General features: G+C 28.4%; 5 protein-coding genes and 3 pseudogenes across 8 annotated transcripts; 3 read left to right on the top strand and 5 right to left on the bottom strand.

Annotated features, from left to right (window-relative positions):
- Positions 1–16,997: 16,997 nt before the first annotated feature.
- Positions 16,998–36,856, top strand: LOC149893826 (NACHT, LRR and PYD domains-containing protein 12-like). 4 transcript variants are annotated; one of them, XM_090076405.1, is made up of 7 exons: positions 17,047–17,690; positions 18,411–18,712; positions 19,370–19,416; positions 22,473–22,649; positions 26,321–26,374; positions 32,372–33,710; positions 36,025–36,856. In XM_090076405.1, exons 6-7 carry the CDS (start codon positions 32,504–32,506, stop codon positions 36,045–36,047), a joined length of 1,230 nt encoding a protein of 409 aa, XP_089932531.1. In that variant the 5' UTR covers positions 17,047–17,690; positions 18,411–18,712; positions 19,370–19,416; positions 22,473–22,649; positions 26,321–26,374; positions 32,372–32,503; the 3' UTR covers positions 36,048–36,856. The 4 variants fall into 4 exon arrangements, with proteins under 4 accessions (XP_089932528.1, XP_089932531.1, XP_089932530.1 ...); XM_090076404.1 differs by lacking the exon at positions 36,025–36,856 and adding an exon at positions 34,704–36,005; XM_090076403.1 differs by lacking the exon at positions 36,025–36,856 and adding an exon at positions 35,204–36,003 and having other exon boundaries at positions 17,068–17,690.
- Positions 36,857–52,408: 15,552 nt separating this feature from the next.
- Positions 52,409–54,507, bottom strand: LOC149893825 (uncharacterized). Its single transcript, XM_090076418.1, has one exon. The coding sequence runs from the start codon at positions 54,292–54,294 to the stop codon at positions 52,720–52,722; it is 1,575 nt and encodes a 524-aa protein (XP_089932544.1). The 5' UTR covers positions 54,295–54,507; the 3' UTR covers positions 52,409–52,719.
- Positions 54,299–56,010, bottom strand: LOC149893824 (uncharacterized). Its single transcript, XM_090075529.1, has 3 exons — positions 54,770–56,010; positions 54,373–54,624; positions 54,299–54,313 (listed from the first exon to the last, which is right to left on the bottom strand). Exons 1-3 carry the CDS (start codon positions 55,172–55,174, stop codon positions 54,299–54,301), a joined length of 672 nt encoding a protein of 223 aa, XP_089931655.1. The 5' UTR covers positions 55,175–56,010.
- A 1,315-nt stretch (positions 56,011–57,325) lies between these two features.
- On the bottom strand, positions 57,326–59,659 carry LOC149893823 (uncharacterized; annotated as a pseudogene).
- Positions 59,660–61,423: 1,764 nt separating this feature from the next.
- On the top strand, positions 61,424–62,713 carry LOC149893822 (uncharacterized; annotated as a pseudogene).
- A 2,148-nt stretch (positions 62,714–64,861) lies between these two features.
- Positions 64,862–67,253, bottom strand: LOC149893821 (E3 SUMO-protein ligase KIAA1586-like; annotated as a pseudogene).
- Positions 67,254–67,902: 649 nt separating this feature from the next.
- Positions 67,903–70,161, top strand: LOC149893820 (uncharacterized). Its single transcript, XM_090076398.1, has 2 exons — positions 67,903–68,242; positions 68,487–70,161. The coding sequence occupies exons 1-2, from the start codon at positions 68,044–68,046 to the stop codon at positions 69,779–69,781; spliced, it is 1,494 nt and encodes a 497-aa protein (XP_089932524.1). The 5' UTR covers positions 67,903–68,043; the 3' UTR covers positions 69,782–70,161.
- On the bottom strand, positions 70,114–71,944 carry LOC149893819 (uncharacterized). The gene is made up of 2 exons (XM_090076401.1): positions 71,826–71,944; positions 70,114–71,731 (listed from the first exon to the last, which is right to left on the bottom strand). The coding sequence occupies exon 2, from the start codon at positions 71,693–71,695 to the stop codon at positions 70,256–70,258; it is 1,440 nt and encodes a 479-aa protein (XP_089932527.1). The 5' UTR covers positions 71,696–71,731; positions 71,826–71,944; the 3' UTR covers positions 70,114–70,255.
- Positions 71,945–72,089: the final 145 nt, after the last annotated feature.

Genomic DNA, 72,089 nt, shown 5'->3' with positions numbered 1-72,089 from the left:
TTCTCATCAAAAAAAAAATAATCATAATTTTGATTACTAAAAAAAACAACTTGTTTTCAGTTGTGTGCCACCTTAAATTTACCAAGATAGTATTATTTTGCCATATATATATATATATATATATGTATAATATATCTATATATATCTATATATATTATTCATATATATGTATATATGGCAAATTATTATATATATATATAATATATATATATATATATATATATATATATATATATATATATATATATATATATATATATATATATATACATACATACATATATATATATATATATATGTATATATATATATATATATATATATATATATATATACATACATACATATATATATATATATATATGTATATATATATATATATATATATATATATATATATATATATATATATATATATATATATATATATAATAATAATAATAATAATAATAAAAGGTATACTTGCCGAAAAACCCCGTGGTAAATTATTTAGGCACCCGGTTATTTTAATATTATTATGCAAATAAAATATAAGGTATTAAAATTACTTTTTGGAATAAATTTAACTTTCCAAAATTCTTTTTTTTTCTTCTTGTAATTAATTTCACTTTTCGAAATTCTTTTTTTTCTTTGGAAAATAATTTCACATTTCGAAATTTTGTTTTTTCTTTCGAAATTAAAATCAGTTTTCGAAATACACTTTTTTTTTTCGAAGTTAATTTCACATTTCGAAATTCTGTTTTTTCTTTCGAAATTAATTTTACTTTTCGAAATACACTTTTTTTTTTCGAAGTTAATTTCACATTTCGAAATTCTGTTTTTTCTTTCGAAATTAATTTCACTTTTCGAAATACACTTTCTTTTTTCGAAGTTAATTTCACATTTCGAAATTCCGTTTTTTCTTTCGAAATTAATTTCACTTTTCGAAGTACATTTTTTTATTTCGAAATTAATTTCACATTTCGAAATTCCTTTTTTATTTTCGAAATTAATTTGGCTAGTTCAATTATTTTCATAAGTTTTTATAGATTTCGAAAAGAAAGAAGTATTTCGGTACCGTTTTAATCAAAAATTTTCGAAATTTGCAATTTCGATAATGAACCCTAATCATGATTTTGTTTTTATTTACAGGTTTTAAAGAGAAACGAACGCGCTGCTAAAAAACTATTTCAGTTGACAAGCAAGGACAAGTTTAAGATGAATACATTAGTGCTTTTTGTTAAAAGAACTTCCATCGAGAGAAGCAGAAAAAAAAAATCCGCAGAATTCTTTTTAGCGATTTTAGTTTTAACGTTAAGATAATAAAAATAAGAAATAAAATAAATAACAACATTAAAGCAAAATATCGTCATTTTATTTATCTTTCAATTTTGTTACAAACTTCATTAATTATTTGATTAAATTAATTTTAATTATTTGAATAAATTCGTTAATTATTTGATTATTATTTTCGTTTGTTTAAAAACTTAATTTTTTATTATTACATTTTTGCATCGGTGAAAATCTTAAAGGACTGTACTGGGACTGTACAAATATTTTACATTAAAGTCCACTGCTGAGTTTGCACTCAAACATTTTTTGCCAAATCATTTGAGTTTGTTGCCCTCTTTCAGCGGCAAGTCCTGCAATTGAACCAGCATCTTTCTACTCAAGATTGGTAAATCTGCAAAGAACAATAAAAATTTATTTAATTCGAGAAGCAATTGATTTTAAACTTGTCTTAAACATCAGTACTTTGGTATTAACATTCCCAGTGTTGTTATTCTTATACAGAACATAGATTCTGTAATTTAACCAATTTAATATTTGTTCATGCACTTTTTGAACTGCTTGTTTTTAAAATGAAAAATTTCTTTCATGCAAAAAAGAACCTTTTTGAACGTATGTTTTAACAATAATTTCTTCCGAAATTTTACAAACATTGATTCAGATAATCAGAAATAATAATTTAATAATTTTCTACGGTATAATTTTACTATTTTTAAGTTTCAGGATAAAACTGAGCACTAAATTGAAACATTTGAATGCAGGTTTTTGAAGTATCGTGGTCAAGGAATAGATAGCCCGAATCGTATTTTGCTTTCTTAAAACAAGAGCCGAACTAAGTGTTTTTACACAATATAAAAAGACAATATCATTATTTTTATATTAATATTAAAACGACATTATTATACAATAACATGAAAATTACTATAATAATAATATGAAATTTACTATAAAATGACGTATGATAATGTTAAAATCACTATAAAATTAAAATTTGATGCACCAGAATAACCATGTACAGTGCCATTGACCTCGGACATAATAAACTTTGTTTTAGGATTTGGCAGAAAATTAAACTTCTATGCGTTATTGTAGTTTATTGATCTGGCAGCGCCCCAGCGATATTTAATGCAGGATGCAGCAAAAAAAACTTCGACTTATTTTTTTGATAGGTATTGAATATAATGAAGAAAAACATTCACTCTAAAATGAATATATTAAAAATATATACAAATATTTAAATAAATAAATTTATATAAAAATATCTTTGGGACTTTCTGATCCCCCAAACCTGTATTTTTGTTTATTTACAAAATCGCTCGAGCAAAAATAGGTTTTGTTGGTCATCATTAAGCTTGTGATGAAGTTCATGAGTTGCCATAAAGTTGTCATGTTCAACAAGATTTAAAATTGCTCCAAGTGCAAAATGGGGGTCCCCAGAACTTTGGTTTTAGAGCAGCTGACTTTAGTACAGAAAGAGTGCAAAACCTCTTTCAAAATTCGCCTAAGAGTAAGAAAGATGCAACCTTGTGTGAGTGTAACTATCTATACATACATATATATACGCATATATATATACGCATAAATACGCATATATACACCTGCGCATTCAGCGCATCCCTAAAATTTATGAGAATTTCAAAACACTGTAGCATTATAGGATTTTATTATTGGGTGAGTATTTATACAGATTAAATGTATCTGTTATTTGAATTAATATGCATAAAAGTCAACTCACCAAAGCACGAATAGTTTTTAAAATTGTTTGCGTTAAAGTGAACCTAAACGACATGTAAACTGATGAAATATGTACTAAAAGTTATTCTACAAAACAATAAAATATAGAGTTTTTTGTATAAGTTTGCAATCGAACTTCACTTAAAATTATTTTAAAATATGTAAAACTTCAAATATGTTTAGTTGTTTACATTTTAGTATTAACTTTTACTTTTACAAAATCTGATGTGATAAAAGCCAAACATTTCTCTTACTTGTCATGAAATAGAGTATAATAATTTTTAAAGGTAAATTGAAGTGTTAAAATTACTAAAACTGAAGATGCAAAGTAACGCTTTTTTTAAGACAGCGTATGAGAAATTTGAATTAAATAAGAAAACACAAAAAAAATTAGTCATAAAATTCGGAAAAAAATTTGCTTGAAACTGAAAAGTCAAAGTTCAATCACTTCAAAATAATTTGCTTACAACTGATAGTACTGCGGCTTAAATTTTTATTTCCAACTTTGTCAAAGAAGTCTGTTAATGTAAGGTAGAAAGTCTTAAAACGGGTTTTGAGAAATATCTTCAAAAACAGATCAAAGTCAATAACACAACATGCTTCAGTCAATTAACACAACAAGTTCAGAAGACTCGACTCAAGTTGAACAACTCAAATCATATCTTGATATTCTAAGCCCATATCCTCCATTATTAAACTTTCATTATCATCAATCTCCAAACGTTCGGGATGTCGCTCAAAGTATGTTTTAAATTCTGACAGTTCATCTTTTGTTTTATTTAATTTTTTGAGAATTCTATCATCTTCCCATTTAGCTTCAATACCCATTTTAAATTTTCCAACTTCTCCTTTGATTTCTCCTTTGATTTCTCCTTTGATTTCTCCTTTGATTTCTCCTTTGATTTCTCCTATGATTTCTCCTTTTAATTTGCCTTCCTTAAAAGCTAAGGGTATTTCTTCTACTCGAGCTTTTGCGATTAATTCTCTGTCTCTTTTTTCTTTCCAACAAAGTATTCTTGTGTCTTCGTTATTTAGGACTGATTTCATAATCTCATAAGCTTTTTTTTATTCTTTCATTTAAGCTCCTCAGTATATTTCGCTTTTTACTCCCATTAATTAAAAAGTCCAACAATTGCTCTTTTAAAGAGTTCTCTCCTGTTATTACTAGGTTTTTGTATTGTTTTTCGATAGTTCACAAAACACCCAGTGCATTTTATTTTGTAATCATTGGGACCACTTCTTTTAAGTAATAAATTTCATCGTTTTTTTTTTTTTTGTCAAAATCTTAAATTTTTCCATTTTTTGACCTCTTTTAATGCTCTATCTGGAAAGTTATTGTTTTCTGTTACAATAATAATGTACGTATCAAGCAATACTTCGTCATACTTGCTAGATTGCCCGTTCAAATGCCTAAAAATATTCCTCATAATTTCGCTGCATTTCGATCGAGATTTTTTGCTTATTTTTAACAGTGTATAAAATGTAAACTCTTCTTTGGACACTATACTTGCCATCTCCTAAAAGTTCATGAGAGTTTATTTTGAGATCTGTTACTTCTTGATCACCTTCGAAACCAAGAATGCTAATTACAAAACAGATCAACACATCTTTATTTTGATCGTTACCGAACAGTTATTTAAATGTGGAATCGTAAGTTGGGTCGGCGAAAACATCTTCTTTGTCTTGAGCTTCGGTTTTAATTTGTTGCATTTTTTTTTTTACTTTCTTTCTTCACTTAGTAACCTTGATTTAAAAGAATTGAAATTTGCTTTTTAACTCTTATTTAGCTATTAAACGGAATTGAATTTTGATTTTTTAACTTGTGATTAGCTATTAAATATGTCTCAAGAGACTTCCTTAAAATTACCTTTTTGTTCTAAGTTGATAATACGGCCATTTTCGGCAACTGCTGAAAGTGGTGGTATAATTATTTTGAATAATTTCAGTTTTTCATGCATCAGTACTAAAAAGATAGAGTTTGGTATGGAAGATGGTAACAACTGCAACACAAAAGATGATTTTACTCATATTAATTTTTACTGTTAACTTCAATGAATTGAGTATAGACGATCTTTTGAAAAAATGTCTTCATGTGTAAACTTAAAATTGTAGCGAGGGACTGAAAAACATCATCTGATCCCTATCTCCAAAAAATTGTTTTTGAAAAGACGGATGTTCAAGAAATGGCAGTAAACCCCGCACTTTTTTTTTTTTTTTTTTGTGAAGGTTTTATATGGTGTTTATTGTGTATTTAAGCAATTAAATCTATACTTTGGAATAAACATGATATCCGGTTCAGTAAAAATACGCAAAAAGCGGTTGCACAACATGTCCTCATAATTTTGCTGCATTTCGATCGCGATTTTCTGCATATTTTTAACAGTGCATAAAATGTCAACTTTACTTTGAACACTATACTTGCCATCTCCTAAAAGTTCATGAGAGTTTATTTCGACATCTGTTACCTCTTGATCACCTTCGAAACCGAGAATGCTATTTACAAAACAGATCAACACATCTTTATTTTGATCGTTACCGAACAGTAATTTAAATGTGAAATCGTATGTTGGGTCGGCGGACACATCTTCTTCGTCTTGAGCTTCGGTTTTAATTTGTTGCATTTTTTTTTTACTTTCTTTCTTCACTTAGTAACCTTGGTTTGACAGAATTGAAGTTTGCTTTTTAACTCTTATTTAGCTATTAAACGGAATTGAATTTTCACTTTTTAACTCGTGATTAGCAATTTAATGTCTCAAGAGGTTTTCTCAAAATTAACTCTTTATTCTAAATTGATAACATTATCATACAAGACACCATTAACTTATGGAGGTTTCAGAAGAAATAAAAGGTGTGAAATAAAAAAAAAATATTTTTTTTTGAAAATTATTATTTTTTAGAACTTGAACATTAATGTCAAAAAATAGTTATACGACCGCAGAAAAATAGTTATACGCAGCAGTTGCCGAAAATGGTAATATAATTAATTTTCAATAATTTCAGTTTTTCATGCATCAGTACTAAAAGATAGAGTTTGGTATCGAAGTTGGTAACAACTGCAACTCTAAAGATTGTTTTATTCATGTTAATTTTCTTTAATTTTCTCTGTCAACTTTAATGAATTGAGTATAGACGATCTTTTGAAAAAATTCTTCATAAGCAAACTTTAAATTGTAGCAAGGGACTAAATAATATCATCTGGTCCCTATATCCAAAAATTGCTTATGAAAAGACGGATGTTCAAGAAATGGCGGTAAACCCCGCAGTTTTCTTTTTTTTTATGAAGGTTTTATACGGTGTTTATCGTGAATTTAAACAATTAAATCTAAACTTTGGAATAAACATGATATCCGGTTCAGTAAAAATACACAAAAAGCGGTTGCACAACATGATGAAAAAAGGATAAAAACAACAAAAAACAAGAAGAAAAGAGTTGAGAGGAATTAGGAAAGGTTGGATTGATAAAGAGCAAAAACAATTGTCAAACATAAGTTATGTTAAAAAAAGTTTCCAGTTTTTTTTTTGTACTTATTTGCTTTTTTTAATCTAAAAATGAAGATTTTAACAAAACAAAACATGATTTGCCAAAATTTAAAAATGCTTAGACCTCCAAATTTTCCCCATTTGTTCAATACTTGTTCAATATGTTAAGTATGAACTAGAATCTTGATGATTAAATATTTATCGATTTTTAACTATTTTTCTGTATGTTACCCCCCTGGAAATTAGTAAATTTTAGATTTTATATGACTTAAAAGAAAAATTATGAAATTGTCCTAGTTCACACTAACTTCAATACTAGAAAAATATTGCAAAGTACTGAGTTGAGTTAATTTGCCATTCTGGAATAACTGCTTTATGAAAAATAAAGAAAACCGAGCTTTTTTGTGTTTTTTAAGAATATAGTCTATTTTTTTTTTAATTTAAATAAATCTCGATGTTTTTTTATCTTGTTTTATCTTGTCGCAATGTTTTTTATCTAAATCAAGTTTGTAAAACTGATTTTAGAATTAAATTAAGTTATTTTACCAAAAAAATTTTTATGTGAAACACCTTAACAAGAGAGAGAGCCGCAACTTTTTGTTGTTTTTTACTAAAATGAAATTTTCTAAAGTACGTGATACTCCAATAATCTGTTCAAAAAAGAAAAATAAACTACAATAATCGCTTTTGAAAAAGATTCATAAATTAAATTGACATGGGTATTATTTAGTACAGCCATTTAAATACAGTTTTCTTAACTTTGCCAGGTACTTTTGCCTACGTTAGAGTCTCAACAGCAGAACAAAATTTAGAAAAGCAAATAAAAGAAATAGAAGAATCGTACCGAATATATACCCATATTGTGTCAAGTTCAATGCCCATCGCTCGGCATTAAAAACAAGGACCTCTTAGTCTTTACCAAGCTCGATAGACTGGAACGAGATCCTATTGATGTAAACGCCACAGCTGTCAAGCTTGAAAAAATAGGAATCAAAGTTAATCATCTAGCTTTAGGAGAAGTCGATCTTACTATTTCTGCCGGAAAAATAGCTACTATGGGCGTGATTAATGCAATTGCAGAATTCGAGCGTGATTCTCTGATTGAACGTACACAATGAGGTCTTTCCAGAGCGAAGTCACAGACAAAACCCTCGGGTTTTAACATCAATTTTATTTATTATATATAAACGCAACAACCCAGCCGACACAAAGGCGTCTTTAAGTCGTCTTTGTACCGGCTGGGGATGTTGCGTTTGTGAGCCCATTGAGCAAATTGTAGGTCTACAAGTGTTTTTTTTTTTTTTTGGCTTTAAGACTTCACTGAAGACTTTTAAAAAGTTAGTCAGAAAGATGCACTTTTATAGATATCTGAAAGAGATCTTTAAACTGCGTTTTTTAGTCCTCTTTTTTAAAGCTGAATTTAAGCGCTTTCGTTGAGTAAATATAATCTCACTACTTTTAAAAGAAAATTAATAATAAATCTTCTTCATTAATTTTATTTTAAGAATATGCAGTTAACAATTGATCATACATTCATGCATACATTAATAACATTAATAATAGTAATAATAATAATAATAATAATAATAATAATAATAATAATAATAACAATAATAATAATAATAATAAAATAATAATAATAATAACAATAATAATAATAATAATAATAATAATAATAATAATAATAATAATAATAATAATAATAACAATAATAACAATAATAATAATAATAATAATAATAATAATAATAATAATAATAATAATAATAATAATAACAATAATAACAATAATAATAATAATAATAATAATAATAATAATAATAATAATAATAACAATAATAACAATAATAATAATAATAACAATAATAATAATAACAATAATAATAGTAATGATGATAATAATAATATAAATAATAATAATAATATAAACAGTTTTTGGTCTTTCAAGCAACTTGGTGTTAATATTGTAGTTCTCGGTTTTTAAATAACTAGGTTTTCATTTTTGCAGTTTTTGGTGTTTGAACAGTTAGTTTCTGTTCATTGAATAGCCAACTTTATATTCTTTTAAATTATATCTTGTCATTTTTGATTTTCATTTTCGAAAAGTACTTTTTTGAGCGAACAGATATTTTCAAAGTGGGTTAACAGATTTCAAAGTTTTACTTCATAAATTTTTTTTTTTTTTCTCAAAATTACTTTTTCAGCACCTTGTTGTATTTTTCCTTAGTTGCGGTTTTAAAGGATTTTTGAGGCGTTAAGAACGAGAGTGGTCTAACCCTCAAACTTTCTCAATTACATTTTATGTAACTTCTTTTGGTATTTACTCAGAGTTACTTCCAACTGACCGCCCCTCCACCCAAATCTGGCTCTCAACGCCTCGTTTAACATAAAAGCCATGCTTTTCATTAAAACATAGTTTTATTAAAAAATCAACATTTTCAGAGCATGTGCGGTTAATCATGAAATATCCAAAGGTTTTAAATAGTTTTCAGTCTTAAGATAAAACTATAGACTTTTTTTTGTCACTACCGCTTTTATTTGATTCACTTATCTTATTTTGTAATAACATATGTTATAAGAGATGTACAGCTCTCTTTTTCCACACGTCATTTCCCATACCTTTTCTTAAGTAAAAAGGCGTATGATTTTGAGAGAAATCGATAAGATTCTAATCTACCACTCCATCCGTACATTCGATCAAAAAATATCTTGTAACTACTCATTGAAAGTTAGTTCATATGATGCTTAAAATATCAATTTTTACAAACTATCCTCAAACTCAATTAAACGCAACTCAAAAGTAAAAATGTCGCATTTCAATGCTTCGGAAGACCGGTGACAATGTACTAGAGCATTCTATTACACTTGTGTTTAATAAAATAACGAACGGAGAATATTTTCGAGTAAAATATATAAAACAGTAACTTTATATTCCTAGTTTTTATTTTTTCCCCGAAGTTTTCTTAGATCTAGTTTACAATTTCGTTCACAATTATGAGTTGGAGTAGAAAAGATATATCACCGAAGCACTTCTATCATTTTCTAAAACAGTGAGAGCCTATTTCAAAATATAGAAAGGAAACAATTTACTTACAATAAATAACTTTAAAATACTAAAAATACAATCGCTGCAGCGAAACAAATATCAATTATTGAGAAAAACACTCGCTTACACTTTGAAAATAGATGGCTAAGTCTGCTGTATTTTTTTACTTGAATAAAATCGCTTCTCTGACTTAGCAAAACGACAAATATTTATAATGACAAGGATGACATAAAAAATGTTCCTGAAGATGAATCGAAGAGTTATACATGAAAATGTTTAATCTTCAACATTTTAATTGAAAATGGTTAAATTCCAAAAAATTTCATCAAGGAATTATCAAAAAAAAAAACACAAAAATGTAAATTTGAGTTTTAAAAAACTTTGTTTTCTTAAAACATGAAAAGACTAAAAAAACGATGGCTATTTTATAGTATTAGGGTAAGACTTTTGGTTTTAATTTTTTTTCTTCGTTTTCAGAAATTGGAGATATTTCCAAAGATGAAACACAATGAATTGAGATTAATTTTAAAGTTTATAAGGGCCTCAAATTAAATTTATAACAAGGACTACCATTCACTCGGTTTTTAATACCTTTCATCATAGAAATAGAAATGCTATTCAAAGATAGGGTCATATAGGTATGTGACTGCTGAAAACATAAATCCGGAAAAAATTAGGCTAACTTTACTGCCTGTTACATAATTTTCAAAAAAAGCTTGTTTTAAAAATTGTTTCCAAAAGTAGTCGAAAAAATAAGTATCAAATCTTCTCTTAGATCAGTCTTATGATGATGATGATGATGATGATGATGATGATGATGATGATGATGATGATGATGATGATGATGATGATGATGATGATGATGATGATGATGATGATGATGATGATGATGATGATGATGATGATGATGATGATGATGATGATGATGATGATGATGATGATGATGATGGTGATGATGATGAGATTCAATTATTTGTTAATATGGAACCTTTTTTTGATGTTAATAAATTTAAAAAGAATCTCTGAAAGTCGAAAAACTAAATTCCAGAGAATTTTTTAATTGCTTTGAACAATTTTTTTCTTTCCAAGAGAATTGCCAGTTTTAATGTTTTCTTTTGTAAAAAATTTGAATCTGACTGACGATTATCAGTTTGGAATTGTGTTTCAAAAATATTTTTCTTGTTTTCAGATCAAATTTTTTTCAACCCCAATCATTTTAATCATTTACGTTCACTGATTTCAATATTCTTATAAATTTGATCAATAAACACTTGCCGTTTCCATAGCAATTAAAATAAACTTTAGAGAAAAAATGAAGTTGATTTATGTCCGTATTCTAATGAAGCTCTTAGCTTACTTTAAAATTATCTTTTAAACGACAGAGCTTTAACGAAGATAATGAAGTTCTCATCAAGTTTACTAGTAATTCCTTGATAACCTTGTGCAAAACTAAATTGACTCATGGGTCATTTGTCTCTGAAGAAATTACTTCAGTGAATTAAAATGATTTCTGTAAATAGTTCAGCAATGTTTACAGAAATCAGTTCAATCTTCTGCACTCAATTTTGCGAACTTAATAAAAAACTCAACTTTTGTGGAACTTACATGTTTTTTTTTTTATAAGCATATGAAATTTTTGAAACAGACTCGGGTATGCTTAAGCAAAAAGTTAAAAGAGGCTCAAAAATATGCTAAAGCTTAAGCATATTTCTAATAAAATATGCTTATTTCAATACTTTCTTAAAGTGTACGAGTTACTTAAGGTTAATGGGTATAAGAAAAATAAAAAGTTGACTTATGCTCTGTATTTGCTTTGGTTTTAATGTAGCTGAATTAATGTTATAGTATGATAATAAAAAATAAAACATACATACTATATACAAATGTTATCAATAAAATCAAAGATATGAACTTCGCATTCCTTCTCGTCCGGACCAATAAAGGTGTCATCTGGAAGAATTTCGTTGGCACTTTCATTTATAGCATCATCTACCTCCACTGGTTGAATATCACCCTGATTTCCTATGGGTTGATCACTTCCAGGATCAATGATGGATGGTGGGGGAACTTTATAACAATCAAGGCCCTCTGGTTTAACTAGCGAATCTTCTGAGCCATCAGAAGTCATTAAACATCCAGTCATCGTCCAACATTTCTTCCTTTGCTTGTCATACTTTGAAGTGTTTAAAGCTTTCCATGCTTCCCCTGCCCAATGTGTAATCAAAATTCGTCTCTCTTTTGCAGTGTAGGGCATTTCATTACTGAACCATCTATCAGAATGATTATCTCTATCGAGCCATTTTTGATGTTCAATGTCAATAAGTCTTTTCAGAGTGGCAGCATATCCTGCGTCAACTGGTTGCCAAAGGTCAGTGGCACTTGGTAGACCGTACCAGAGAAGTCCTTTAGCAGCAGCCACAGCATCTTTAAAATCCTCCTGCATCTGTCCCTTCAAGTTGTCCAGCAAAAGAACAAATTTATCAAGCTTTTGTTCTTTTACAAATGGAAGAAGTGTTTTATCACACCAGTGCTTACAGACGTTTTGGTCTAACCAAGCATTTTGCTGGAAGTAAACGTGAATATCTTTGTGCCATGCTAACTTTTCGTCTTTTGAAATGCGTTTTCCTTGACCTCTAAAAATGATGGCTAGCTTTGGTTGCTCTCCTTCTGGGCGAAACATAATTTGAAGGGAACATTGCCTTTTTTCCAATCCTGAGCCGGGTTGTGAGATCCATGTATTATGTGTTGCACCTTGACCCTTGGGTACATACTCATAAGTTTTCTTACCATGAACAACAAAGGGAAGTGGGCTCTGGTCAACATTGAGCCTTTGTCCAGGTTGGTACCGTCCCCATTTTTTGTCGTAACTTGGATCTTTAGAACCTGTTCTGATACACTTTTCTCTGAATGTGGCATGCCATTTCTGTAATAATGGTTCCATTTCTTTCTTATGTTTCCTTTTGTTTCTTTGTTTCGATCTCATTTTTAACTCTTTTTTTTGTAAAAATCGAACTATAACATGAAGTTTTATTTCCACGTTTGGATCAATGTTTAATTGTATATTTCTAGCTTTACTCCAAAGCCAGGAAAAGTTTACAATATGACCTTTCGATCTGGCTTGTAAAAATTCATTGTAAATAGCTTCGTACAGTTCAAGATATTTTGTGGAACGTCTTCCCTTCAGAAATAATCTGCGATAGGATGATTCGGCATCTTTAATAATAGTTTCTTTTTTTTTAAGCCATCGCGAAATCTGACTTTGTGTTACACCAAACGACTCTGCTATAGTTTCTTGATTTGCCTCATAACCATAGGCGTTAATTGCTTCTGCTTTAAAGGCAGCAGTATATTGGTGGCGTTTCTTACCAGCTAATTGGCGAGACTCTTCACTTTTTTTCATTTCACTAACAACTTTGTTGACTATATTATTGAGCACATCTTTCACTGCTAGAGTGATAAGTTCTTCGTTTCTTTGAAGAACTTGTGATTGTGAATGTTTACAATCTTGTTTGCTAATTCCGTGAATAACTTTAACATGAAAAGCTAGTCCTTGTTGGCTTTTAAATAATTTTTTGCAATGTTTGCATTCAACACTAGTTTCAACAGCTTCTAACGGCAATCGGATTGCACTCATTTCTCCTCTGTGCATAACATTTTTTGTGAAACCAAACGCTGCCAATGTAGGCTGCTTTCTCTTTATTATCTTTGACATTATTATTATTATTTTATCAGTATCTGAAAATAAAACTTAAAAATAAAATAAACATTTTAAATAAGGTATTAAATAAACTACACATTAAAAGCGAGAGAGAGAGAGAAAAAAAAAGAGAGAAATAAAACACTTCAGAGCGACTTCTAAACTTTATGTTTTTATGTTCAAGTATTGAGGTTTAGGTTTTGCAATACAATGACTTCATTACTTCATTAAGTCATTGCATTGCAAAACATAAACTTCGATTTTTGTTGTTTTTGTTGGTTTAAATTTAGAAATATATATATTTAAAATCTTTAACTAAATAAAATTCTAATTTTTTAAATAGTTTATCAAGGCTCAGGAATATGCTTACATATGCTTATTTTTTTCCCAAATCTGAGCCTCTATATGCTTATAAGCGTTATGCTTATAAAAAAAAAAACATGTATTACATGATGCTCAAGTTTTTCTTTTTTTATAGCACTTGTTAGAAAAAAGATTTTTATTGTTAACTTTCTGATTGAGACTCAATATTGCAGTTACTCAATTATGTCCTTTTTTAGCTTTAATTTTGTTGCATCTTTTTATTACTGTTAAAAAATTTAAAACATCAATAAAAAGATGTAATGTTAATGCATTTCTGGCACGAAATTTATCGCTGAACATGAAATTCGAATTCGAAAACCTGTTTTAACTTCTTTTATTAGTACTGAAAATGATAATCTTCTAACACTTTGTTTAATTTATCCATATCCTCAAAAAAAATTGAAAAAAAAAGACACCGTAGAAAAATGAACACGAAGTTATTGGTTTTCGTATTGTTGACATGGAAATTTTTTAAAGTGTGATGTATCAATTGTTGTAAAAAAACGTGTACAAGCTGGTTTAAATCTTTCAGAATCTTTTTGAAAAAGGCTTCAGTTCAGTGTTATACATTTGGTGTCTTAACTGCAAAGAAAAAACTTAATTCTATACCTCAAAGACATGATGTAAATAATAGAATAATTTATTCAATACGTGCATGTGATCACGTTTTGAAGGTATGAAAAGGACCGTATTTGCAAAATTGCTTCATGTAGCCTCGTCAGCTGAAAATAGCTGGCATAATCATTGCCCTTATGGTATTAATAGCTGGTGTTGTTACAAACAGGACAAAGCTAATAAAACCTCTACCTACAAACCACGCACTGGCTTTCCATTTTCAGTTGTCAGTCATTTAAAAACTATATAAATCGATCTATCTCAAGAAGATATCTATACAAGAAGAAATCTTAATAAATATCTTCATGGTAAGACCCAAAACCAAAATGAAAGTTTTAATGAGATAATACGTCAGCGCATACCCAAAACAAAGTATGTTTCGTTAACATAGTTGGAGTTAGGAGTTTATGATGTTGTTTCAATTTTTAATTTTGGAAGAAAAGCAACCGTTCCTTTATTTTAAAAGATAATATGATTCCTGGAATATTTAATCTTAAAGTCTGTTCAATCATGAGCAAAAAGCTTCTAATTTTTGCAGAATATCAAAATTGGACAATATCTAAAAAGCAACGAAAAGTTATTGGTGGATGCAAAATTAAAAAAAAGTATATACAAATAATGACCAAAAAAGTAATCAATATGACCCTAGTTTATGTTCATATAATTAACTATTTTTAGACTAAAATTTTGATTGAAAATATTTGGCGCAATTGTGAATATTTTTATTTCAACGCGTTTTTCTCAATATGTAAATTTTTGACCTCCCTGCCATCTTATTTCATTAATGGTGTGTTCAATTTGCATAAAACTTTCAGCAAACGTTTATTGCATCTATTTTTACAATTGGAACTAAAAGTTTTACAATATTGTAAAAGATTTTTTATTTACACAAGCTTGATCTTAAAAAATTTTTGTTTTTGTAATGCACCATTTTGAAAATTTGAGTGAAAGTCAAATACTTCTTTTTTAAAATAGTTTTAGCTTGTAAATCAAGATGTTGTTAACCATTCGCCGAGATTTCATACCATAAATGCTTTCGGGTACTGAGAGTTTGACCGGGGTGGTACAAAATTTTTGAATACTGACTATTTTAATTGGTAACCATGACAACTAATAGAATTTTTTTTTAAAAAAAAAATTTTTTCAAATTTTGTGACCTAGTCCTTTCTCAGTATATAGTTGGTTTATTGTTAAAAGAGTTATTTTAAGTAAAAAATTTTTTGAGGGGTGTTATACTTTAAGTTTTCCGCGACGAGCTATTCGCACTAGAAAAAGATCAAATATATATTTTAAGGTTTTGGGTTGGAAATTTTTTTGATCAACTGTGCTGTTACTTTTTAAATTATAAACGAATAGAAATGTATTTTTTTTAAATTTATTTTATCTTATTCAAGTGAGATTACTTTTGTAAACTTCATATTACAGTTATAAACTTAGAAGCTTTACACTTGATGTTTTACGTGATGACTTTCGAACAAACTACGTTTAAGGTGACATAAATTGCATAAATCAAACAGTTAATTGCATAAATCAAATTAATTTTAAATAGTTGCATAAATCAATTAATTGCATAAATCAAACAGTTTTAAAAAATTTCCATCTTCCTTCATTTTTTCAACACAGTTGCGCTGGAAAATAATAAAACGAAATTTATAATATCTTAAAAGAAACTTTTTGAAAAAATTTGATATTTGGTTGATAGAACATAAAACAAAAATTATTGCCGTGTGACTTATTCAGATTGAAAATAGGTCAATGGGTTTGCATAGCTACCTTCACTAGATGAAAATTTTAATAAGAAGTTTGAGGGCTTGAGTTAAATAGAGATGCATATTTTGATGACGCTTTGACAGCAGTGTCCAAAATTCATAATAAAAAAAATCTAGCAAAGCAGAACATGCCTTTCTCAATGATAGTTTTAAAGTCTCAAGAATAACTACATTAAAAGCTGTTGCAAGAAATGCATGGCTTGATACACCTAAATCAGATTCCTTACTTGATCTAACAAACTAACGAGGATTTCATCCTGATATGTTATATTTACAGGAAATGTAAAGTGCAGATCCTAAAAATAAAAAATATAAAAAAGAAGAGTTCTTAACTCATCATGGAGATTCAGGTTTTGAGTATAGAACTGCTTATATTGGTAGCAGAAAATTTGTCAAAGGTAAATTCAAGAATTGCATAATCTTTGTTTTACAACTTTCGAAGAATTAAAGGAAGAATATGCCACGGGTAAATCTGTACTTGTTTTTAACAGTTTAAGCATCTAGTCGATGAGCTAGCACTTGAAATCGCTCCTGCTACTTTGGAAGCCGTTACAGAGTCGTTTGATATATTGAACTTTATCATTGAAAGTATCAGGAAAGAAGGCATTCATTTTCTGGAGTTTTTTGGGTTGAGGATAAGATAGCTTCATTGTAAGATATGTTCAATAAAAGATTTGCAACCGGCGGAGATTTAACTGTTTTGTCCGACGCGATTTTTTTGTATTAGATAATCACAAGAATATGTTGAGGGGAATTTATAAAAAATTAGAAGATTTTACAGAATTTAAAGAAATAACGGAACGTTTAAACAGGGCATATTAATTTGCGCAATTATGTAAAAATTGAATTTATTTGATGAAAATTGTTGTTTTGAGTTTTTGATTATATGAAATAAATTCTGTATAACTTTGATTAATTTTCAATAAAAATTTTCTTTTTTATGAGTTAAAACATTATCTGATTTTATTTAATTTGTGCAAATGAAAGTTTTTAGATTTATGATTGTTATATTTGTTATGTTATCTGTCGTGCTGATTTTAAGCCGTTTTATCAACAAAACTTCGTCATCAACGTGTTAAAACTTTTTGCATGTTTTCATTAGGTTTAAAATTTTAAATTGAGAGTTTTAACTGAAATATAACTTCGACCACTTAAAATGATTGCAAAAGATGAGAAATTCGCTTGACAACATGTTAGAACTGACAGCAGAAATTGCAGAAAACAAGAAGTAGGGCATATTAATATCATATAATTGGAAAACGAGTGAAGAACTTGCAAATGATTTGTGTAAAGTTTTGACCGAAAAAGGCTATATACATATGATAGGCTACATATATAAACAGTTTGGGTTGATGACTATTTGTAAATAATTTGGATTGAAGAAATGAATGGCTGGTGTGTTAGAAAGTGAAATGGCAAAAGGTGTAGCAAACTCTGAAATTCATTTATTACTAATTTCAGAAGCAGAAAACGAGAACAGATATAACTGTATCAGCATACACGCATGCTAATTCATGCCGGAAAATAATCATACCTATACAAGTTGAAAATTATCTGGCTCCATCTTCTTACAAAATAGCTCTCTTCACTTTAGTGAACAAGAGGGAGGCATCAACTATATGCAAAAAGGAAGAAAATATGATGAATCATATCGGAAGAAGATGCACGATCAAGAAGAAGGATAAAAATATTTTAAGAGAAGCTTAAAAAATTCTTTTGTAAGTTTAATTTATATTTGAATTCATTCTGTTACAACAATCTTATTCCAATTTTCTTTTTCTCATAACTTGAAGGAAACTAAATCAATTTCTGGGTTTTATACAAAAAGACGCTTCTTTCAATAAGTTGTCATTAGTTGACGAGTTGTGTAAGTGAGTGTTCTCTCCTCAGTGTTTTTTTTTATTTTTTGTTTTGACTCTCACCTCTTGTCATCTCGAACAGCTTAGTTTGGAAGCGAAAGAATTTAGAGCGATTTGTATTAGGGGAACGTTCTTTTTGATTTCATATCAATACGTGTATTGTCACAAAACTTTAGCAGATCGGGAGTTTTTTCCAAAATTCAAACTAAAGCTATATTTAGCTTCTTTTTTCTGTAAACAAGGACTTTATTCGATGTTTCACGATAAAATCTTGACCTAAAGTTTACATAGTTAGCAACTTCTGTAAAGACGACTTCGTGTTAAATTACGTCATCCATCTTTGTCTTTCGTTCAATTAACTGCTTTATCTTTTTTAAACAAGGCGAGATATAATTTTTTTTTAATGCGTCAAAAAACTTTGCTGATGCACGAAGCTGAGAAGCTCAAATAAAATGCTCTATGTAAATGATGCAACAAAGGAAACGTATATTTCATTTACACAAATACTTTTTAAGGAGTTGTGATTTTCAGTCTTAAAGCTCTTACAAATATTTTAATTGTTGGTTGTTTTATCTCTAGATATGCAACTACGATAAGCAAACTTCTCAAAGTGAGCCACGTGTTCTTGTTCCATCTCATTGTCAAAAACATTCCAGGATTGTCTGTATTTAAAATGTGAACCATGATGTTCTAATTTGCATCATTTTTATTTTGCCTTTTTATTGTGCATTTAATCATCAAGAACTCTGTATTAAATGTTGTTTCACAATGAAGGCTCTTGGTTTCATAAGCAAAACTTCGAGAAGATCATTTTTAAGGGGAACGAAAAAAATGTTTTTTGTAGCGTTTAACAGATAAAATTGTCAGCTTGGAGGCTTTAGGTGAGGATTTCAATTTTAGCTTTTCCTTTGCGTTTAGTTCATGTTTTTTGAAAAGTTATAAATGCTGATACTTGTGCAGGTCAAAAAAATAACCTAAAAACTTAGAGATTGGTCATAATCGTCATAGCCTGAATGCAAAGACGTGAGCAAACCGGATACTCACAAAGGAAACATGATTCCATTCACGGTACAAATGAAAGCAAGGTGATGGTAAACGATGGTATTTACTTGTTCACCACGAGGATTGAATTTATGAAGCAAAATAAAACTTTGATTGTTTTATTTTTGAATCAGGAAAAAAGTTTACAACTTCCGATGAAATTATTAAGGAACATCGTGATATACTTTTAGTAGAAATTTTCTGTTTCGATTGGGAAAAAACTTTATGCAGTTCGAGCTCAGCAAGAGTTTCGGAGGCTAAAAGTTTCTGAGGCTAGATGTTTTAGCATTTTGCATTATTACATCTGGCAAAAGAAGTTGGTTTTATGAAAATGATAGAAGCACGGAAAAAGCATGGTTTCAGTTGTTTATTAATTGAAATCTTGTCTTGTGGCAATTACTGAATTATGCGTTTTTTTATAAAAATTATTAAATTAAGCGCATTTTTTATGAAGTTTATAAGTATTTTCTTTCGTTTTTGATAAATCAAATTTTTAGATAAATCATTTGGATATGAAACAGAGAGCTCCATGAATCCAAATCTAGTAAGTTGTTAGCTTTGTATGAAGGTTTTTATTTTTATACAAACATTGTTTGAATATTGTTTAATTGATTTTTAAGCATAAAAATCAGAAAATGAAGCGTATTAAAATCCTGTGGGAGTTTGTTTTTGAAAAGTTCAAAAACTTTTTGAGGTGAATTTGTATTATGAAAATTGATCATAAAACGTTTAAATTTTACAAAACAAAAATGTTATAAAAATCTTATTTAAACATAATCTCAAATGCCGCTGATACTTTTACGTTTTACGATTACGCTGATTGCTATTATTATTATATATTATTTTTTTATTCATATTTTGTGTAATTTCAATGTAAAAACTTATCTTTTAAGTTTATCGTTGTGAGGGGTGAAAGACATTTTTTTGGTCTTCTACTTGTGTTATTTCCTTTTTTTAAAATTAAAATTTAATTATTAGTATTTTTATTTAGAATTTAAATATTTTAGTATTTTGATTATAAATAAAGGTAAAGTAAAAATTCCAGGAGTTCCGTTCCTGTCAATTGCAGGGGTTCTGATGTATTGATATAATTGTAGGGGTTGTCCCAATTTATTCTATCCTCATTTGTTGTTATGGAAACTTTCTCACTAATTTTCTTAAAGTATGCAAAAATATACATATACATTCTTTATAGGCTTCTATAAACATTAAAATTTTCTTTTCTTTAAAAATTTTTTTCTAGGGGTTCTGATGCTAAAATACATGTTTTATCAATAGAGACTATTAAAATAAACGTTTTTTAAAAGATGCGCATTACTAACAGTGGCTCAGCATGGTATAGAGATAATTTCTTTATTTCGTTTCTTTGATATGAACTATTTCTCTGTGGTTTTTTAAAATATTTAATAACAAACAAAAAGCGTAAAAAAAAAAAAAGGGTAAAAAATATCTATATATTATTACAACAAAGAGTAGATTTTAAAACATTAACTATTTATTATCGAGCTGATCGATCATCAAATTCTCATTCAATTTTTTATATATTAATAATATATAAAAAATTGAATGAGAATTTGATGATCGATCAGCTCGATAATAAATAGTTAATGTTTTAAAATCTACTCTTTGTTGTAATAATATATAGATATTTTTTACCCTTTTTTTTGAAATGTTTAGAAAGTTAATTTTGATTCTATTTCAAATATATGTATTTGATTTAGTGGATACAGTTGTTTTTTTTAATATTATTAAAAAAAACAACTGTATCCACTAAATCAAATACATATATTTGAAATAGAATCAAAATTAACTTTCTAAACATTTCTCAGCAATCTTTATGTGGAGCGACACAACATTTACAACAAACTTTCAAGGCGCAATTCATCGCTAAAAAGATTTTAAATTTTTGAAACAATTTTGAGTGTAACAAAAGTTTGAGGCGAATTTGAGGCAATTCTTGATTAACTGACTTAGAAAATTCTTGATTGATTAAGATTGACGCAATTCTTTCTCAAACAGTTTTTCAATTCTTTCTCGAAAAGTTTTGGATTATGATGTTTCAATTTTTCTGACGATTAATTGCATGGATTTTGATCTTCTTTTCGTCAAACTTTTTTTTATTAAAAACAAATTCATTTTTTTCCTTATTGGTTAAAGTTTTTTTATCAACATAAAAGCCATAATGGCACCATATATTCAGTTGTATACTGATCTACGGACGAGGGCCACCGCAAAGTTTGAAAAGGAATGGTTTATATGGTACCAATTCATATGGTTCCAATTCATATGGTTCAATGGTACGCTAGACTATTGGTCTAGCGTAACACGGATCTGCAACCAGGCGGCGAACTCGAACTCAACAGGCGAATATGTGTTGGCCAGAGTGTTTTCAATATACTCAAACACTTGATGTATGACTGCTGATATAGCAGTCTTAAAGCTCAATATGGCAACAAGGCAAGCTGTCGGTATCGGTTGTGATACAACCGATACCAACAGCTTGTTGTTCCAGGTTGAGACTGAAGATGTCTACAAAGATATACAGACGCACTGATAGTCCATATTGTAACACAGAAAACAAGATTTCAATTCAAAAATGAATGTAGCAACTAACTCATTGCTGAGTCTGTTGCTTTTTGACCAAAAATGTACTCGATTCAGAAGGCCAGTTGTACCAGCAAACTCAAGGCCAAGTGTGTTCAACGAGCAAAGGTCAAAAAGGATTTGCGCCATTATAAGTTCAAGCATATTCTCGAGCGCAAAGAGTTTAAGCAAAAACAGGTAGTTTTAAAGAGCCACGGCCTTCACTTAGTAGTCTATGAGCAGAACAAGACCGGCTTTAGCCCTCTTGACACATAAACGAAGATCGCAGACGATGGTGTTACAACTAGAGCCTATGATCATTACCTCATAAATCGGAAACCAACGCTAACGCTTTGGTTTGAACCTGCTGCTGCTTTGGAGGTATTTCTTGATGAGAATCCGATCTGGTGGTTGGCTCTTTACAAACAGATCCTCTTCATGGTTTATCAGTTAGAGAGCGCGGGTGAGGAGCACAAGTACTTACACAGTAAACACTTATTGGGGGGAGATAAGGGGTGACACAAGGTGTGAGAATGTGCATAAATGTTAAAAAATGCCCGCTGCTTGCATGAATGTAAAGCTTATGAAAACCATAACACTAAATCTGTAGTAATTGCTATATTAACTGTAGAAAACGACAGATTTATCAAGATGGTTGATGTTAGTGAGCAATTTGAATTACTCATAATAGTTCTTTCGGGCCCAACAACTTTGTATTTCTAATTTTATCCTAGCTCTAATTTTTTCACATGTATTGAAACTGGTCAATATGTACTAACTCAAATACGATTTTTAGGTAGTAGATGTAAAATGGAGGCTTAAAGCCAATGGACCGCTCGGGTCACTGACGTCAAACCCTCATTTTAAATCTACTATTTTGAGGTTTTTTTTACAACATGTGAATCTTGTTTGTAACAAAAAATTTTCCCAACTTAGAATTTTTCGGAATATATCTAGTTGTAAAGTTATGTGAGAAAATATTAGGAGAGAATAAGCTTTCGATTTCACTTTTTATAGCCTAGACACAACATCACTGTTTCGGTATAAGTAAACGAGTGCGGTCGGTCCAGCCTGTCACTTAAGTATCACATGACCGCAGGAATTTTGGAAGTGATCAAAATTGTCAGCACAGTGCAAGGCAAGGCTTCATACTGTTTGCATTCCTTTACTTGAGAAAGATAAGCTGTCAAATAGGTAGGCATCTAGTTATCAACTATTACTTTTTGCTGACTGGAAGGTTACTGATTTGAGAAGGTTTTCCCAAACAGGGCTTGACTTAATTAAATTTGTTCTTCTAAGTTTCATTTTTTGTGTGATTATTTATTAATTATTGCACATTTAAACGTTTTTCAACTTTGAACATTTAAAAGGCAAAAAAGTTAACAAAACAATTTGTCATTTAAAATTAAGCAACTTACAACTGATTTACTAATATACAGACCAGAAAACAACTTTAGTTCATTTATAAGACAGCTTCTGATAACAATCTATAAAATATTTATAAAAGTCATTATAAAAAATTTATAAAGGTCTTCATAACAGATTTACAAAAGTTTTCATAAAGTTGCTTTAGGTTTTTATTTTTTTTTAAAAAAAACTAAGTTCATGCTCAAAAAACTTTTTCAAATGAAATAAAAATTTTGTTATGTGAAAAGATGCGCTCTAAACTTAAAATTTTTTCAAGTAGGTTACAGTATATTTACTCAAATCATATGTAAAAAGTCATTTAAAAATATCAAAATTATATTTTTTTACAAAATGCACTTGCTTTTGACACACTAGGCTCAATGGGTAACATTCGAGTTAAAACAATTGATGAACAAAGCATTATTGACACACAAGGAAGTAATAATAAACTAGATGATGTTACTGACCCTTACATGTCACCAGCAAGTTCTCACTTGTAACCTAACTTTTTACATTAAATTTTGATCACATTTCTTTCTAAGTTATGAATTTTAAATGATGAAAAGCATTTAATAAAAATTTATCAAAACTGTTTAATTACAAGTTTTACACAAGATTAAAGTTCTCTCTGTGTTTCTAACTTAAATTTTAAGATATTAAGATATAATCTTCCCTTAAAAAAGTTGATTTGAACAGTGTTAGTTTATTAACATACTTCCTTATATTGCAAAACAAAAATGGAGGTTGCATAAGTTAAATTTTTTTTCAGTTGAAGAGAAATTCGCTTAGAAAATTACAGATAAACTTATGGAGAGTTTTTAATGTCTGCAAATACAAATTTAAAAAAAAAATTTTTTTCTTCTGTTTTTATGATGTGACAGAACTCTCAAAATGAATTCCATAATGTATAAAATGAATTGATCAATAACTAATTACGCAAAACAATTATTATAAACTGGCTATGTTAATATATTGATAAATCCTACAATTTTAAAAATCAGAAGTGAATGTTTCAACTATCTTATATATTTTTTTCAAAGTTACAAGCAAATTAAACTTCTAAAGGGCCAAGCTACTTCCAAAGCATGCTTCAAACCTCAGATAAAAATCTGGGTTTTTAATAATCTGGGAATAAAATAACATTTGAAGAAGATTAATTTTGAAAATTATTTCTTTCTATTTATTTTTCATTTTATTTGTCAATAGATCAATCTTAATGCCAGAAGAAATATGTTTCTAATATTCAAATTTAATTCATATTAACAATTTAAAAATTGATGAAATATAAAAATTGTATATTTTTTAAATTACTATTTGTCTAAATAATTCGTTAACAATCCTAATCACCTGGTTTCAGGGGTGTTGATGCTCTTTGACATGCTTACTTATACAACATAAATCAACAAGAAGTTCATCACAAAAAACAGTTGTGCAATAGAAGACCTTTTTTTTTGTTAAACTTCTTGTTACATCATGTTGTATTTGTTAGACTTACGAAGTATAGTACAAAATGTATAGTTAGCTTGAAAACAACGATATTTCCTTAAGAAGTGTAAAGAAGAACTGTAATCAAGAAAAGCTAACAATTCCCCTCTTGCTTACACATATAACTTACACATATCTTATATTTATATTTTCAAACAATCAACATTTCCCACTTGTTTCTATTGATTTAGTTGCAATCAATGATTTTTTTTTTCAGTAAAACCATTCAGTAAAATCATTTATATAACATCATCTTGAACTTGAAAAGTCTTGGTCACATAAACTTTGCAGTAACATGATTCCCTTATAGTCAGTAAAATGTATTATTATATTTTATATACCTTGTTAATTGCTTTAGTAAAAATAAAAATTCTTTACCAATCATTTAAGTATTGACTAAAAAATTTAAGAAGATTGATTTATCTTCAGTTAAATTAAATTCAAAGCATTTACAAACCTGATTTTTTTCTAGTAGCCTTTTATGTGAACAAATGTTAAAATTTCAGTTTGAAGAAGATTAATTTTGATCAATTTTGAACAAATTTATAGCCAATACTATTGCTTGGCAATTAATCTGTTCAGTGTTTTAGTCTTCAATCTTTTTATCACTGAATGTGAGGAAACATGCTCGCTGAATTTAAGGAAAATGATCTAATTTTCAAATCTTAACAAACAACAAAAAATTATGAAAAGTAAATCCTACAGATTACTTAAACTTTTTTATTTATTTTAAAATTGTTCATTCTGATGACCTGATGATTTATATCTTGTGACCTCAAGCTTCTTTTTAGTTGCAGGCTAAAATACTGTTTAGAAATTTAAAAGCAAATTAAATGAAGCAGAGAACAAAATACTGAATATTTTTTATTTATAAAAATGCTCAAAACAAGCAGAATGCTTCATGTTTTTTAACCATTCAGCGACAAGGATTTTTTTTAACATGAATGCAAGAAACCATTTTTTTTAACAAAAGCCTAGTTGTTGTGAATCACTAAAATATGAAGTTTAAAAATTATTTTTAACTTGTATATTATAAATTATAACCTATTTACAATAAAAAGAGCTTCTTTTTTTTTATTAAGTTTAAAGTTAAGCTAGAACTTCTTTTTCTTTTTTTTTTCTTAAAATAAAGTGCTTGCTTTTCTCCTTAATTGTTGCTTATTGCTTACAAGTGAACATAAAAAAGATTTGTGGAAAAGTTCAGTTGTTTGAAAATTATTTGAAAAATATATGAGTAACTTAAAATAACAAATAAAAATGTTTGAATAACACAAAGAAATGTTTGAATAACATAAAGAAATGTTTGAATATTCTCATCAAAATACTCTATAGATCAATTCTACATTTTTTCTCAAAAAAAGTTTGGCAGGTTTGTTCTTTAAGAAACTGTCTATAAAATGTTTATTCTTAATCTCAGGTGTCACTTTATGTGGTAGTTACTCTTTCTCTTCAGTGTTAACTCTAGTTATAACATCTATTAGTATCATTTCTTTCCTGGTCCAGAGTCAAGATTTGAACTTACTAAGTTTTCAAATTTTTTTATTGAATATTATTGTACATTAAACATTATAAATCCAACAAAACCAATTTCTAAACTAATAATCCAACAAAACTAAACATCTAATATAGGAAACTTTTGTTGGAAAAACCAACAAAAGTTTCCTACATTAGATGATTTAGCAAAAGCAATATACAAGATTAAAAGATTAGACTTGATAAGAGAGATGGAAAAGTTCTCAAGTAATAAACTTATTTTTTTAAAAAATTTGAAGTAAAATAATTTGTAGAAATTTTTTTACTTTTTTTATTCTTTTTTCTAAATCTGAAAATTCTCTGAAGTTTATAAACATAGTGAAAAAGGTTTTTTAATTGTTGTTCTCCTGAATTTTGCTTTTTAGAAAAGAAGTTGAGGCTATTTTTACACAAACAAAATTTTTGAATAATTTGCTCATTTTTGATAATGCACTTTTTAGATAAATCATTTGAGAAAGAAAACCCCCTGAAGCCATCCATTGAAGAAAAAGAACGTAAGTTATTAGCTGTGTAGAAGTTATTTGGCAATATGCAACATCTTATTGTTTGAATATTTTTAAAATATTTTTAAACATAAGATCATTCTATTATCATCATCATATTGTAATATTTCCTATTATAATATTTTTAGTTTTAATAGATCACATTGTAATATTTTTAAACATAAGATAATATTGTTATTACTTTTGTCATTATTATTGCTATCATTTTTATTCTTGTTTTTCTGTTATTAATACTGTTACTATTTAATTTTTTTTTTATTAATATTGTTATTTTCATTATTGTTCATATTATTATTACTATTTTTAATATTGTTATTATTATTTATTATTATCATTATTATTTATATTATTATTATTATTATTATTATTATTATTATTATTATTATTATTATTATTATTATTATTATTATTATTATTATTATTATTATTATTTGTAGTCTTTTTAATATTTTTATTGTATTTATTATTTTTATTAATAACTAAAGTAAAAAAACAAAGAATAAACAAATATTTTTTAAATGTAAAACATAAAATAAATAATTGTTTATAAAATACAACAAAATATTATGTGAAATAATTAAATGAACTGCACTAGAAGCTCTTACTAGAATGCTCTTTTATATTGCATTTTTATTTTCTTATATAATGCTATAACAAATAGATAATATAGGAATAAGTTAAATTGACTTCTATGAAGGTTGAAAATTCAAACAGTTGAAAAAGTGGTGTTCAACAAAAAGTTTTTTATGGACAATTACCAAATATAAATATATTCAGACGTTCTTTTTATAATTTGATTTTAACCAACTAAATCAATGGAAAAAGACCATTCATTGGATTATCTTTTTCCATTGATTTTGAAATAGCCCAACCAGCAAATACAACTTCTGAAGAACTATTTGAATTAGTGCAAGCTTTTTTAAAAAATTAAGGAAATTTTTTATAAAAAAAGATACAGTTTTTTAATACAAAGGTTATAATGATGAGTGAAAAACAGTTGAGTGTAAAAATTTTTTTTCTTTGTTTAAATCTTAAACACATAAATTCTTTATGAATTTGTAAAGATCCAACTCTTCTTCATGAGATTATGACTTAAACAAAAAGAAACTAAGCTTAAAATCAGATATATTTTTAATGATAAAATTTTATTTTGAAAATAAGTTATAACAAAAGTAAACTTAATTATTGTCTTTGAGGAGAGTATTGATTAGTTTTAATTATTTTTAATGAAATTATAAAATGTGTAAAAATAAAAGTAAAGTTAAGTCTCATCTCCATTTTACAACAAGTTTCTCTAATTAAAAAAACTTCTCAATATAAACTTATTCAAGAAGTTAAGTTTTTCTCTAGAAAGAAGTTTTTCTCTTTTTTCATTTCATATTTCACAGATGATTAACTTTCCCATTAAAAAAGAAGTCTTTTGAATTGTTTTTTTAAAATAGCATATGTTTTGTGAAAATATAAATCAAGCTTATAACAAGCAATATTTTTCAACATTTTTTAAGACATTCAACATATGTAGATATTAAACTTATTTTAACACAAAAAGTTTGAATGTTTAATTACCTTAGGGATAGCATGAAAATTTTTTTCTATCAAATGTAAAGTTTGCTACCTAAGTATATATGTATTTATAGTACCCTAATAACACTGTAGTTATCAAATGTGTCCCAGAAATTTTTTTTTTGTTCCTTACATGCAAATTTGTAGTGATTTAAAGTAACATTTTGGGCATCTCAAAGGGTCATGAAGTTTTTGTAAAAGTGGTACAAATTGTGCTCAATATACCTGAATTAAAATTATTTTAGGAATTAAAGGTTTCTCTAATGATAGGTTATTTAGAAGCAATGAAAGTCTCTTGACTAGTTGATTCTACTGTACAACAGAATTGATGTAAAAGGAAGTAAAATTCCAAGCATAGATAATATTAAAGTCATAAAAAGCTGTCGAGATTCATGATTTTTTACAATGTAGTATTTTTATATTTACTTACTTGACATTTTGTGCATTTGGTGTAAATATAATTGTCATGTGACCTGGTACTAGGCAGACATTTTTCATTTTTCAAACATCCTTTGTGTTTTTTAATATTTGAAAATAATTATTACTTGGTTTCTAACATTGTTATTTGTTGTTATATCCATAACCCATACATATTATTGAACCAGTGTATAGCTTGTTTGGTTTTTATGATTATATTGCTTAAATATTACATTCATATAACTGTGTTCATCTGTTTTAAATCTAATAAAATAAAAGTGGTTATAGATCAAGAGTGATACTAGCATCTATGATTAACAAAATAGCTTGCTGCACATTTTCAACAATACTTTCAAAAAATACAGTTCACCAAAAATGGCAGAAATTTCAAAACAGATAAGGGAAGAATTCCAAGCCAGCAAAACTGTTGTACACTGAGATGTTGCCTGATGTAACTGGAAAATAAACTCAGCAATTGGATGGATTGCCAGTTTTTTTATCTTCTCTTACTTACAGAACAAATCAACTTAGCATCAAATAAAGATTAGCAAATGTTGTGCATTTATTAATTGCATAAAATGTAACAACTCAAACACATGAACAGTATTTGGGTTAGCACTATGTGATACATACAAAGCGTGCAAATGCCTAAAAATGTTAAAAAGTTATAAAGTGGTTAAGGAAAAACTCATCAGCATTACTACCCAGCTGTACAAATTAGCTTAGTCTAAATACAAAATTAAAAAATTACCATTTAAAGAATGATGAGTTTGTTATCCCTACAATTGTGTTGTTTTGTAGACTATTGATGTAAAGATGATAGATAATAAATAGAAAAACATATTTGAATTCTAATGATAAAAAGTTGTCTAACAGTGAAAAACAATCAACAGTAGGACACTGATTTGTAGAAAGTTTCAGAAGGCATTAGCTTGCAAGAAGTTCATGAACCTTTGAGGATCCCTAAATGTCAATTAATTAATGTAAAAATTTAAAAAAATGAGTATGTGCAACACTTTTCAAAAAAAAATATTTTCTTGCTTATTTTAAGACACCATAGTAGATGTTAAGGGTCTGTTTAACATTTAAAATTTTACAAAAGTTCATTCCATCATAAGGTGGGAAGGTTTCTATCAAAAATGACAAAATTAATTTCTTATTTTAGTAAGAATGGAATAAAACTTGATTCTCTTTCAAAAAAAACTACAAAAAAAGTTTTAAATGAGTCTAAAAAAATTGATGTGAATAATTAAACTGAATAAATGAAATCTATTTACATTTTTAATAAATGTGTATATTATTTATTCCAAAATTTATATATAAAGGTATTTTTGAATATATTAAGTTTCTTTCCAAGATAGCACATCTGTTAGTGGTGATTATTTAATGATGTGGGTTGTTTCATGGATGCATATTTTAGTGCAATTTTATTGCAAGAGATGTTTTTGGAAAAAGTTTTAATTTGCATGGTTATTTTAATTTTAATAAATTTACTTTTTTTAATTTATTCAAGAGATGAAAACATAGAGCTTTAATTAACTATAATTGGACATCAGTGATATTGATTTTATGAATGTTTGTAGGTTCAGTACATTAGGTTTTTTTTTCTAGTATTGAAATTGATTCTTACCTGGTTCCTAAGATTGATTTAAATGGAGATTGTAGGCTACAAATGAAAATGCTTTAGTTTTACTAGTACTAAAATTAAGTTGATTGTATCAAATGCAGCTAAAGGGTAATAAAAATACCTTTCTTTTTAAATTCAGTAAAACTTTAATCTTCATAGCTTACTGTTACTTGTTCTCATCACAGTTCAATTGAAAAGTTGAAACAAACTAAAAACTGTTACTTGTTCTCATCACAGTTCAATTAAAAAGTTGAAACTTCCTGAAAATGCTTTGTTAATAACAACTTAGGTTGTTATTAACAAAGCATTTTCAGGAAGAACTTTTACAACTTTACAATATTTTAAACATTTCAAATCTCGTTTTTGTCTCTGATTCAACTTATAGCTCAATATTTTTTGTAGTAACAGTATTTCATGGTTTTCATGAAGTAATAGATACAATATTTTTAGTGACTTAGTTTTTAAAGTTAAAGTATTTTCATTTTACCATTTCTCATTATTTTTCAAAGTGCATAATTTGAGTGTTGTTTTTTTATTGACACAGTTTTAACAATGCTATAGTTGAAACAGTTATAAATGAATAATATACACAAACGCATTTGTTAATGATGCATACAAATAATTATTAAAAAAATTCTAATTACTAAAAAAAATATTTGTTTTTATTCTGATTATTATTCTATTTGTTAAAATTATTGTTGTTGTGTTGTTGCTAATGTTGTTGTTGTTGTTGTTGTTGTTATCATTATTGTTGTTATTATTAGTGTTGTTGTTATTATTATTATTATTATTATTATTATTATTATTATTATTATTATTATTATTATTATTATTATTATTATTATTATTATTGTTATTATTATTATTACTATTATTATTATTATTATTATTATTTTTATCATTATTTTTATTATTATTATTTTTATTATTATTATTTTTATTATTATTATTATTATTATTATTATTATTATTATTATTATTATTATTATTATTACTATTATTATTATTATTATTATTATTTTTATCATTATTTTTATTATTATTATTTTTATTATTATTATTTTTATTATTATTATTATTATTATTATTATTATTATTATTATTATTATTATTATTACTATTATTATTATTATTACTATTGTTATTATTATTTTTATTATTATTTTTATTATTATTATTTTTATTATTATTATTATTATTTTTATTATTATTATTATTATTATTACTATTATTATTATTATTATTATTATTATTATTATTATTATTATTATTATTATTATTATTATTATTATTATTATTATTATCAATTTTATTTTTATCATTGTTATTATTATTTATATCATTATTGTTTTATTATTAATTTTTTATTGTTATTATTATCATCATTATTAATGTTGTTACTACTGCATATTTTTTAAATTTAGTAATAAACAATAATTAATCTGTAATAAACAATAAACAAATCTACAATTACAGGACTTAAGTAAAATAATTCTGCACTTAAAAAGTAATAGAATTTTTTCTAATAATTATAACAGTATAAAAGCCAAACTTTTTATGAAAGAAATTTTTGTATTGTTTTATTTTTGAAATGGTTTTTGTAAAACTTGAGTCATTGAGACATTGATCGATATAACTTTGCTTGTATACCTTTTACTTAAAAGAATAAGGATGGTGTAAGTGTAAGAAAAAGTAAAAAAAGTTGAAAAAATAAATAAAAGTAAGGGTAATATAAGAGCAAGATACAAACTATGAAATAATAGCAGTTCATATAAATGTTACCTCAGGTAAATATTCTCAGTTAGTTATTAAAATAAATGTGTATTAGGTAGAGAATTAAGTAAATGTGTATTTGATATTTTAAACTTTAAATATTTTTGGATTTTCAAATCTAAAATCATAAATTTACTTTTTTCAGAATCTTTTGAATTCTGCATAAAAATAATAAAATCAAATATCAAAAATAAAATCAAATGTAATAAAATCAAAATCAAAATGTTTTTTTAGAAACAAACTTCAATAAATAAAAGATGAACAAATAAAGATAAGTGTAAGATATAAATAAAAGGTGAACAAATAAAGATAAGAACAAGATGCAAAATATAAAATGATAGCAATTAAATAAAATAGCAAAAAAAAGTCACCTCTGGTAAATAAATAAAATATTCTCAGCTATTTATTAAAATAAACGTGTATTAGGAATCCATTTTAAACTATCTATGGATTTTCAATAAAAGTATAAAATCATAAATTAATTTTTTTTTCAAAATCTTTTAAGTTCTGAAAAAAAAGATCAGTTTATTATTTTATATTTATTCTGAAACAAACTTATTAAAATCAAAAAGGAAATGTAAAGTAAAATTCTTTTTTTGTTCTTTCAGAGATGTGTGATGCACTGAAAAAGTTATATCTTAAAACATATGGAAAAATGGATGAAATTGTGCACTTATTAAAAACGCCAGCTAAAGTTGAACTTTTAAATAAGTTCATTGAATTGACTGTAGTTGATCAAGATGAAGTGGAAAAAAAATACTGTATTTAATGCTGAGCGAGAGTTGTTTCTTAAGAAACAAATGACGTATAAGCCTATTGAGTTTGATGAAGTATTTTCAAAGGAATTATCCTTACTCTTGATATCTGGTATTGCTGGTATAGGAAAAACCTGTTTGCTTAGGAAGTGCTTACTTGATTGGGCTAATGGTACCTTATGGAAAAATGTAGATCTTGTTTTTTATCTTGAATGTAGAAAGTTAAATCAATATCAAAATATATGTAACATAAATGAGTTGTTAAAAGTTTTCTACAAAGATATTTTTCAAGAGTGCAATGTTTGTGAGAATTTTTCCCTTTTGTTTGTGATAGATGGGTTGGATGAGTTTGCTCACTTAGATAAATTAATAAAGCATAATCTCCTTAATCCCAGCAAACAGCCCATCATTAATGCATTAGCAGAAGTATTGAATACTCAAAAACACAAATGTGTTGTTGCTGGAAGAGTTGGAGCTATATCACAATACAAAGATAAAGTAACAGAATGTGCAGACAAGTTAAACATTCAAATAATGGGTTTTAATGAAAATGGAATTAATGAGTATGTTGAAAATATTGGTGAAAAAAAAGAATGCATTAAAAATGTTCTTAAAGAGTCTTACAATGCTAAAGCAATGGCATCTGTTCCTTTTTATTTATCAGCAATGTGTTCAATTATTGCTGAAAGTGATTCTTATTCTTTCAACACTATGACTGAGTTGTATTGCTCTATTTTTTTATACTTTTTTCAAAAACACATTTGCAAAACCAATGAAGCAGTTCATAAAATAATTCAAAATGAGAGAGACAAGCAACATGTTTTAAGAGTTTGTAAAGTTGCATGGGAGTTGTTCAATCAAGATAAAATTCTTTTCTCCCAAGAGGAAATGAAAGGGATTGTGAATGACTTTGATGAAGTTGAAAATGAACTTCTGGGTTTCATTGAAAGAGTTGAATCACAACTGGGTTATCAATATCAGTTTGCTCACCTTACTTTAATGGAGTTTTGTGTTTCAGTTCATGCACACATTTATTTGAGTCCTGACGAGATTATAAGTAACAAAAAGTTGCATAGCTGTTTGCCTATGATCTGCGGACTAGCAAATGAAAACAAAAGATGTTTTGTGAGATTACTTGGTAACTTAAAGAATTCATATGAAGAAAAAAGTATGTTGCTTAATGCTGTACTTGGTAAGTTCAATTAAAATGTTAAAGAAACATTACAACTTTGTTTGAGCTTTCATCATAAGTTTATTATGGTTATAATGAGTTTTATATTTGTTTCCCTTAAGTTTTCTTTAATTACATAGAACTTTAGTTTTATGCTGTTTTCCCTCATTTTAGTGTTTTTTTTGATTAAGTAGTCTTAAGTGGTCAGTTATTTCTGTTGAAATACACCTCACAGTTGGATATTAAAGAGCCATACATGTTTCTTCTCAAAAAAAATTAACTCTTGACTTGAGCTTATACCCTTTGAATTCCCTTTTTTATGAACTGTGCCCAAATTTATTTGAGTACACAAATATTTAATATAGCAAGAAATACAATTTTTTTGGCAGTTGAACTTAATTTTTAGTTACTACATTCTTTTGTTGTTGTTTTTTTTTTTCAGTTGATTGATAGTTTTAACTTAAGAAAGATAGTAAAGTTAAGTTACATTAAAAAATTCATTAACTTGAATAACACATATATCAAAGATAAAATAAAACAAAAAATCTCACAGGTAAAACGTTTTTGTTTAATTTGTGCATTTAGATTTGATTCAAGTTAAATAATTTTTTAGCATTACTTTTAAATATGTTGACTGACTTAATTAAGTTAAAAATATCAATCAACTGAAACAAAAACAACAAAAAACAACACAACAAAAGAATGGTGGCTACCAAAAAATTTTAATCTTTAACATATACAATAGAATAAAACAACAGTTTAAGGAGGATAATTTATTCAATATTTAAAAGATGTTTCTTATACAATATATACAATATGTATTTTATTGATGTATATTTTTGTTTTTATGTAAACAGGGTCTTAATATTATCAACAGTTTGAGATTCAAAGAAGTTGACTTTTGAAATTTTGCTCTACAAAAGTCTGATTTAAATATCTAAAAAGTTTTAATTTTTAATTTATGTTTAGTTATGTAATTATGTAAAGCTTTCAAATACTTTTATCTCTTTGCAGCTCAATACTTCTGGAAGAACCTCCCAAATATATTTTATGTAGCTTCTAAAAGCATAAAGTAGCTCTAGAGGAGACTGACTTCATACTTTTTCAGATTTGATTGAAATAATGACTTAAACCTATTGCAACTTTTAGTTAAGACTTAGTAAGCTTTTAATAAACATTTTAAATGTCTAATAAAATATTTTTAATGGCAATCGCAGATACTATTGAAAAAAATTTTTTACAGCTTGGTTTTTTAATTTGTACTTATTTTTCTTCAAATGAATTAAACTGTTTTTTTTAGTTTAGAGATTGCAGCATTTTAAAAGTAACACACTTGTTGTTTATTTCAAAGTTCATTTAGTCAAAACAATTAAATTCAAAAAGCATATATATAAATGTAATCAAACATTTGATAAAATAATGGAAAATACCAATTACAAAGAATATATTTTAAATGTTTGTAAAATTTCTTGGTATTTGTTGAATGAAGGTAAAATTGCTTTTTCTCCTTAAAGAATTATTGTATTGATTGACTGATGAAAAAATTGATGAACTGTATGGTTTCATTGAGAGAATTGAATCAGATAGTGGTTATTTATACCAGTTTGTTCACCTGTCCTTAATGGAGTTCTATGCTGCTATTTATGCAATGACAGACAACAAAAGGTTACGTAGTTGTATACCAATAGTCTGTGGACTTATTAACAGAGACAATGGGTGTTATGTCAGTTTTTTTGCTGATTGGGGTAGTCCATTTAAAATAGAAGATTTGATTTTAATGATTTTTAAAAGTAAGCTAGCTTAATAGATACTTATTCTTATTGTAAATACGTTAGTAGAAGTATAGAAATGGTTCAGTGAATCTTTTTTGTCATCTGTTTATCTAGAATCTTAAACGGTTTTGGTTTTTGGTTTTATATAGAATCTTAAATGGTTTTTCATTTTATTGAAACTTGTACAACCACTATTGATGTTTGCTGGCTAGAAATGAAAGTGTATCAAAAAAAAAATGTTTAAAGGAGAATTTAATCTAAAATTATTTGAACTTGTCTTTTAAAAATATATATTTTAAAATGTGTGAATATAGTTGACTATGTTATAAATTTGTATATGGTGCCGCAGTGATCTGCAAAGTTTGTAGATTCAATTAGCCTCAGAATATTTTTTTTTTTTTCTAAAAATTTTTTTTTCTATTTGCTGCAAATGGAATAGCAAGTTTTTATTAATTGAAGATGCTTTGTATTTATATTTTTATTTAAACTTGTTCATTTTATAGCTTTTTTTTATATAGTTATATATATTATATAGTTCATTTCATAGTTTGTTTTTTTTCTAGACTTTGATAAAGATATCCAGTGATATTCAAGTAAAAAGATCTCCCTGATAGAAAGTTTAAAATTTTGGATAAAGATAGATTTTTTTTATCTCTATCCAAAATCCTATAGTATAAACGTTTGATTATAAGTTCCAAGCCTTGTGATTTAAATTTCAAATAAAATTTAGCCTTAAAAATTAACTAGTTTATAACTTAATGCATGACAAAATCTTTTTTGACTCCAATGGTCTTAGCTAACCAGCTTTAACATGCTAAAACTTCATACACAAAATCTACTGTGACTAGAAGTAAATGAAAAATTATTATTGCCACAGCAACCTTACCATATGAGGTTACTTTCGAAAATAAATACGTAAACTTCAGCTCATCAATACCAGACTTGATTTTGAATCCATCTTCAAATGTGTGCAACAGAAAAAACTCTAGAGTTTTAATTTGATCCCGGATATTTCTAAGAACTCTTCACAGTGTCAATCGACTCGGGAGCGATCTGCGCCGGTCCAATGATTCGTCAGCAATTACGTCACGAATAATACCTGTCTATCTGACGTCATCATAAAATACAGAGTAAACCTGGTGAGAACAATATCATTTTACCTTACTAAATCTACGCAAATCCTTTTGCAAAGTTTTTCTTTTTTTCATCGCCTACTTGAATATTGCGTTTGTTTGCTTATCTTGCCAAGTATATAAATATTGAGGTATTTTGCAGAACTTGTAAATACTGAGATATTTTGCAGAACTTGTAAATATGAGATTTTTTTGAGATATTTTTCATATTAAAAAAAAAAGCGAGTATTTTGGCATTAAATGTTACATCCAAAAATAAAAATCTCTCTTTAATGCAATCTCATTTAAAACTTACTTTTCATTTCAATTTTATCTTTGACAACTGTGAGGGGATTTTGTGAAAGGGGTGACAATTGCGAGGACCGGGTTTTTGTGAGTGCGGTGATTTATGAATAGCGCGAGAAGAGAGTGTGAGGGCATTTTTATAAAAAAATTTTACAAATATAGATGATAATGTTAATACCGATAATAATATGTAATCAAAGTTAAAATTTTTCTCTTGCCACCCTTGGACTCATGGCCAAAGTATCTTTCTACTTTAGAATTATTCTCATTTCGAAATCTTCTCTCTCTCTCTTTTTCCAAAAATCTCTTTTTAAAATCTTTCTCAAAAAATTCGCTTTGATTTTCTCATAAAATCTTCCCATCAGATTCTCTCTAAAAATCTTCTCATAAAGTTCTCCAAAAAGTATCTGCTTGATTTTCTCAACCGTTTTTTTTCCATGTGTCTGCAGATGTTTCTTAAATCAAGTGTTGTTCTAGTCATAGCAGCCGAGAGAAATTTTGAGCCCCGGGGAAGTTTTCTTAAGGGGCCCTCATTATGATTAATTACATACCCAGGACCAAAAGAAGCGTACTTTGGGCATTGAAAATTAAAAATAAAAGTTAATTAAACCTTTTAAAAGTCAAAACTAATTAAACCTTTTGAAAATTTTTTTTAAAAAATTTGTTTGTACACACACGGAGCCCCGGGAATCTTCCCCGTCCACCCCCACCCCACCCCCCTCTCGGCGGCCATGGTTCTAGTATAGACAATTGATTTTATCTTTAAGTCCGTTTAGTGCTTCTTAGTCATTTAACAGTTAAAATTGAATTTCTGGTCGTTATTGCGAAAACAGTCTAAAACTTTAAGTTTAAGACTGTTTTCGCAATAACGACTAGAACGACACTTGATTTAAGAAACATCTGAAGTCACATAGAAAAAAAAACGGTTGAGAAAATCTACCAGATACTTTGAGTATGTTCTTCCGCTCAAATATATGTTATGTCCGGAGACTTTAGCACATAAATTTAACAATTGCAATAATAAATACATTCGCAAACACTTTTCAGAGAATTAAAAAAAAAAACAAATTACTTTTTTGAGAATTCAAAAATATAATCATCAAATATAAACATGTTATCCATCAATAATTTTATTTTTGGGTCGGAAAATTTAAATTTGTTATTAGAAATAAATTTTACGCGTATTACGCGCGCGTACGCGTCTAAGTGTTATTTACGCGCGCAAACAATTATTTAAATAAAATATTTGAGTTCCTCGATCCCAAATACCAATTATACAATATATCAATTATACAATATATACCACTAATATATATACCACAAATATCAATTATACAATATATACCACTTCTTTTTTAAATAAATTTTACGTGTATCTAAGGCGCGTACTACACATGCACATGCTTGTTTAAGTCTTTTAGGCGCACAAAGATTTCAATAAAAAAATTGGGTTCCTCAAACCAAAACATGCACATATACTAATTAAAATAAAAAAATTGAATTCATAAGACCAAATAGAGTATCTTACCATTCTATTACCAAAATAAAAAAAAAAGAAAAAAATTTATTATTTGCAAAAACAGCTTTATTTTGTTATGTCATTAAAAAAGACGAAACATCAGGGGAAATAATTTTCCATTTTTAGATTTGTGATTTTTGAAACTAACGCGGTTAATGAAACTAATATTTTCAGGGGTTCCCTTCTGCTACTTCCAACTTTACCTTAAACTCGACCACTTTTTTTCAGTTTTAAGATGTTCGACATCATTTCTGATAAACTCTTTCATTTTCTTTTGATATTAGAGATTTAAGGGCTTTCAATAGTGTATACTAGAGGCTTCTTATTCAACCATACTATTTTTTCCATGATGGTTAAATTAAGTGGAACTGTCTGAAAAAGACTTTGTTTCAGTATATCAGTAATTTTTTGTTTATAAACACTTTGGAGACACCATGAAAACTCCATTTTAAATGAAATATGCACCTTCAAACTTTATGTACACTTTCAAATTTAAACGTACACCTTCAAATTTCCCCCCCCCCCCTTTCACCAAATATTCTCATGGAGTCTTGGTAATCAGAAAAATTTAGTAAAAAGTCAGAGTATGATTAAACATAATCTGTAAAGAAATTGAAACAGATATTTCTGCCAAAACTACGCCCTCATATATATCTGCATTCTGTATTATCCATGATAATTTCTGATAAATTGATGTTGTTCATGGGAAAGATCACACTAAATTTTTAAGCTCAAGCCATTTTTATAGGAGAACTAACCTCCATGCTTTTAACTTTGCCAGTATTTGTAGCCTTTTTCATGAAAAAAACAAAATCTTTCTTGATTGGATCTCAAGAGGCTTTTCTTATTGAAGCTAATGACAATGCATCAGCAGGATGTTTAGCGAGTAAACTACTTTTTGAATTTGTTTGAACTATATTGGTTTATTACTACCTTAGATCTTTTGCTTCTCTCGCTTAGATCTTCCCAGCCCTTGTTCTTTCTACCTGGACCTGCTGCAACGTATTTTCTTTTAACTGTTATTTCTTTATCCAACCAGGTTTCCTAATGTTTCAGAAGTTTCTAAAAGTGATAAAACTACATGTAAGTCTCAAATTTGAAATATGCTGTCCAGCTCTTGTGATTCATCAAGAAATGTTTCAGCGTTTTTAACTGTTACTTAAAGATTTGCATATAAACGAAGATCTCATAGATGATGTAAAGAAGTTTCAGTCAATTAATTTTATGCGTGTCGATTATTCGCACATAATCGACAAATTCTTGGTTTATGCATCGATTTTTTTCATCAATTTTCCTGCAAATTGGAGTGTAATAAAAAAAAGATTCTAAAACAAAATGAACTTACTTTGAATTGAGTTTATGGAAAAAAGATTTTGCTTCAACGTTTTTTAGATAAACCAAAATATTCTCATTCTAAATACACCATTGACTTAATCTTCATTTTCAAAATCTTAATTCCTTGAGCCCTTTTTTTTTTTAATGCTTAGGGATGCTCGTATTCGAGTTTTAAAGACATAAAAGATTCTTTCGCTTGGTATTTCTGGCACAAACAAAAAAATCCATCAAAGTAATTATATATATATATATATATATATATATATATATATATATATATATATATATATATATATATATATATATATATAACAACAACTATATATGGTACTTAAAGTTTCATGCCTAACGGCAATCATCAGCCATGAAATACAAATCAAAAATATAAAAACCGTAAAAAAATTACAAAATTACTTTCGTGTGCTCTGACGTCATCATAGAAAGAAAGAAGGAAAAAAAGAAAGAAAGAAAGAAAGAAAGTAAAAATATTAAAGAGCAATTATATATATATACATATATATATATATATATATATATATATATATATATATATATATATATATATATATATATATATATATATATATATATATATATATATATAATTGCTCAAGGCTCAACGACAAAACATTGGATACTTTGTGCTTTTTAAGAAGCTTTTTCAAAAATCAAAATGAAAATTGAACTTTCATTTTGCAATTTTATTTATGTAGTTCAAAAACATTTTAATATGAAATATTTCCTTATTTTGTAATTTGCTTTAATTTTATTGTTTTGAACTAAATACATTTATGTTAAAAAATAATGTACTTTCTTTTCTTTATATTTTTTAAATTCTTCTATAATAATTTATATATATATATATATAATTTTATATATACTATTATTTTTATTGGGTTTTAAACTTTACACAGATACATAAAATAAGCTTCTAGCAATTTCTCAATCGCTGAAACTTTTATAAACTTCATATTTTCTCGATTCCTTTTAAAACAAAATGCAGACTGTAAACATATTATGAATAATTTTGGTTTATATTTGAAACGAAATACAAAGTGTGTACATATTAAATATATTAAAAAAATACCAGACATTTTTCAAAGTTACAATTTGGATTCTACAAAATTTAGATCAATTTGTTCATTTTTTTGGAGCGGTGGAAATGTCATGATGTTCATCATGCATTAGTTTGATTTTTAATACTGCATTATTTTTTTGTAATAATAAAAATCAAAATAACAACATTATACAACACACATTAAGAAGGTCAAACATATAAAGAGTTGCTTATTTACTGTTTTTTCCTATTTAAAGATAAAATTGCAATTCTTTAGCACACTACACTTAAGTTTATTATGTTTTTATTTAATCGAAACAAATTCCAAGTTTATGTTTTGCTTTTATGACGCAAAAATAAAAAAATTTTAACTTGGGAGATTCAGGTTTTTATGGTGAGGGGTGCATGAGATCATTTTTGTTGCTTTACCTCTATTTAACAATTTCCTGAGTTGAGTACCCATTCTCCCTAAACTCAATACGCATTTTGTCTAAACCAAAAACTCTTCAATAAATGAGAACGTATTCTTAAAATCTCCCTAAAATGAGTATGGATTCTCGTGTTTTGTTTTGTTTCATATTGCAAAAGATTTTCATCGCCACTTTTAAACTTATATTTTAATAAAAAAAAAATCAAAGCCGTTTTTTTTCCTATTTGAAATCTTTTATTGATGGATTTTAAGCCCTGGCCAGGAATGATAAGCACATCAAACATATTAAAATAGTAATTTTAATTTTCCTGGATCATCAGAGAAACTTGTTTCGTAGTAGTTTATGATGTTTGTAGCAGCGAGTCCAGCAATATTTTCTGTAAAGTTATCAAAACTTGTGTTAATTTAATTGCAATGAATAAAATTTTCTTACCTGTAATCTCTGAGCTCCCACATCTCGGTTATATATTCTTGGCGTGTTTAGCTTAATATCAATATACAAAATCCTTATTTATAAAACTGTCCTAGAAGTATGAACGTGGTATATATTGTTGGTTTATTGATTTTTACAATTCTTTTTTTTTAGTTTAATATGCATTCAAAGCTTATACCTTAAAAAAAGCATAAAAGTTTGTTGTTATTATTAAATACATATTACATAAGTATTTCTAAATGCAATGTATGCAACAAACAATAAATAAATCTTTATAAAGTAGTTCAAAATTTTTTTTTTTCTTATGTTGTTGCCTAAATTCACCCCTCACTTCAATGTTATACATACGTATGTAATTTTTTATTGCTCTTTATAATTTTTACCTTCGGTTTAATATACGGCTAACTTATACCTAAAGCAGAAAAAAATATTGTTATCATTAAATACATATGACTTTTTAGACTTTCGAAATCGTTTAATTTACTTGATGTCCTAAATTTTGCAATAAACGTGTTTATACTTTTTTGTTACAGTTTTCTTTACAGATGAACGACTGATAAACAACTTTGTAAAAAAAATTTCAAAAAAGTTTTTATGAAAGCACCATATGTTTCTATAAAAAATGTTAATTTTTAATATATAAATATTTATTATAAATAACAACTTTTTATATTATAAAACTATTTTTTAAAAATTAAATAAAATTTAAATAATGGATTATAATTGCCTGGTCTATTTTGTATCAGAAGAGGGGTTATGTTTTGACATCACCAACACGGATATTTATATAACTTAATATCAGTGTAGATGATGTCACGAAGCAGTAAATTAAAATTTGATTTGTTTTTTTTTACTTGAGTCTGTTGTTAGTTTAGCTTCACTGATCTCAAATTATAACTGGATAGCGTATTCAATTGTCTTTTTCAAAAAAAGTTGAAGCCAAAATTGGCCTTCCAAGATGGCGGCGATAGGAGCTCTTAGCGGTGATCGATGTACATTTTATAAGGCTTTTTACAGAAATATTAAAGAAAATAAATAGAGTTTTGAAAGAAAAACTAGACTATGAAATAAAGTTTTAAAAATTTTAAGGAAATGAAACTATTTCTAAAAAAATTAGACAGTTAAAGTAATTATTTAGATACTAAAGTACAAAATATTCGATGTACTTTTTAAGTGCAATTTACGATTAAATAATATTTATGCATAATCCATGTATCTTTTAGTTCTTAGTTACCCAATGCAGTATGCTAGAAGGTTGATAACAACTCACAATTTTGACAAATTTTATATTTACTTTTTTTGTACCAAGATATGTACATGCTGCATGAACTATTAGCTGAGTGCTGTGAGTACACACAACTCAGGGGTTCCTTCTAGGATTATTTAATACATAAATGTAATTAATGGATATAGTATTTAATAAAAATATTAAATACAAAATATTATTTTTTAATATATATTATTTACTTATATATTATTCTTTGTAATGTTCCAGCTCTAAATGAGTCGATTGTTTTTGACTTGTTATTTAAAACGACTTGTGAGGGGAATTTTTTGATAACATATATTTTGTATGTTATCAAACATTATCAACATTATGTATCTTATCAAGAAATGTATGATACATAAATTTACAATAAACCATCTGCATTAAATGTTGGAATGCATTAGTACTTTCTTTTCATTTCAAACAAACCAGTTTTTTAAAATTCAAAGACAGAGGAGGTTTAATTAAACCAGCTAAAAGTGTTGTTATCATATGCGAAGAAACTAAAAGACGTTTCTAAAGGTTGCTTGCCTCAATAAATGGCCACCATCCAAATGAAATAGGAATTCAAAATGCCACTTCTAGTGCTATTTTGAGATCAGTTGATTACTCAAAAATATTTATTGAACAAACTTCTTATATGTTTGACTCAGCTATAACTGATAACCATTTATTTGCACTGATTAAACTTATTTCAGAAAACTATGCAAAAATACGTTTTTATAATACCTGGGTAGGGATTGCAATCCCGGAGGTTTTTTTCAATCCCGGGATTTCGGGATTGAAAAACATCAATCCCGGGATCCCGGGATTAATCCCGGGATTGAAAAGCAGATACAACTTCTATATAGTATTAATTAGAATAAAAACATTACATTTAATTAAAAATACATTTATTAAATGACTTTAATTTAACATGTTAATTAAATTTTACATGTTAATTAATGTTAAACAATTATGTTAGAAATAAGGAGATATGTTGTGTTTTGTGCGCTTCGAAATGCGACTTCAGGAAGCATAACGCGTCCAAAGTTTTATCGCCTAAACGGTTAAGAATTTTTGTATTGAACAGTCCAGCGGAAGAAAATGCCCGCTCAGCCTCGACACTTGTCGATTTCACGGTCGTTAGAAAAGAATAAACTCTTTCTAACTAATCGCCACGTGTATCCACATTTTCAAATAGTGTCATTTCTTTTTGAAATTTTGATGACAAAATTTTATGTCTAATTGGTTGTATTGGTGATTGTCCTTCTTTAATAACATCAAGTTCCTCTTCAATACTTAAAGTATTACTTTCAAACTCAGGAGCCATTTTAGGTTCCTCAATCAAATCCAGCATGTCAGACTCAACTGATGCTCTTACTAGAGCAGGATTGGAAGCATTTAATCTTTCCAACAATTCTACCAAAAGTTTTCGACATTTAAATGAAGAAGGCACTGTAATTATTTCTTCATCGACTTCAACGGGGCTTCGACCGTTATGCAGGTATTGCAGAAGTCCACTCATATCGGTTCGGCGTTCATGCATGCGAGTCATTAAAGCTCTATGCATTTCTTTGCTTGTATTATAGTCAGCATCTTTTAATTTTGTAAGCATGAAATTAAGAGCAATGTCGGCTGTAAATAGGTTAGAATCTCGATGACATATTGCTTCAACCGTTAGGGTTGGCTTGCGCTGGGTATACCCAGTGCAAGATAATTCTATAGCTCTGTCAGATGATGAAGTGGCAATATTATCAGAGATTATTACAACTTTAGTTCCCATTAAAGTAACGGTTGAAGCAATATGTCGTCGAGATTCTAACCTATTTACAGCCGACATTGCTATTAATTTCATGCTTACAAAATTAAAAGATGCTGACAATAATACAAGCAAAGAACGTTAACGTTAAATATCAATTCATGTTTTTTGTATACAGTTTTTTACTTTGTAAAATTGTTTAAGCATTAACAGAAGACTGCTCCACCGTGTCTTGCAGTCCATTATTAAAGACAGTTGTTTTCCAAATTCAGCCTTAATATATTTTTGTAAGATGTCGTTCTTGGTAGGTGATTGTTTAAGTTTTAGTATTAGTTTGCGTACTTTTTTGATGACTGACCCATAATGAACTTCATTTAGTTCAATTTTAGGTCTTAACTTTTCATGATTGTAGTCCAACAAATCTTCCTCAGTGTCCTCATTCTCGGATGAATCACTGTCAGAAAACTCATTGTTAAAATCTGGCTGATTTGCATTGAATTCATGCAGGTCTATATGTATGAAGTCCTTTTGTTGAGCCACCACCAATTTTTAAAATTTTCTTGCAGTTTGGTAATTTACACATCGTTGTTTGGCCTTTTCCATCCCGTAGAAAATATTTCCTAACAGCTGAGTTACTTTTAATTGTAAAACCCACATACGACATGCTGATTTATTTTTTAATTATAAGATTCTCCCTTATAAGAAACGCGCTTTTCTTCAGTTTGAAAAAACTTACAATAGTAAAGAACCTACAAAAAATTATTAACAATAGTAACTCAGGTATTAAAAAAAATCTAACTAATTTATCGCGAATATTTTTAAAGTGTTTACGTAAGTAACTTTTTAGAAACAACGTAAATTTGTATTATATAACAAATTATTATAAAATAAATATAAACCGTATGTAATGATAAAAAGTGTGGGTATCGTAAGCAAGCATACTATAATAATTTTTTCTTTGCTTACAAATCTATTATTTAAATCAGATCGTATTCAATTTTTAAATAGTGTATATGTTAACCAACATGACATAGTGCAAAGATTTTCACTTTTGTTTTTCTCTAAATCAATCCTTTTCGATATCGTATTTTATTGTACAACCGAAAATACAATGCTTTTTACAATTTTATGTTAAATAAAAATTATTTTATTGATACGCAAAATTGTTGGTATTTTACTATATTTTTTCATTACGCTTTGTTTTGTTCGATCTAAAAGGGAATCCCGGGATTGATGTTAGACAATCCCGGGATTTCGGGATCATAAAAAAAGTCGGGATCCCGGGATTTCGGGATCCCGGGATCCCGGGATTGCAATCGCTACCTGGGTAAAGAACAAACTGCCAAAATAACTGGAAAAAAGCTTAGGAAGCAATTAACAAAACTTATCATATTCATGCAGCATTTATAATTTTTTAGTGCCTCTCTGATTAACTAATGCCTAAAAAAGCTGCCTACCATGCTGTTGTGTTAATAACCTTCTAGCACACAGCATTGGGTATTTGAGATTTCTGCACAACCAAACATACTTTTTCTTCACTATCATTAAACAAACTAAATTTTAGCAAATTAAAATTAAAACTTGTATTTAGTTTAACTGAAAACTTTTTTATTTTATTATTTTTATTCTAAAAAACGAAAAACAGAAAGTTAATATAGAACAACTTATTGTAAGAGTATATTTTGTTAAATAAAAAAATATTTATATTTGAAATTTATGTAAATTGTAATATTCCGTTATTTTTATGAAAAAAATCTTATGTCAAATAAAAAAACTAGATTTTTATAAGAAACTTATATATTTATCAATATTTGAGCTTAAGAAATAAAACTTGATTATCATCAATTTCTTAATTTTCATATCACCATTCGATAATTCCGCCGCCATCTTGGGAGGCCAAAACTGGCTTCAAAAAATTTTCCGTATACGCTATCCAGTTATATTTTGAAATCAGTGGTTTAGCTACCTTCACTAGAAGATGAAAATGTAACAAGAAGTTTGTGGTCTTTAGTAACATAACAATACAAACTTAAATGACGTTTTTATAACAGCACCATGAAGTCTATGGGAAAAATTGTCAGAAAAAAAAAATAATTCCCGGTTTTTTTTTTTACAAACTTTTAATTTTCTTATAGTTTATGAAGTTCTATCATCTATTAAGTCCCTTCATCAATCCGAACCAAATCTAAAACCAGGATGAATAAAACCCTGTGAGACGCTGTTTTTCATCATCATTAGGATTTTTTTCCGGGCGAAATGAAAAACCAAAAAAAAAAAAAAATGGTTTGAACTCTGAGACTAAATTATTTTTTATACCTAATTCTACACTGTGCTAAGTATACTCAGTAAAAAGTATAATTTATTGCCAATGCCATGTTCAGGCTCACCATGTGTTATGTTTGAACAGCAAGAATATGTTTTTCACCAACGACCTAATGTAAATAATGCTTGCGAAAGAAAAGTACCAGAAAGCAAAAGATTAAAAATCAAAATATAAAGAAGTGACACGCACCCAAAACGCAAAAAGCCTAAAATATTAAGGTAAAATCATTAAGGAGGAATATTTTTGAAAAATTTCTCAAAACCAATGAAAAAGATTTAGAATTCTTCACTTGTTGCTCTTCCGAAATAATCCATCGTGATGATGAATGTTTCGGAACAAACAAGTTTTTTAGAGAGCAGAAAAAATTTTACCATCAGCGACGCTGTCACCAAAAGTCAAACGTAAGATAACTGAATGAAGGTTGGAATTACTCGTGATAAAGCTCTGTATGAGCATCAAAGTTTACTCGAATGCTAAAACAGAAGAAACTCTTTTATTTAATGTTTACGAAGAACGAACCGTACAGAGCCAATGCACTGCCCATCATTCTAAGCACAAAATAAAATCAAAGACGGAAATTTAAAGACAAACTTAAAAATAAAAATTTATTGATTTAAGCGAAAATTTTAGGTATCAGAATCATCATTTCATCATTTCATCCTTTTCATCAGAATCATCATTTCTTGCATTAAAACTTTAATACAACGATTTAAATTAGAAAAACTTGCTAGAAAAGAAAAATTTAGAACAGAAAAATCCAGATACGAAATTACCAAGAAAAGAATAAAAACTAAACTAAAATCTTCTTAATGATTTGTTGAAAACAACTCGATGACGTCAGTTTTCTGCTTAAAAATGATGGAAATGAAGTAAAAAAAAAAATTTTTTTTTTCAAAAAAGTTGGAGAAAAAAACTTCATAAATAATGCAGTTGAAACAAGGGAGTTAAAATGCTCGACAAGTCAGTTTCCACATGAGTTCGCTGAATCAGGTCAGCAAACTTACGGCATGGGAAGAAGGTGATGTTTCATTATATTCACCGCCGTCATCCCCCTTTTTGTAATTTCCCTAATGATTAATTCTTTGAGTTGCAATTCCATTAAACTTAATTTAAAAACAACTTCTAAGTTTTGATTTTTCCGTCTTTAACGTAAACACTTTGCGGAAACTGTATTGTGAGTTATGGTTAAATCAAAATGCAAAATCCAAAAATGTAAGTGATTTTATACAACTTCAAAAGTGCTGTTTTCATGAAAAATCCTTTTTCTGATACGAGTAGTAAATCATCCTTTTACGAATGATAAATATTAAATAATTGTATATTGTTATTTTCTTTCTTTTACATTTTTTAAGTCTATAAATATGTTCAACTTTGCTTGCATTTTAACAGGAATAAAGTTCAAATTTGCTTTCACCTTAACAAGGATAAAAAAATATACATGAAGTTACAAATGAAAGCAAAGATTTTATTTTATCAAACAAGTAAAAATGAAATTTTTTTATAGCTCAAAATTGAAAATGGTCGCTGCGCAATCGTTGACAGTCCACACGTTATAATTAGAATTTTAGTAATTCGAAATCTCGGTTTGAAAAATTAATTTCTTCCTTTTTAAAGGCACAACAAGTCAACTATTAAAATTTTAAATACAACATCTGAAATAAGTTTATTAATTTGCTCTTTATAAATTATCTCATACTTTTCTTGAAATATTAAATCATAAAAAAGCAAAAAACATCATAAATAACGAGAAAATCACAACCTCGTGTTTAAAGATGCTGTTCAAATGCATTATAGTTATATTAGAGTTCTCGATTTCTTAATTTATTGCTACGACAATATTCATAGCTTATTTTATAATATAGAAAAACAGGCCTCTTATTTATCTCTATAAGCACAAACAAACCCAGCCGTTCAATTAAAGCAAGTTATACATAAAACTTGTTTGAGAAACAAGTTGTATTTTTATTACCATTTAAAATATCGAGAACTGAGTTTGCAAATGAACCAAAAGAACTCAGTGTGACAGGTTTTGCTTTGAATAAACTTTCATCAAAATTTTGTTAAATTTTTTAAAAATAAGTTTCGATGTTTTCTTTTTATTTCTAAAACCTAAAAACAAAGCAAAAAAACTCCAACTTCTCCTGAATTTTTTTTTCTTTAAAAACAAATATGACGTATGTTCTTAACTGAAATATGACGTATGTTCTTAACTAAAATATAAACCTGTAACAAGAAGTATTTCTAAAAAATAAAAGCCTTTGAAGGCCATCGGTCCGGTTTATTTAAAAGGGCAGGAGAACGGCTGGAATGCAAAAACAAGTCAAACAAATACAAATGAAAATAATGCCTCCCGAAATAAGATGATGATACATTCTAAGGTCATTTTTTCTAATAAAATCTTTTCTTTACACTTCGTGTTAAAAGAAAAAAATTTTAATCTGAGTTTTGAAGGAAACATAAAAAAATGAAAAATTATTTTCTATATATAATAAATAAATAATCAAATTAAAAATCTTATTAAGTCAGTTACTTATTCCGTTTCGGTGATATGAGATGATCTTTTTTGAAATGTTTTCAAAAAAATTATAAGAGTTTACTGTAAATGTTTGAATAAACTTCAAATTTAAAACTTTACAAAACTTTTAGAAAAATTATGCTGCATCATTTTTTGCTGGTTTCACGAAAAAAGCTTTACAAAAGAGAGGTACAAAATTTCAACTTTAAAGACAAATTTAAGTTTTCCGTAATTCAATAAACAAAAGTCGATTGAGAATAAACTTTAATTTGAATTCAGTAGAGTTTTCTATTTAATTCGAATTCAGTAAGAGTTTCCGTAACTTGATGTTTTAGCAAGTGCATTATTATACATGACATAAGAAATAGCTTGAATGAAAAGATAGAAGCGAGAAAAAGTATGACTATAGTTGTTTAAATTAAATCTTGTCTATTGGCAATTCCTAAATGATGTATTTTTTTTTTTAAGCATAAAATTAAAACTGAACAATCCTTTTGAATTCCATTTCAGTTTGATTTTAATCAGTGAAAATGTCAGAAATTTTTAAAATTAGGTGAATTTACATTATAGAAGTTGTATGATAAATTTTTACAAAAATCTTTAAATATTTTAATTTTGTGTTCACGTTTATGTTATTTCAATGTAAAAACTTTAGTTTATCAAAAAAATCACAAGTTCATCTTTTTGTAGAGGTTTTGGTCTCCTACTTATGTTATTTCCTTTTTTTATTTCAAATATAAAAATTTGTGTTTTGATTCTAAAAAGTAAAGTAAAACTTCCAGGAATTTCTTTCAGCTGCTGAATGAAAATTCTGATGCTAAAATAGGTTTTTTTTAACATTAGGTGGATATGAAAATAACCTTTTTTTTAAGAGTTGCGCATCAATTCCAGCTGTTAAGCATGGTTTAATGATATTTTCTTAATTTCATTTTTTTAGTATGAACCTTTAGTCTTTGATTTGTTAAAATATAATAACAATAATCAAAAAGAGTAATGAAATAAAGTTTTCCTTATTAAAATAAAGAGTTGAGTTTAAAACATTATTTATCATAAGAGTTGATCGATTTTCAAATTCTCATTCAAATTTTTATATGTTAAAAAAAAAAAAAGAACTCAATTCACTGTATTCAAATACAAATAATTGAGAATCAAAATTAACTTTTTAAACATGTCTCAGCAATCCATTTGTCTCAGCAATCCATTTGTCTCAGCAATCCATTTGTCTCAGCAATCCATTTGTCTCAGCAATCCATTTGTCTCAGCAATCCATTTGTCTCAGCAATCCATTTGTCTCAGCAATCCATTTGTCTCAGCAATCCTTTTGAGAAGCGACACTTGATATTTACAGCAAATCTTCAAGGTACGCTGAGCAGATTTTAGATTTTAATGATATTTTTAGTTCAAAAAAAATCCTGAGGCAAAATTGAGGCTGATTGACACAAATTCTTTCTCAATAATAAAATTATAGGATTCTTATGTTTCCATTTCTTTAACAATTTGTTAAAAAAAAAAGAGAGTAGATTTTAAGCTTTCAGCAATAATTACCTGATGTATAATTATTAGCAGAATCATCATTTTGTTTTAATACTTCACGCATTTGGTTTTTCTTTTCAAACCTTTCTTTTATCAAAAACTATTTTTATTGCTATTTTTTCACATTTGTTAAAGTTTTTTTTTATCAACTTAAAAGCCTTGATGGCACCATATATTCAGCTGAATACCAATCTACGGGCGAGGTCCCTCACAAAATTTGAAGAGAAATTGTTCAAATTATTGAACAGCTTGGTCTTTGGCAATGGAAAATCTCCGCATGTGCGAAAGAGTTGATTTAGTCCGCGATTTTAAAATAGAAAGAATTAACCGCCTGATTGCAGATTCGGCTTACTTGTTGCACAAGATATTTGATGGAGACTAGGCAGCAATGCGCAGGACCAAAAACAAGCTCGAACTGAGCAGGCTAATGTATGTTGGAAGGTGTGTTCTCCACATATTCAAACACTTCATATATGATTTCTGGTAAAACATATCTACCGATATCTTGTTTTTCTAAGTTGAAGCTAAAGATGTCTTCAAAGACAAACAGACTGATTGTCCCTATTACAATATAGAAAGCAAAGTTGGTAAATTCAAAGATGAATGAAACGATCAACTTATTGCTGAGTTTGTTTGTTTGCGACCAAAAATGTACTCCATTCACGAGGCCAGTGTTACCAGTAAATTTATTTATAAGATATTTATAAGTTTTGTGACCTACGTTATAATGTGGTAACTACAGTACATAGCATATATTTAATAGTTAGTCACTCACTCTCCGTCAATGATTTCAAGAGTTATATTTTAACATAGAGTTATACTTTAAACGCAGGTTATATGAGGGAGATAAAGTTTGACATGAGGCAGGAATGTTTTAAAACCCACATATTTTTTAAATAGAAATCAATTTGTGTGCTCTTATGTATGCAAATGTTCATCCTGTAAAATGTCACCAGCGCACACTTAGAGTCAACTTGAGAGTCAACCTTTCTTTTCACACATTTATGACGGGACCCGCTGCTTACCCGAATGTAAAACTTATGAAAACCACGCCACTGGAACTATAGTGATCGATATATATATATATATATATATATATATATATATATATATATATATATATATATATATATATATATATATATATATATATATATATTAGGGGTGTTCAAAAAAAAAAAATTTCGAAAACGCGAATACACAACAAGCTAAATTTGGGGCAAATGTAAAAAAAATACGATTACAAAAAAAAAAAGTCAAAAATATTGAGATTTACCTTGTGCTCAAGCGTCAAAACCCCCCTAAAAATGCCCCAAATAGTACCCTCGTAGCAAGGCTTTGAGCACAAGGTAAATCTTAATATTTTTAATTTTTTTTTTTTTTAATGTGCTCATAATAATCTATACTTTTTTTTAAAATTGATGTGTATTCGTGATTTTTCTTAAAAGTTCTTTAAATTTAAAACGATTTTATGCAAAAAAACGAAAATATGCGCATTTAACAAAAAAGAATGCGCAATAATTCGTACTTATTTTATTTGTTTATATTCACAGTGTTTGGTTTTCATTTTATTTGTATTAAGCTTTTTAGAAAAACGTTTTTTTTATAGGTTGATTGAATGATACAAACTTAAATTACGTGCAACTTGTATCTTTAAAAAATATTTTTTTAATATAAATACAAAAGTTCAAGCTATCTTCTGAATTTTGGAGCGTAAGCTAAGTAATCCCTTTGCGATTCTTTTCTTGCTTATAACTTTGTTATTTTGTTTCTTGGTTAATAAAGATTCACTGCCTGATGCCTTAAAAATTGAGCGAGTTTTGTCCACAGCAATAAGCCTATTTTGTTTTTCTTCCTCGTCTCTGTAGCGGTGAACAAATTGTTGCATCATTCCAATTGCCCTTTCAGCGTGGTCGTTTACACAAACAATACTTTTTGCAAAATTTAAAAATAATTTATATGTTGATTGCGTGTGCCAATACTGAGGTGGCAAGGTCAGCCAATCATCAACTCGTTGATCTTTTATTCCGATCATATCAAACATTAACCAAGAGAACTCATCAACCAAAGAAGCTAAGCTAGGAATTTGCTGATGAATGTTAAGTTCAATTTTCAACAATTTTTCTATATCTTTTTTTTGCTTATTTTCAGTTTTAAAGTAACATGACTTAGGTTTTGGAAATGATAATATTGCAGCAGCAATTTTTTTCTTTTCTTCGAGTGCAACACCATCATCCAGCAAGGCTAAAGGAATCAGAGTTGAGTCAAGATACCATGTATGTTTAAATAAAGAATTCAACACAGCATCAACAGCAAATGGTTCTGCACATACTGCTTTATACTGATGCATTTGATGAATAGCAGTTACATCCATAAAAGGAGCTTTGATTGTATCATTTGATTGCAGGTACCACTTTGCATAAAAACAAGCTATAAATTCAGTTATTACCTTAATATGTTCTCTATTTTTTTGAATAAAATCAATTTGAGTTGAAAGAATTTGCATTTTTAAATAATATATAGATTTCCCAAGAAATCTTGCATGATGAACCGCTCCAGTTTTTCGAATTTTAATGATAGAAGGAGAAAGATAGCTGACCACTAGCTCTGCAAGTTCTTTTCTATCTTCCCGTACAATATTATTTCTCAATAAGTAAGATCTACAATACTCAAGAGATTCTGTAGCAGCTTTTTCAACAACGGTTCCTTTAATTTCTTCCCAACCAAATTTTACTAACATAGATGGGTTGTACTCAAAATTAGGCTGCTCAAACAAGTTTTTGAAATGTTTAAACAAAGGGTTATCGGGGGCCGTAGTTTTTTCATTTGTTATAGCCTCACAAAAGTGTGTGATTCTCAACTCAGAAACATGATGTCTGCAAGCTAAAAGAATTAGATACTTATTTAACTCAGTAGATATTCTTATTAAAGATCCTTTATGTATTCCTGTATTGCTTGATGTGGTATCAAAACAAAGTAATCCAATCTTTGATTCGAGATTGTACTCTTTTAAGACTTTCATTACACCATTGTACTGATCTTCTCCAGATGAAGAGGGTAATGGCGTAACTCCGAGAAGATGGGAGTCATTATCAATAGTTGCCAGAACCGCAAGTCTATCATGCTTTAATTTTTTTCCATTATTAATTTCAAAAAGTGTCTTTCCGTCAAAATGTATAATGCATGGGTAGGGAGAAGCTCGGATGCTAAGTTCGACATCTTCTTTAGCAATAACTGCCATTTCATGAGCTGTTTGTTTCATCTTTCTAGATGCTGTTGACCTGCTGCAATTTACATTTGTAAGATCAACCCCAGAACTATCAAGGATTGCAGCAGTAACTTTTGTCAAAACGTTTGGAGAAATATCAGTAATTGTGGCAATAAGAGCAACATTACCAGAAATAATATCTTTTGGGATCTCAGCTTTTATAAGACTACTTGACTCTATAGAACGCCGATATCCTGGTTCAAAATCGGAATCAAAAGATGAATCTTCGCTGGTATCCGTACCAAATTCTAACTCTGAACTTACTTCTACTGATTTAGCAGCATTTTTTATAGATGGATTTCTCTTTCTTGTATTCTCCGAAATCTAAACAGCATACATTATAAAATAAAAATTAATGTACCCAAAATAAAAACCAATGAAAAATTGGAGAAGAGTGAGCAATGATAGAAGAGTTTTTAAATTCAGAAAAAAGGTTTATAATATGGATTTATATTATAATATATAATACCTTCTCGCTATATTTTTTGTCTTCAGGCCCTAGAAATAACTTTCTGTTGTGTTCTTGATCGTATAAAAAATCTAGGTCCTCTTTCCTATCTAGGTCTGATCTATTCTTGTCCTTCTTTATCCAGTTTTGTAAGTCAGCTATTCCTGCCCAAAAGATTTTTCCCAGCTCTTTTCTAAAGTCTTGTTGCTTTTTTAATTCTAAAGGCGACCTCCTGTGCATGTTTTTTTTCAAATTCAAATATTTTTTGTTCAACTTATTCAGCTTTTGTATCAAGTTATTATCTGATTGAAGAGGGAATCCAGCTTTAAGCCAGGGACCCTTGATTTTGCTTAGAATACACCTACAATGCAGTTCAACACATCTCTCGTATTTTCTGTCTTTTTTTACCGAGCATGCAATTATCATTGACTTTTTTGAGGTTTTAGAAAGCGTCGACTTATTAAAAGCTATGTGTTGTAAAATATCTAATCCAGTTGGCAGTTGATCAACTAAAGTTAATAACAAAAATATTCAGGTTGAGTTTGCTCTTGTACAACGTGAAATCTTATAGTCATAAGATTTCACATTATTAACTATAGTCTTATATCCTAAACTAGATATTTAAAATTAAAAAAAGCTCAAAACAAATTCGTTACTTGGTATTGCTGGTTTCACTTTCTCAATAATAAAATGTTTGTTTCTTTTCATTTTTATATTTCGCTTTTCATTGCCACTTTTTAATAGTTTCTTACTTTTATTTGCACTTGAAACTTTCATTTTTTGTGACTCTCCTTTGTTTTCTATTAAATTGTCCATTATAATTTTTAAAACTATTTTAAAAGAAATGACGTTCACTAATTTCAAAATATGAGATGAAACTATAATGTTTACTGCAGAATTTCGCAATATACATTAACGTTAATTTACAATTGTCAGTTTTTTCTTTTTACAAGTTTTAGACAGGTAATATAATTGTTTATTAAGTGAGAACAAAAGAAAAATGCAAACAAAGTACACAAATCAAATAACAAAAGAAACATTAATGATTAAAAAACCAAACAATGTGAATATAAACAAATAAAATAAGTACGAATTATTGCGCATTCTTTTTTGTTAAATGCGCATATTTTCGTTTTTTTGCATAAAATCGTTTTAAATTTAAAGAACTTTTAAGAAAAATCACGGATACACATCAATTTTAAAAAAAAGTATAGATTATTATGAGCACATTAAAAAAAAAAAAAATTAAAAATATTAAGATTTACCTTGTGCTCAAAGCCTTGCTACGAGGGTACTATTTGGGGCATTTTTAGGGGGGTTTTGACGCTTGAGCACAAGGTAAATCTCAATATTTTTGACTTTTTTTTTTTTGTAATCGTATTTTTTTTACATTTGCCCCAAATTTAGCTTGTTGTGTATTCGCGTTTTCGAAATTTTTTTTTTTTGAACACCCCTAATATATATATATATATATATATATATATATATATATATATATATATATATCGAACTTTTGAAAACTACAGTCTTACCAAAATGGTTGATGTTAGTGAGCAGTTTGAAATTCTCATAAAAGTCATTTCGGGCCCACAAATTTTGTATTTATAATTTTTTCCTAGCCTTTATACTTTCACATGTATGGACACTGTGGTAACATGTACTAACTAAATTAGCAATTGATGTTATTAGATGTAAAATAGAGGCTCAAAGCTATTGGACCTTTTCCGTCACTGGCGCCTAACCCCCATTTAAATCTACCATTTCAAAGTTTTTTTTATGACATGTGAATCTTGCTTATAACAGAAAATATTCCTAACTTACAATTTTTCGGAAGAGGTCTACACGGTGCATAGGAACATACTCTAAGACCTTGCAACACATCCCCAGAAATTTTACTTTTGATTATCATTAGAAAACACTTCCTCATTCAAAAAATGTAAACGACAACTTTTTTTAGTGGGGGCCTGGGAAGAAAACACATATTTTAGGACAGTGCCCAGAAACGTTGTTGTTCAAGATAGGTAACGAAGAACCATGTGGCATACTCAAATTTTTAGTATGTTGATACTGGTAGCAAATGAGGATGACTTGCACAAAATAAAGGGTAACTGAAGCTAAACCAACCCCGCCCCGATCCCTAACTGCCCCCTTCCTAGAACTACGTCTTCTTTATTCGTAAAATTTTTTTTTTTTGTTCTATCATAAACTAGATCAAAATTCATCGACAGATTTCAAATTTCATCAAAAAATCTATTTTCGTTTAAGATTTATAACAATGCAAAGCTTAAAATTACCCCCTGAAATAACTTTAAATGGACTCAACTTTTAAACGAAAATTTTTTTTTTAATGTAATTTGAAATCTGTCAATGAACTTTGATCTAGTTTAATATAAAACAAGCAAAAAATTGAAAAGTGTTTTTTGAAACCATACCCTGGGGAGGGCTATTAGGGGTCGAGAAGAGTTTGCTACAATTATTTATTACAGTAAAAAAAAACAACAACTCTGATTTCTATGGTTACATTATGATTGATATTTTAAATTTCAAAGTCATACTAAACGTTTGTTCATAGGAGGTTTAATATTTTACTTTTTACAAACTACATTCCTGCAAATAGAAAGCTACTTTAAAAGTGCTTGTAGTTGTAAGCAACAACCGCGTTTTTCAGCGCCCCTATATAGTTTGGGCTGTGCTCGCCAACTTTTCTCATTCGCCAAAACTGATTGAAATCCTGATGAATGGATTCGAGAACTTGTTCACTCCAGTAACCTAAGCCTATAGAATAGTAGAAGTACAAAAAAAAAAGCAAGTTTATTTAATAAATATTCGTCGTAAATTATGCAAATTTTACGATTCAACTGTTGAAATAGTGTATTTAAATACTAAGATTATAAATTATTTTTAATCAAATTTAAAAGTTATTTATTATACCAAAGACTTCACCTTCCATGTTGATTAATTCAATAACATGTTGCTCAATTATCTGTACCTTCAAAGGAATTGTAACCCTTAGATTTCTATAGCTCGTAGAGAACTCCTCCAGATCTTTAACATACGTGGAGCTTAATAATTTTCCAAAACAACCATGGACTATTTTTTAAAATTTCTAAGTACCTTAATATATTTGGCAGCGGAAACTCCAAGACTAAACTCTTGAAAAAACAGTTCAAAGCTGTCTATGTTTTTAAGCAATTTATGACAAGCATTGCCTTCCAAACGATGCTGCCCTTGGTAGGACACTCTGCAGATGTTTATTTTAGACAGATATTGGTTAACAAACTGTAACCCACACTCCTTGTTTTCAAATAAATTTTTTTCAATCTCTTTTAAAATTTTGTCTACAACACCTAGCAGTATATGTAGTCCAGGAATATTTACAAGTTCTAGTATTTTTTTGTTTTTGTTGCCTGTTAATAAAGGGGGGTTAACAACATTAGTGTACTTTTTTGCTTTTTTTAAATTTGCACCATCCATTGGTCGTACAATGTACACAAAGACTCTAGAGTATAATGATCAGCTTTTTGAAAGTCAGGAGATGACGTCATGCAATACCGACCAGGGTGTTTTGATGTTGCAGTTTGTTTTCCAACCATTTGAAGCAAAACCTTTAGATCTTCAGATACTGTATAATCTAAGGATGAAATGTTTAGCTTATCCAATATTAACCGCAAATTATGGTATTTTTCGTTCAATGAAGGCAAAATGGCCAATATAATAGTTTTGTGGACGCTTGAATCCTTAAAATCTTTGCACGCATATCCGTCACACTTGCTCAGTTTCTCTGGAATTTTATTATTTTTTAACTCTGGTTTTACGGTTATTGACAGTAAAACTTTTAGGAATCCCTGCCCTCCATCTTCACCTAATTTGATATCAACATCATTTGTTTCTTGACTTCTGTGATGAAGTACCATCGCTACAAGTTCTTCAATGTCATTGCAATACACAATAGGAGTATCTTTTTCTACCAACTATACATTCATGAAAAATCAAAATGAATAATACAAATTGCAATCTATAAAAATTTTTTTTTGGAAATAGTTTACTTACCTCTTCGCTTTCCTTTAATTCTAATAGCAATGGGAGTTGATCACAATTGAACAATTTTCCAATCATTTCGTTGTTCTCAATCAGTTTAATATTGAAACCAGATTCCACACTTTTTCGTCCTGCCTCACTTCTTAGAAATCGTGCAACTTCAATCATGTTGGGATTACTTAGAAATCATAATAAAGTTATTACAAAAATTGGCTTTAAACTCATAACAAATTGCGTTGTTGGGGATGTTGATTTTACAATGGCAGTCAAATTCTTTTGTCTTTTTAATTTTGTACAGGGATGTGGAATTCCTTGGCCCACTTGGGCATAACAATGTTGACAAACTAGTCTTTCTGCAGGTTTATTTGAAACATCTTCAGCGCCTTGATAAACAAGCTTTCCCGAAACACATTCAACTATAGGGGCAAATATTTTTTCCATTATTGATTTGCGCCCATTTTCACAAATAAAACACTCACATTTTTTCCCTCTGATAACTCTGGTATTCAGGTCTAAATTTTATAGCACATGTATAGCACCTATAATAACTAAAATAGCGAAACTAAATTTTAAATGAAGTAAATTAAACATCAACATAGTTATAAAAACACGGCCGCATAATGAAGTAAGGATCAGTCCCTGCAAGCCTTTTTCTACATTTTGAGCAAAGCATGGTAGGAAGGTCAGTATTATCCGCTAAATAATCTATCCAGAATATAGTTTTGATAAGGTTTGAGTAGTCATTTTTCTTTTTATTAAGATTTAAATAAGTTGTTCAGGATTATTTATTGGTCTTAAATCCGTGCCTTTCCTGAAGCAGCAAATGCAAAATTTTTTTACAAAATCACGTTGTTCTTTTGCATGTTTAGGCATTTTAAATGAATGCTTCAAATAAAAACTTCTGATATGGATTGATAATATTAGCATGATATATCGGTCATATCAATCAAATGTCAATATAATGACTATAAACACATGTCAATATAATGGCTAAAAACATGCTTTCAGTTCGTATATCAACGCGTGCAAAGAGTTATTATGCAACTGTTAACAATTAGCAACTGCTAGCTTTTACTAATTGTAAATAACTAAAGGTTGCTTTGCTTTGTTTTTATTTCAAAAAAAATTTAATAGAAAGTAATAAAAATTATTTATCCGTCTGTAAATTTCAATGTTAAACAAAAATTTTAAAAAACTTTAAAAAAAAATTGATAAATCTATCACAAACATTTCTGAAAATCTAAATGTGGGGCATGGTCTTGATTTTGTGGTGTTCGAGAAGATCCCCCAAATCCCCCAGGGTATGGTTTCAAAAAACACTTTTCAATTTTTTGCTTGTTTTATATTAAACTAGATCAAAGTTCATTGACAGATTTCAAATTACATTAAAAAAAAATTTTTTGTTTAAAAGTTGAATCCATTTAAAGTTATTTCAGGGGGTAATTTTAAGCTTTGCATTGTTATAAATCTTAAACGAAAATAGATTTTTTGATGAAATTTGAAATCTGTCGATGAATTTTGATCTAGTTTATGATAGAACAAAAAAAAAATTTTACGAATAAAGAAGACATTCTAGGAAGGGGGCAGTTAGGGATCGGGGCGGGGTTGGTTTAGCTTCAGTTACCCTTTATTTTGTGCAAGTCATCCTCATTTGCTACCAGTACCAACATACTAAAAATTTGAGTATGCCACATGGTTCTTCGTTATCTATCTTGAACAACAAAATTCCTGGGCACTGCACAGTGGGCCAGTAGGTGGACAAAATGGGAAAAATTTTAGTTGTCTAATCTTGAAAACCTATTTAATTTTAGTATCTACATATATTACGAGAAATCTATTGATAATTTATTTATATTAAATCCCTTAGTTACCAGGACTCTAAGCATTTGAATATTGAGATAAAAAAAAAAAAAAAAAAATTATAAATAAGTAATTAACGGTGACATCAACGTTGTGTTATATTTCAATTACATCTACGTTTTTGAAACAAAAAATTAGTACATGTTATTCTAGAGTATTTAGAGATAAGAAAAACCAATGTGTGAAATAAATTTGTCATAGCATGTTATCTTAGTTATACTTTGAAAATCACAGATTAAAAAAAAAAATTTCTTAAGAAACTTATTTTTTGCCGCACAATAACTAATAATTACCACAATTTGCCATGTGTTGTCTTATATTTATTTGAGCTATATGATGCTTCAATCGAGTTTTAATTGATTGCTCGTCCCCTTAAATCCCCGTTCAGATTTTATGTATGTTTTAACTTAGTTGCTATGGTACTAAATTTTGCATAGCAACAACTCATTTTTACATTAACGTTGTTTTAACAGTATTTTACTTGCGCTAAATACACAATATTGGGGGTATGTATTAAAATGAGATTCAGAATTCTTATGAGGTTAACTTTTTTTGGTTACTATGGATACCTTACTTTGCATAACATAGCAACAACATATTTTCGGTAGTTGTTAGTAATTTAATTACTAACACTGACAGTAATTTAATTACTTTTAATTTTAATTACTAGCACTTGTAGCAACTTAATTACTAACAAGTATTAGTAGTCCAGGCGACATATATATTATAACATTTTACTTTTAAATACAAAATACTTGTTACAAAAATTATTTAGATATGGTTTTGTTAAACTTAGACATTCATAATTTTCTCAAAAAAAACAATCTTAGTATTTCAAAACAAAATATTACTGAAGATATATTAAAATTTATTCAGCCAAAATTTGCTGATTTTAAAGACGTTGATTTTAGACATGCTGTTCAACGATTTGTTTACTTGTATAAAAAAAAGTGGAAATCTGCAAACTATACTGTGAAAAATTTTGAAAAGAAGTTTGTGAACTGGCTTAATGAATATTTAATTGTCAGAAAAAAAGACAATGAACCAACTGCAAGTAGACGTGGTCGAAAACCAGTTGCATTTGATAATAGTTCTAATAAAACTAAAAAACGGCGTGTATCTTGTTTAATTGAATCTCATTCATCCAATTAATTATTTTTTGCTGCTAATAAAAAATTTAGAGATGAATCTGTTGTTATTGCTGCCAAGAATGTTTTAAATATATCAAATACAGATAAAGCAACTAAATATTCAGCAGACGAAGCACTGGCTTTAATAATTGATGCAAGTCTGACAAAAGCTTCCTACCAATTGATTAGAAGCGGAGCCTTGGAGAAAGAATATAACATCTACCCCGCTTACAATGATGTCAGAGATGCAAAATTGAAATGTTATCCTGCAAACATAACAGTGGAGGACTATTCAGCTTCAGTTCCTTTAAAAGATTTAATGACTCATACTTTGCAAAGAATCTGTGCAGTTCAGGAACCTGTGCTAAGGCACTTGATATTGAACGACAAAGCAATAAAAACAATGACACTAACGTGTAAGGCTGGTTTTGATGGTGCTACTGGCCAAAGCATTTATAAACAAGTTTTATCAGAACCCGACATTAACAGAGATTTAAAGCGTGAAGAATCATTATTTATTCCTTGTCTTGTCCCACGCGATTTGACTGGATTTAACAACAGCAACGAAAAGGTGCCTATTTGGAGAAATCAAAAGTCGTCCTCCACAGCCTATTGTAGACCCATAAGATTTGCATACAAAATGGAATCCAAGGAATCTGTGATTGAAGAAGATCAGTACATTAAAAGTGAGATAGAAAGCTTGGGTATGATTTTATTAGAGGTTTGCGGATCTTCTATTGAAGTGAATTGTATTATTGAACTTACAATGATTGATGGGAAGGTTCAAACAATATTATCTGAAAAAAATAACTCATACCAATGCTGTTCAGTGTGTGGTGTCTCTCCAAAAAATATGAATAGTCTTGATATCCTTAATATAGATTATACTAACAGAGAGTTCAAATATGGTCTTTCCAGTCTTCATGCATGGATTTGATTTTTTGAGATGTTATTGCACATTGCATATAAAAAAGAAACAAGAAAGTGGCAAGCAAGATCTAAAGAACACAAAGAAAAGGCATCTGTAGCTAAACAAAAGATTCAGACTGATTTTATGAACAAAATGGGACTTGTTGTTGATTTCCCTAAAAGTGGTGGTTCTGGAACAAGTAATGATGGCAATACCTCAAGGCGTGCTTTTGCAGCATATGAACAAACAGCTGAAATTCTGGGTATTGACCAAAACCTTATATTCAGATTTTACATTATCTTGGTAACGCTCTCTTCAGGATATGAAGTAGACTGCTTAAAGTTCAAGGATTATTGTTTTGACACTTTTAGACTATATGTGTCCCTTTATCCATGGTATTACATGGCTCAATCAGTTCACAAAGTATTGATACATGGAAATGACATAGTTAAAAGCCTTACATTACCCATCGGACTTATGTCAGAGGAAGCTCAAGAGGCTAGAAATAAAGACTTTAAATCTTATCGCGAAAATTTCAGCCGAAAAACATCCAGAAAAGCAACAAATACTGATCTTATCAATAGACTCCTAGTTTCCAGTGATCCTGTTATTTCATCATTGCGTAAATCAACATCACACCAAACAAATCATAAAGCATTGCCTTCAGATGTTTTACAATTACTTAAACAATCTTCAAACGATATTATTGTTTTATAATTTTTTGATGTAATTTAAAATTGATAACGTTTTCTTGCACTATTTTTTGCTTTTATTATTCCTAAAACATTATTTACCTAAATACTCAATTTTTATTCAATATAGGTGGGTCAAAAATCCGATAAGATATTCAAATATCAATTTACCACTTTGTAACTAAGGAAAGTATCCGGTAACTAAGCAATATAAGTATCCATAACAACTAAATTTAAAAAATTATCACTTTTGTAAGAAGTGTGATCTCATATTGGTACTCATGCCAAATTTAGTGAATATAGCACTTATAAAATATCTGCAGATAACAAAAGTAGGTTGTTGCTAAGCAAAATAAAGGTATCCATAGCAACGAAATAAAAAAATATTACCTTCATAAAAAGCGCAGACATCATATTAGTACTCATACTAATTTTAGTGAATATAGCTCTAATATTAAATTAGTTATGAATTTTGTCCAGTAAAAGTGCATTCTGGCCCACTCTGCACTGTGCGATGTTTCGCTGATAGTGAACGAGTATGCGCCATCATGGACCTATAAGAGATGGACGTGCAACCTATTGTTTTACATCAAAGAGGCCGTAAGGACTGTAAGGATAATTTTTAAATGACTAAAAAAAGCATAGCGAAATATAAAAAAGCTTAAATAATATTTTTTGTCAAGTTCTGCTTTCATTCAACTCCTTGGTCCTTCATTCACCAGCCTTAATTTTGTGTATTTTTTGAGTATTTTTTCCGATATGTCGCCATTTTTTGCCTCGACTACTCTGTAAGCTCCATAATATATATTTCACTATGCATTATTTTTTTAGTAGGTGTATTTTCTAATGGGCTTTTTTATTATTCATTTGATAAACCAAAACCTTTAAAAAAGTTAATCAAATTTATAATTTATATCTTTCAAAATGCGGCCAGATATTTCATGTTTTTGCTTTTCATATTTCATATATTATTTCATTTGTCATAAAAAGCACATAATAACCCATTTGTTTTTGTCAAATAAAAATTAGTTTATATATAGCTGGTAAATCATGTTATGTTAATGTTAAATACTTAGTTATTCTTGCGGTTTGTCATAAATTGGCTTTGCTAAATTCTTTAAAACTGTGACAAATTATTTTTTTCTTTACTGTATTTACATTCTTTTTAAGTATGAGTTATTTATCCTTAACTGCAGTACTCGAAGTGGGAAAAAAAAGGTAGTGGGATGGTTTTTAATATTTTCTAATTACCATCCCACCTATCCTAAAATTATAGATTTCGTATTTTGTGTAGATTAAATAAAGGAACTATAAATCCCTAGAGTATTCCTATAGTAAAAAACCTATATTAAAAAAACAACTTGAGGTCCGTTATGTTCTTAAGAGACTGTCACCGTAAAATATTGAGTTGAGTTTCACCTCAAACGTCATTAAGCAATCAAAAAACAATGATATATTTAAACATTTTATTTTTAAACAAGTCTTATTTTTTTGTATTTAGATTATATTCATAGTAGAAAAATAATATTATATTCATAGGAGAAAAAGAACGCTCACATTCAGCTGTTGAAACAATCAAGGTATTCATAGCAGTTCTCAGAGGCTGAAGATCATTAGGGGTTTTATTACAGTCACCAGTGGAAATGTATTCACGAAACCCTTGGACTGCCGTAATTTCACAAATATTTAAAGTTTTTGCTAATTGTCTAATATCGTTATCTCCAAAGCATGGATCTTGGTCTGCAAACCATTGTGGCTTATCAAAAATTTGTAAATTTTTTATTAAATTATCGTACTTTTCTTTGTTTGGATCATTTTCTTTGTCTTGTAAAGATTTATGCGCAGCTCTAGTTGTAAACATTCTAGAATCAAGATTTTCACTTAGTTTACTAAAAAATTTGTAGTTGTAAACATTCTAGAATCAAGATTTCACTTAGTTTTCCGATCTGTAGTTTGACGCCTTTAAAATTCAAACTTTTCTGCTGCAAGCTGCGTTTGCAAATAATATTCACCTGAATTATTTCTCATTGATTGAAATATATGGTATTTTAAGGTGATAAGCCGATGTGCATCAGGTAAAGAAGTTTGCCTATCTTGTAATTTTTTAGAAAGATTTTCTAGTTCTATTAAAGCATCTAGCATTAGCCCCATGTTGAGTATGAAATTGATATCACATAATTTATTTTTAAGACCTGCATATTGGGCTCTATCTCCTCCATTACGCCTTAAATCCAATGAAGATTCATGAAAGTGTTGATACAATGCTGCATAATTATTCCAAACAGCCATCACAGATCGAGCGCTAGACGACACCCATCTAGTGCCTAGAATACGTCCAATGGAATTTAGTTTTACACTTAAAGCCATAGCAACAGTTTCCAGTTCTTTTTTGTTTTTAGGAGATGCACTGTAAATGGAATATAATTTATCAAAAAAGCTTTTCATGTGACAAATTGGTAAGATATCGCGCACAACATCATTTAATGCTAACTCTAATCGGTGATTGCTACAATGCCATAAAATCAAATTAGGAAACTGATTCAAAAGTAACTGGGCCACGCCTGCCTTTTTGCCAAGCATATTAGAAGCACCATCACATGCAAAAGACACCCAATTACGTAATAAAAAATTGTTGTCAAAACCAAAATCGTGTAAAGCACATATAAAAGATTTTGCAATAGACGAGGCTTTTGTATTTGTTAATTCGATAAGATCAAAATAAATACTATTGACAATATTTATTTCTGGAATGTTCACTCTCAAGCAGATTGACAGAGCAGACTTTTTGCTCATCGTGGTAGATTCGTCTATCATAAACCCCACTTTACTATCGTTATGAAGAATATATTTTACAAGCTTAGTGCGCATTTCATTTGCAATGTGATAAACAATATCAGCGCATGCGTGATCAGATTGTAAAATACGTCCCATGTCTAAACCATTTTCTACCTGTAATAATACTAGTTCTTTCAAATCAGAAAATCGACGATTCCTTTTTGCAATGTGATAAACAGTGCGAAATATGCGGTAGGTAGTTTCGTGCTGATTGATCTGCATTTTTGAACTAAACATCTCTATGGTGTTTTTTTTGGACTGAGAAATAATTTTACAAGCCTTTTCGTGTGCAACTGATAGTTTATGGCTTGAAAGCTTTTTCCTCATTGATTGTTGTTTTTTTTCTTTTGTTTCGCCATACTCCTTAACGTTGCCAAGCGTCCACTCGCTAGCCAATTTTATTCCTTGAGATTTTTCGGCACCTAAATTATTTGCTGACTTACAAACAGAACAACCAAGACCTGTTAATGAAACTGTCAACCAGTCAAATGTTTTTAATTTCTCCTTCCACTGTAAATCAGACCAGTAATCTGGAAAAATGCCATCACATTGAGGAAAGGATTGGCAAGTTTCAATACTCGAAAAATCTGTCACTTCTTTATTTATTTCAGTGTCATTTTCCAAATTACTTTTAGAACTATCACTGCTTAACTTTCTTTTCTTTCCGCTTGCTAGCCATTTATCCATATTTATAATAAGTAAATTTTTTTAAAATCATAACATTTAATGTTGAGTAAATCTACTGTGTACTATATTTTATTTCACCAAAAAAAACTCTAATGATACTTTAACGAAAAAAAAAGCCAATGTAGCTTTTTGTTGCTTGGTAACTTTTTATTTAAAATACAAAAGAAAAGACGCAATGTTTTATAATTATCGATTTAGTTTTTAAACTTTCTACCGCAAATTTTTAAATAACAGCTGAGACTTTAGTTCATTTAAATTCGCATATTGCCGCAAACTTTAAAATTGTTTTTACAAGTTTATTTATAGGAGGAAAATAAAATAAAATTTCCATTAATTTATTATGTACCGGGATGGCATCCCACTCCAAAATATGCATTAAAAAAGAAGTGGGATGGTTTTCAAAATTTTAAAAGGTAACGGGATGGCATCCCGCCCCATCCCGCCCCATCCCGCCCCATCCCGCCCCATCCCGCCCCATCCCGCCTCACTTCGAGCACTGCTTAACTGTATATATTTCTGTTGTTAAACATAAAAATAGAAAATTCTATAATATTCATAAACTAGAAATCTACAGCAATATAGTAGATGGAGTAGTTCCCTTTGACATGAAACCAATATGCTCTAGGTAGCTACAAAACTAGTTGATATTTTGCATTATTTATTATATCTCTAGTTATACATGTACTAAAGTAGTTAAATAAATGATCTTAATTTCTATATTATCATCAGCGTTATTTCTTAAAGTATTAAGAATGTCTAGCTATATGAAATTAAGCTTAAAACCTGATTTTATTGCTGTTATCTTGAATAGCTAAAAGGAAGTTGATGCGACTGGTTAGACGAGAGCAAAAATTTTGGACGAATCCGACAGACTTTAACATAGTTTAATTTCTATTGTTTAAAACAAAAGATTTGTAACAATGCGCAACGAGCATGGTTCGCAAAAAAAACAATAGGTTGCACGTCCATCTCTTATAGACCAATTTCAAATGTTTACAAAATATTCAATCCCGTGGACATGCGCACTAAACTGGCAGGCAAAAAATATAAACATTCTGCAATAAACATTTAGGAAACTTGCATTTTATTATTTTTTGACCTAAAATTACAGCTCTAGATACGTTTGTAAGTTATTTTAAAAAAATGCCTGATAGTTGCTGTGTAGTAGGATGTACAAGTAGAAGAAGTTTTACAAAGTTTTTAAGTTTTTACCGCATTCCAAATGGTCATTCCACAAAAGAATTTAACAGACGACAACTTTGGCTGAATGCTCTTCATAGAGAAAACTGGCCTGATAAGATGATAAAAAATGCTCGTGTATGCAGCAAACACTTTGTTTCAGGTCATTTTTAGCTCCGATTTGTTCATTTTTATTCAACAATTTTTTATATTTATATCTAAGTGTGAGTGCAATGGTAAAATTAACACAAATAGTATTATTAAAAATGTTTGAGGTATACAGTCAACAGTATTTATAGTGATCACTAGCTCAACTTTAGTTTGCATTATACAGCTCTTTGTAATCATGTGTTCTCTCAAAGCTATATCATTGTAACATAATAATGTTCATTTTATATTATTTATAGGTAAACGATCTGATGAACCCAATCATCCAGATTATGTACCTTCAGTTTTTATGTACAAACCCAATAGTTTAGGTCATAAACGATTGCAGCGATATCAAAGATACCAATCAAGAGAAAAGAAACAAAAATCATTTTCAGGAGATAATATTTTAAATGAAAAATCAGCATATGTTAAAACTGAAGAATGCTATACAAAAAATATTGCTATTGAAGAATCTATGTTTTCTGAAAACGAGGAGTTTTCTGGAAATAGCACAGAAGAATCTGTGTTGTTTAAAAGTGTTGGTATCCAATGTGATTTGAGCATGGAAGAGTTATTAAAAGAGGAAAATCAAAAATTAGTCATGGAATTACGTGATAGGAACATGGAAGTTTATATTTTAAGACAAGAAAATGAAGAACTTAAAAAAAGGGATTTGATTTTCAGCATTGAAAAAATAAAAAAAAACAATGCTCATTTAAATTTTTTTACAGGGCTACCAAATATGGCAACATTTGTATGGATTCTTTCTTTATTAACAAGGACAAATTATATAAAGCTTTGTTCATCTCGTTTATCAAAAGAAAACCATTTGTTAGTTATACTTATAAAGTTGCGACTTGGGTTGTTGAATAAAGATATTGCATTTCGTTTTTGTGTCTGTGAAAGTGTAATATCCAGAATTTTGAGAAATTGGTTACCAGTACTAGCCATTTGCTTACAACCCTTAATAAAATGGCCTAGTAAATGTGTAATAAGAAGTAACCTGCCAGAGTGTTTTATGAAGAAGTTTAGAAACTGTGTATGCATAATTGACTGCTATGAGATTTTTATTGAAAGACCATCAAATCTAACAACTCGTGCTCAATCATGGTCAAATTATAAACACCACAATATAGTAAAATACTTAATCGGGATCAGTCCAACAGGTGCAATTACTTTTTTGTCTGGTGGTTGGGGAGGTCGAGTTTCGGACAAGGAGCTAACAAATCAATCTGGCTTTTTCAAATATATAAATTTTGGAGATTGCATTTTAGCAGATAGGGGATTCCTCATTAAAGATGAGCTTGCAGAGAAAGGAGCAAACCTTTACATTCCAGCATTTTTAAAAGGAAAACCACAATTTAGTCCGCAAGAAGTTGAAACTTCAAGGCAACTGTCAAATGTCAGAATACATGTTGAACGCATTATTGGCAGAGTCAAACAATTTAGAATTTTACAAACCACTGTGCCGATCAGACAAATTGATCTGTTAGATGATATAATGGTTGTAATATCGGCCCTTGTGAATTTAAACAAAGGCATTATAAAGTGATACAATGATATTTTGCAGAATTGTATGAAATCTAAATTAGATAAAAAAACAACCTAATAAACCACATCTTTCTGTCTTTATCAATGTTATTGATAAATCTATTTACATTTTGCGTAAGAATATTTACATAAACTGTATTTATATACAGCTAAGGGTAGTTTTATTTTATCTATATAAAAGCCTAAGGAACCTTTGGGTTGTGTTAACATCACAGAGCCCAACTAATGATTCATACAGCAAATAATGTTGTAGAGCTGTTTACCTTGCAAATATGTTACAAGCCTTAGGCATTTTGCAGTGGGTAATTAAGAATCAAAAGGTGCATACTGTTTGTATAAATAGCTTATTTTATTTAAATATTACATTCTTCTATTGTGTTATATTACTATATCTAATAAAAATATAATATGAATACATTATCATAACAAATATTAGTTATTACTAAATGGTACTTTTAATAAAAAAATATAGTAATTAACTCCTGCATTGAGGACAGAACCAGGAACCTCTTGGTTTCCTTGTAACATATACACATGAGTAATGAAACCATTTTTTGGAACAACTTGCATTACTGCATGAAATCATGAGACCAAATTCAGGTTTCATGCAAAAACAATACTGTTTTCTATGTTGAAAGCCTTCGTCTCTTTTTCTGCTGACAATTTCTGGTAAAATAGCATTGAAGAAATATTTAGCCAAAACATTAACAACTATTTGAAGAAAATCATTATCACGCTGTACAGTACACTGTAAATACTTGTTTTGCTCAACTGGGGACCACATAAAAAACTCACCAAAGTTAACTTTGCAAACGAACATTTGTAATTGCATCTGGAAAAAGTAAGGGTGATTTGATTTTAGACCATTACTATTAAGGGGAAATTTTTCATCACTTTGCCAGTTAATAAAAACATTTTTATAATTATATGGGCATTTAATCTCTAAAACACCCTTTCCATGACAAGAACAGGTAAATATTCCATCAGGAGAAGCTCCCAAAAAAGGCATATCAGCCATAACATAAAAACCAGAGTTAATAAACGAAAAATTGCTGTGCTTCTTTAACTGGACCTCATAAAATGTATTTTTGGCACAATTTTCCATTTTCTTACTGTATTGTGTAAATTTGCTATAAAAATCTTTTTTATATTGCATGATTTCTTGGATAAGAGATTCACTGAGAACAAATTTATTTGTGTGAAATACATTAAAACATATTGAAGCTGTAATTCTTCCTGCCCGGTGAACCTGCCAAGCTGATGATAGATTTTGTTGATATGTTACTTTGGCAAGTTGATCGTATTGTTTTTCAAAATAAGTTTGACTAAAGTCATCATAAAGTTGTTTAGAGTGTTTTAAAAGCTCAAACTGAGATAGATCTTTGCAACTAGGATCAAACAAGCTAGTTATAGGTTCTGGTAAACAACTTATCTCATCTTCAGAACCTGACTCAGTATCACTTGATTTATGATGGCTATTACTATCTAAGCTGGTAAATATAACAGATTTAGGATTGGATTGGCCTAAAGTGTTAAAGTCGCTGACTGATATGCAAAATGATGGGTCAATATATGAATAATTCCCATTTAATTTAAACATAGTTGATGCTCTTATACTTTTCGTTTTTTTTTTTAATGCAAGATCATTAAATGAGGGTAACTGTCCTCTTTTTTTATTTTTGCTAAAAATCATAGCACTTAATGGTGCTGCATTAACACTGCGCTTTGAGGCATTCCATGAACAAAGCTTACTTGTTGACGCATCTTCTCTATTTAAACGGTGGTGCACAGCAGCCTCAAGTTTAAAAAGTAGAGCTGCAATATGTGAGCAAGCTGAACCTAGTCCCACTGGACAAGTGCAGCTGCTTTTTTTAACCCACCCATCTTTGTGAAGACAAACCCATACATCATACATGGAACTTTTTATGCTGACTCGCTGGCTTGGAAGAACCTAAATAAAGAATTATTAACTGATTATGTTTATTTCAACTATAAACCTTGTACTTGTTGTCTCTAAAGTAATAAATAAAAAAATAAAATATAACCTTAGTTTTTATAAAACAATAATCTTCGTTGATGCTGGGAGCATACCAACAATCTTGCACATGGCCACACAAAAAATATGTTTTATATGCCTCCAATCATTTATATGCTTTGGTATTTTCTTTTGTAAACTCACTAGGAGTGTCTATGAGAAAAATTAAAACGTCTCTCCAAGTAATGTCAGGCAACTTTGTAATGTCTTTCTTCCAAACACTTTCATTAAAGTTTTCTGGATTTACTTCAATTGGGTTTGAAATATTCATTTT

Source organism: Hydra viridissima, unplaced genomic scaffold (assembly GCF_058129835.1).
Source record: "Hydra viridissima isolate aposymbiotic clone 2 unplaced genomic scaffold, HvirCarnegie_v1 scaffold_1, whole genome shotgun sequence".
NCBI lineage: Eukaryota > Metazoa > Cnidaria > Hydrozoa > Anthoathecata > Hydridae > Hydra > Hydra viridissima.
Note: the sequence above shows the minus strand (reverse complement) of the source record. Positions and strands in the feature narration are given on the sequence as shown.

What these genes read in the sequence shown, in the direction of transcription:
- LOC149893826 (XM_090076402.1), top strand. Translation starts at nt 32,504, where the DNA reads ATGAAGTGGAAAAAAAATACTGTATTTAATGCTGAGCGAGAGTTGTTT. An exon ending in GTTGCTTAATGCTGTACTTG is followed by an intron (nt 33,711 to 34,703) that starts GTAAGTTCAATT and finishes ATCTCTTTGCAG; the next exon opens with CTCAATACTTCTGGAAGAAC.
- LOC149893825 (XM_090076418.1), bottom strand. Translation starts at nt 54,294, where the DNA reads ATGAAACAAACAGCTCATGAAATGGCAGTTATTGCTAAAGAAGATGTC.
- LOC149893824 (XM_090075529.1), bottom strand. Translation starts at nt 55,174, where the DNA reads ATGATAATTGCATGCTCGGTAAAAAAAGACAGAAAATACGAGAGATGT. An exon ending in ACAAAAAATATAGCGAGAAG is followed by an intron (nt 54,625 to 54,769) that starts GTATTATATATT and finishes TATGCTGTTTAG; the next exon opens with ATTTCGGAGAATACAAGAAA.
- LOC149893820 (XM_090076398.1), top strand. Translation starts at nt 68,044, where the DNA reads ATGCCTGATAGTTGCTGTGTAGTAGGATGTACAAGTAGAAGAAGTTTT. An exon ending in CAGCAAACACTTTGTTTCAG is followed by an intron (nt 68,243 to 68,486) that starts GTCATTTTTAGC and finishes TATTATTTATAG; the next exon opens with GTAAACGATCTGATGAACCC.
- LOC149893819 (XM_090076401.1), bottom strand. Translation starts at nt 71,695, where the DNA reads ATGTATGATGTATGGGTTTGTCTTCACAAAGATGGGTGGGTTAAAAAA.